The sequence below is a fragment of the Ursus arctos genome, unplaced genomic scaffold (genome assembly GCF_023065955.2).
Source record: "Ursus arctos isolate Adak ecotype North America unplaced genomic scaffold, UrsArc2.0 scaffold_2, whole genome shotgun sequence".
Classification (NCBI taxonomy): Eukaryota; Metazoa; Chordata; class Mammalia; order Carnivora; family Ursidae; genus Ursus; species Ursus arctos.
In genome coordinates this window covers 100600505-100670543 of record NW_026622874.1, presented here as the reverse complement: position 1 = coordinate 100670543, position 70039 = coordinate 100600505, and the positions used below count along the sequence as shown (strand labels likewise).

The window sequence follows — 70039 nt, the reverse complement described above, 5'->3', positions numbered from 1 at the left end:
GAAGTGAAGGGTGACCCCTGGGCTTCTGGCTGGCCCTGCTGGGTGGGTACTGATGACATTTGGGGGTGTGGAGGGAGGGGGAGAAGACCAGAGGAGGAGCAGCAGGGAGGTGAGGGAAGATGTGAGTTGGGTTTTGGCCAGGCGAGCTGGAGGTCAAGGTTGGCATGAGCGGAAGGCCGAGGGATAGAATGTGGTGGGCCAGAGGGTCCGGCAGGGCAGCCAGCTCACCCTGTGAGGAGGGCCTGGGAAGGCAGAGCTGGAGGGTTCCTTGGAGCTGCAGGTTTTGAACTGCTTATCTGGACCTCCGAGAGCTGCGACCCCCAGCGTGAAAGTCACCGGACTCCTGTGTCTGTTTATTTCTACGTTAAATGAAATGCAATTTGAAATGCAGCTCTTGGGTCACACGAGCCACATTTCAAGTACTCACCAGCTACATGTGACCAGTGGCTGCTGTGTCGGACCATTTCCAACACCACAGAAAGTCCTAGGGGGCAGCTTGGTTCTCGAAGATCAGGGAGTCAACCAGGTGGGTGGTGAGCTGCCTTTGAAAACGAAACAGAAAAGACATTCCGTCCAGAGTACACGATGCCAGGAGAGAATAAGACATGTTCAGGAAACTTTTGTTTCAGTTGTCCATATACATTTTGCATCCTGCTTGGGATGGAAAATGTATTCTTACCGGGAGTCATGATTAAGAACGGGTGAGGCTCATGGCTATAGTGACCAGCACCTCCTGTCCCCTCGATGGAGGAGGGAAAGAGGCTGAGCGGGACCAGGGAACCCTCCCAAGGTCGCGCAGCCAGACGAGCTGCCCTGGAGCCCAGCTGCCCAGGCTCTGAGCTCTGAACGTGCATTTCATGGCTTCTTCCCTGAACTTGACCTCCACCACCATTGTTGTAACCCCCTCCCCAGGCCTTATTTTCAGCCCCACTGGGACACACCTGTCCCCAGGTGCCAGCCACAGCTCCTCCTCCACCCTCAACTTCAATTTCCAAAAAGGTCCCTGCTGGCTTTATAAATGTGAAACCCCCAGAGGCCTGACCTCCCCGTGGCCCCCTCTTCCCAGGGAGTCCAGGGCAGGCCTGGGGCCTCCATCATCGTTGAGCACAGCTGCCCAGAGGCCGAGGGAAGCCACAGGTGTGGGACCAGAGTTCCCCAGGCTGCTGGCCCGCTGGCCTCCTCCCGGCCCCAGCCAGACGTCGACCTTCCACAGGTCTTGGCAGTGGGCTCAGCGGGGCCCCAGAAGAGACCCTTGAAGGGGAAACACAAACCTAGAAATGGATTTTCTTTTTCTCCAAGAGCAAAAAAAGTTGAATAAGAAATAAGTTACTATTTTTACTGCTGGGATCCAGTTGTTATGGCAACTGGGGGCCTGACTCCTGCGTGGGAGTCAGGGTTAGACTGTGCGTGAAGGAGACGGGGTGGGCGCAAGGGGAGGCAGCAGCCACGGGACAAACCTTGGGTTCCTGACCCTGGGGCCTTCCAGGTTCCCCGCCCCCCGGCTCTGGCCCCTGCCCCGCCTCCCCCATGGCAGAAGTCCACCTGTGCCCACCTCACCATGGCCACCTCCTGCTCGCTGTGTGGGCTCAGGCCCCCCAGCCTTGTCGCCGAGCCTGTTCATCACCACTCCCTCAGGGGTCACTGTGTGCTTGTCTCCAGATGCAGCCTGCAGCCCCTGCCACAGTGACCGCTCACGGTCACCTGAGCGATCAGCCCCACAACCGCTCCTGGCCAAAACCCACCTCATCTTCCCTGGGGCTCTGCGGCTCCTCCTCTGACCCCCTACCCAGAAGGCCGCCCCATACCACCCCTTGGGCCAGGCTGGCCTGGCTGGGAGCTCTGAAGGTGGCCTTCCCAGGACCCAAGGCCTGCCTCTGCCGCCAGCTAGCTTTGTGCCCTGAACCCAGGTGCTTCCCACTCGAGGCTCAGTTTCCCCACTTGTAAAGTGGAAATACAGCCCCTGCCTTGCAGGATTGCTCAAGAAACAAAGGCAGCCTGGAAATGTGCTTCCCCTCGAGTCCCTTCTGGAGCTCTGCATGGTAAGACGTGCCCTTCCTATCTGCAGACAAAGAGCCATGCTCAGGGAAGCTAAGGCCCACAGCAAGCCACACAGACCCACATCTGTCTGTCCCTGGAGTGCCCTGCACTATTGAATGCGCACTGATTGAGCGCTTGCTGTCTTCCTGGCTCTTTGGAGGAGCAGAGTGGCAAGCAGGGAGAGAGAGAAAGCCCCCCACAAACCCTCCATGCTTTTCACCCCTTCCCGAGAGCCCTGACCGCATCACAGTCTTGTCTCATGAGGCCACCCTCTGCTAGCTGTCCCCGGGACCCAATGTCCCCTTCTGACCTGACCTGATTCTCCTCCGACCCGCTGGTGACTTCCATCCCCAATCAGTAGATCCGACATGGGCATCTACTATGTGCTTAGCAGTGTCTGGCAACAAAGTCCCCATTGTCCAGGCCTCACTAGGCCACAAACCCTCCCCACCAGAGCAACATTCTGAAACACGAGTCTGATTAAGTTCCTCTCCCTAAAATCCTTCACTGTCTCCCCTTGCCTTCAGGATGGAGTCAGGATAAAACAGCCCCGCCCACCCCCCACACCCAGTAAATGAATCCAAACAAACTCCCCGGGATATGTGGGGCTTTCTGACGCTCTGTGACTACGCAGATGCTGTTCCCTCCACCTGGAAGGCCTTTCCTCCTCAGTTTGCCTGGCAGGTCTCTAGTTATTCTTCCAGACCCAGTTCGAAGATCTCCTTTGCGAGAACTTTGAGGGAAATGGCTTCTCCTCTTTGTGCCACCTTCGAACCAGCCCCAGGGCCCCACGGTATCACCCTGTCAATGCCCTTCAGCCAAAGAATTCAAGGAGGTTTATCGATTGGTTGCAAGAAGTCGGAGGGCCCACCGTGGGGAACCATAGGGGTCTCCTCCAGGAGGGGTCAGGAAGGACTCATGGCAAAATTTGTACTTGCCTTAGTTGCTTGGGGGAAGTTTGCAGAAGTGGGGCTGTACTTTTTATTGGATACTATCAGGAAGCAGGACTAATTCTTGATGGGATAGCTTAGTAAGTCTTCTCTAGAAGGGGGAAATGCCAGGGGGAGGGTGGGGCTGTGATTGCCAAATCCGTGGGGCCATTTGTGCCAGCCAGGAGAGTAGGGATATTCGGTATTTTTGTGCTTTGCACAGGGACCTTTATTTCGTCTGTGGTTAGACAAGCTTTTGAGCTGGTTTTGGTCTCGGTCTCCGTCTCAGGTCACCAGGGTCGCAGAGCGGCGTGGTCTGACCTGGGTGGACGGTTCCTGGCGGGCAAAGGCTCCTTTACCTTTCTCAGTCCTCTGCTGTGAGATCAGCTTCCTGCCCAGCTTCTCCTAACCTGGGGGGACCACGACCACAGGCAGAGCCAAGTTCAAGGTAAACACCCACCCCAGGTAAGTAGACAATGAGTGGACAACAGGCAGCTGTCCCACATAACTTTTCTGGCCTTGGCTTTGCCACCAGCCAGCCAGCCGCGTTTTCCTGGTGTGCGAAATGGGAAGAAGAAGGATAAGCACAGAGCCAGACAGGTGCTTTGCATCGATCCATCTCTTTTTCTGTCTCTCGACAGCTGCCCCGCATTGGTGCTGTGGTGGAGGGGTGCTGTGGGAACACTGCTTCACTGATTTTGGCCCCAGGGTGCTCACCTTTCAGCGTTTCTTGGGAAGCTTGCAACAGTCCTGATGCCTGGGCCCCCCTGTCAGAGCCCCTGGCTCAGTTGGTTGGGGAACCACTGAGTACCTGTATGGTTCTACAGGTAACCTGGGTGACCCTGAAGTCCAGCCGGGGTCTGGAGTGTAAGTAAGTCTGTCCCTGGTCTCCCTACCCCACTGAGGTGAGGCTCCCCATCCCAGATCGCACTCTCCACGCTCTCCTCCAAACACCACCCAACAGACCGCTATCTGCATGACTGAAGACCATAGGGCTCAATATCAGAGGGGCGTGCACTCTGCAGACAGGCAGGAAACATGTTTAAATCCTCCGTCAGCCCCTCGCACCACTAGAGACATGACAGCGAACATTGAAAGCTCAGATATCCACACCGAAGCTATCCGCTGGCACACAGCTACAAGCTTGGAAATGCTTCTCCTTTCAAGGTTGTCTCCAGTTTCTTGGTGCTCTTGGTCACTCCCTATACCTTCAAATAGGGTCTAATGCAGGCAACAAAGGCAAAAGAAAAAAAAAATCAAATTTCCTTCCAACTCAGAGCCCATTGACAAGCCCTTGGGACAGGCAGTGGCCTTCCTCTAGAAACTTAACTGCCTCCATGTTAATACTTAGCTAAGGGCAAAAAGCAATCTTAGCTTAACATTATCCTGACCTCCAGGATCCTGTAAATCTCCTTTAACTTATAAAAATTCCTTGGGAAACTTCCTTTATCTCTACCCCCTCCCCCAAGATTTTTGTTAGCAATCTTCCTCCAAGCATGAGGCCCACCGATATACATCTGAAGGGTCTCATGACTAGGGTTTTACTAGACAGGAATAAATACCCTTTTCCTAACAACAGCCAGCCCCTCAAGGTCTTGGAAACCTTGCTTTCAAATTCCTTAGAGACTTACACTGTCCCTAACCCCTCTCAACTTGAAAGCATATAATGGGCCACTCCTCATGACCCCAGCGCAGCTCTTTCTGCCCACGTGTCCTGTCCCTGTGCTTTAATAAAACCACCTTTTTGCACCAAAGCTGTCTCAAGAATTCTTTCTTGACCATTTGCTCTCAAACTGCAACATGTCCTACATCAGTATCTATATCTATATTTTATCTACAATCTACCTGTATGTACACGTGTGGGTATACACACCTGTGTGTATGCGTACACACACACTCATATATAGTTTATATATACTCGTATATCGCAGATTTTATAATATATATTCCAGATTTTATTTGATATATGTTTTTAAGTAACAAATATGCGATCTAGTAAAGAGGTCATTGGTTTTATTAATCGATTCACGAATCAGGCAGCATCCCATCGAGCAGGCAGAGGGAAACTCCACTGGGCTGCAGGAAAGGAAAGGTTTTTAAAGACAGAGAGAGAATGGAAAAGGGACATTATTAGCAAAGAATGCATTATTTTAGACGAGTTTGCCCTCCTAACGGGAATGGAAAGTGTCTATCCATAAATTTCCTAGTGCTGACCAGAAAATTCCAGGTTGATGGGTTCGGGGTTACTTTTGGGGAGTGAGGGTAGAGGGAGAAAACTGTGGTTAGGTTAGATATTAGGTCCTGGTTTCCTGATGTGAGGCTCTTAACATGAATGACTCCTTTTGGGACCTGTGGCTTTCTTTTTAACCATGTCTGTCCAACTGCTGGGGAGTTTATCTGACCAGGATCCCCTGTCCCCTGTCATCGCTCAGAGCCGGGACTCTGACTGTCCATTCTTTGTTCAGCCTACTGCGTGCTGGGCCCTGAGCCCGAAGGAGCAGGACTTGTCTGGGAAGCAGGCTCTGAGAGGAGATTAAGGCGAGGAAATTGATCAGGGGATTATTCTTGGGGTGGACAGCAGGGGCAAGGGGGGCCTCCCATCCACCAGTCAGGGTGCAGCTGTAGGAAAGGGGTGCAGGATGGGCATGGCAATCCCCCACAGGACCTGACAACCTGGAAGGTACCTCTTCTTTCCTGGCGAGTGCCTCCTCTGACCGATGACCTCCCTGCTCTGAATTGTCCCAGCCCCCCACCTTCTCCAAATGAATGCCCTTTTCCCATCTACTCCACTCCTGGCTTAGGAATCCGAATCCTGAGCTTCCAAACCAGCAGAGATGAGAGCAGGAAGTGACGTGGGGAAGGAGGTGCGTGGGGGCCAGATCCTGGGTCATCTGGTCTCTGTCTTCCAGACACCCCTCATCTCAGCACTGCATCCCCAGGAATTACCATCCAAATCCTGGAGGTGGAAAGGCTCCAAGTTACCTCTGCATTTGCAAAGTGCCCGGGGCACCATTCAAAGGACATTAGACCTGGAGAGATGTCCGTACAGGCTGAAGTGAAATTCAAGTCCAGGCCCTCCATTGACCTGGGGTGTCAGATTTAAAACAAAAACAAAAACAAGCAAGCAGGTAATATCGGTAATGATAACCTGAATTGTCATGAGAAGAATGAATACCAAACATCTTGCTGGAGGACGAGGTGACTTTACCCTACATGAGATTATTGTCCTCTGGCTTTTTATTTAAAAATTTTCCCTGGGGGCGCCTGGGTGGCACAGCGGTTAAGCGTCTGCCTTCCGCTCAGGGCGTGATCCCGGCGTTATGGGATCGAGCCCCACATCAGGCTCCTCCACTAGGAGCCTGCTTCTTCCTCTCCCACTCCCCCTGCTTGTGTTCCCTCTCTCGCTGGCTGTCTCTATCTCTGTTGAATAAATAAATAAAATCTTAAAAAAAAAATTTTTTTCCCTGGGACCCCAAGGGGAAAATATCATTTTCAAAATATTCACAAAAACTGGTGTGATGTGGTAAGTAGGTTTTAAAACTTCGTTTTGCTTTTATATGTACAAGAAATACAAAACTTAATCGAATGTTAAAAAGAAAACCACAGGACACAGTGGTGTCACTTTGGTTAAGGCCCCAAGTCAGTCAACCAAGGCTTAGTACCTAATCCGACCGCAGTTTCAACCCCCCAGGAGCATAAGCTGTCCCAGGTCAACAAGCAAGCTCCCTGGTCAGCTCTAGGAAATTTATGAATAGATCCCATCCATTCCCTTTAGAAGGACAACCTTGCCTAAAACAATGGATTTTTTGCTAATAATTTCCTCTATCTTTTTTTTAAGACTTTATTTATTTACTTGAGAGAGAGAGAAAGAGGGCACACAAACAGGGGGAGAAGGTTAGAGGGAGAAGCAGACTCCCCGCTGAGCAGGGAGCCCGATGTGGGGCTCGATCCCAGAGTCCTGGGATCGTGACCGGAGCCGAAGACAGACACTTAACCAACTGAGCCACCCAGCCATCCCGGTAGAGCAATTTTTTAAAAAGGCCGTATCTTTGTACCTGCCATGCGTGTGTATGCAGAAGAGGTAAAGATCAAGTGTGCGGTGCTCGTAGGCCCAATTGCTGCTATAATTAACAATTATAAGCTTTAACTAACATTAGTCACAGAAATGTTCCGTGTTTGAATTGACCACCAGCTCTGACCTTCAGCCCTTCTCTCACCGGGGCCTCTCTGATATGCCCCGGCCCTCGTCCACCCCTGTCCAGTCTGCCCTACTCGCCCATCTGCCGATTACTGGACACCCCTGATCCCAGGCCCCCCAAGAGGATTCAGAGCCCAGGATCCGGCCTTGGAGGAGCCCCTTGGGTCCAATGGCTGGGCCTTGCTGGCCTCTTGTGGCCAGAAGCAGAATTATCACATTATCGCGCATTGAAAATGACAAGTCTGGGAGTTGGCTCAATCTGGGAGTGTCTGGGGGTGAGAACGGGCCTGCTCACCCACCGTCCCATCCCAGGACCTTCTCAGCAATAGATGTCAATATCTAGAATGCCCCCAATGACCCCAGCTCTGGGAATCACAGAGGAAATCTTCTTGCCAGAACGTATTTCCTCCAGCTCTAAATCAAAGAGATACGAGAAACATTCTCAATTATCCTCCTGTTAAGTGAAACCACACGGAAGTAATCAGCCAAATCCAGAATGTGGGGCCAACTGCGGGACAACTGAGTGGGGAGACTATTTTGATAAAAAAGAGACTTCCAGGCTCATCGTCCAATATCATGTAGAGCCCGTAGTTGGGACCCTGGTTCAGAGGAATCGACGGTAAAAAGATGTCTAAGGGACAGGGGCGCCTGGGTGGCACAGCGGTTAAGCGCCTGCCTTCAGCTCAGGGTGTGATCCCAGCGTTATGGGATCGAGCCCCACATCAGGCTCTTCCGCTATGAGCCTGCTTCTTCCTCTCCCACTCCCCCTGCTTGTGTTCCCTCTCTCGTTGGCTGTCTCTATCTCTGTCAAATAAATAAATAAAATCTTAAAAAAAAAAAAAAGATGTCTAAGGGACAATCAGGGGAAACGGATTCCCGACCATGTAGTAGATACAAAGGGATGATTGTTCATTCTGTGAGGTGGGACAATGGCATTGCTGCCATATTAAGAAAAAGGGGGGGGGGGCGCGTTCTGACACGTATCCTGAAATAGGTACAGGTGAAATGAAGTGATATCGGGGATTTCCTTCTCAAATATTCCTAACAGATGTCAAGGAGTATAACTGAAACCCAAATAGCAAAATTTAGGCCATTGTTGAAGCTGGGTAGTAGGTGTAAGGAAATTCATTGTGCTTTTCTCTCTGTTTCTAGTATGTGTGAAACCATCCATAGTGGTGTTTTGTTTTGTTTTCCTTTTTAAGTGCTAAAAGGGGAAGAGAAAAGACAGCGGGGTGGGGACTTGGCTGACAGGAAGGTCAGGGATGTTGGTCAGCCTCAGTCCCCAGGGGTTCTGTTTTTGAAAGATGGGAGGCTGGGGTGGGGGCAGGTTGTAGGCAAAGGGAACGTCTTCAAGGTGGGGAAGAGAGAAGAGAGATAGGAAGAAGCAGGACAGGGCTGGGAGTGGGGGTAGAGGGAAGGGGGTCCTGGATGAGATGGGAGAGGTGAGCAGAGCTTTCACAAAACAGGTGCTTGTAGACCGTGGTGAGAAAATGGGATTTTATTGGGAATTGGGGTGGAGAGGGTGTCCATGATCCCGCTGCCTTCTAGGATTCCTCTGAGCAATGCTCCTGATGGGTTGAAAGGGGTCGAGGGCAGAAGTGTGGAAAACCAGAAGGAAGCCTTTTCTCACCACAAGGTCAGAGATGACGGTGCCTCGGACATGCACGGGGGTAGTTGCTTTCTAGCTATATTTTGGAGGTAGGATCGACACTGTTTATTGAGGATGTGGGAGAGTGAACATATAGATGTAGGGTGGCCAGTCCACCCATGAGGACCGAACTCTGACCTAAACCACTTGCGGCAACCAGTCCAGGATGTCAGACAGCCTCCCAAGTTGCCATTGGCCCCCAAATGCCAGACTCGATCCATAACCAACAGCCTCCTTCATTTCTGACCCCACTTCCAACTTAGGACGAAGCAGAGAAAACCAAATATGCTCCCCTAACCAGTCACATAGCGAGGCGGTCTCCAGCTGGGCCACCAGAGCCTTCCCTCTGTCACTGTCAAGTTCTCCCGCCCTCCTGCCTGCCTTGGAGTCCGTCAAACACAAGTGAGGGTAGCCGACTCACTGTCTATAGAAACACTGACTAGCTCGTTCCCACAGGTGTGAGAGAGACAAAGGGCCACCCACCAGGGTGGGGAAGTCTTGGAAGGGAGCAGTCTCCTGAGGGAACCTGCAAGGGAAGAGTTGGCTCTAACATTCTGGAACTCGGGGGCGGGGTCTAGACAGAAGGCATAAACCTGGTGATAAACACTGTGATGGTGGGAGAGAAGGCACCATGTTGCCTGGAACAGTGAAAAAGTGGGGACACTCTAGATACCATCCACTGAGCAAGGCTGTTTTAAATATGGGAGAACAGCTCCACGGTAGAACCCCGTGCAACAGGCAAAAAAGAATGTGCTCCATCCCAAGGGCCTGGAAATGTCCCCCGGGGTATATTGTTAAGTGAAAATGAAAGGTGTGGAGGTGGAACATTCATTATGTTGGAGGAAAGGACTTGCAAGCCCTCCCCTGGCAAAGCAGCAATTCAGCTAGTGACCATATCCGAAAACAATCATCAGAAAATCTGGTCCCCACCCCAGCTCAGGTGAAGAGGCCCAGGGTCCCGCTCAGAGGAAGTGGCAGGATCCGGGATGAGCTCAGCGGCTGTACCAGAGAGAACTGACTTCATGCAGAACCCAGAGTTGAAAACTCCAAGCCTGAAGGGAAATCTGGCAGATTCCCACAGCCCTCCTGGGATCCTGTACAGCTCTGGGAGCCAGGAAGAATGTCCCCACTCCAGAGCCTTCAGAGCAGCCGTCAACGGGGTAAACTTGAAGGCATTCCCCACGCCGCACCCAGCTGTGTCAAGACAGGTGGAAACCTCATTGGCACAAGGAGCTTCCCAGAACTTTGGACCTGCATTTACTGAACCGTTAGTTCCTGCTGCTCGGTGCTGGCTCCTAGCAAGCCAGGGTTTCACAGGATATCCCAGTCAACCCTGGCCATCTGGCAGACGGGGCACATGCCCAGGGCTACACCCTCTCAGGGGAAACCACAGAAAGAACACTGAGCTACGAGCTTCGGGCTGAACATGAGGCGGAAACAAGTAAGCTCTCTGAATCATGATAGCAGCTTCTATGCCGTACACACAACAGTAAGAGGCAAAAATCGAACTGGCCGAGGGGCTTGTGCACAACCTTTGACCCATCCCTGGCTTATGCTGAACCAGGGATGACCCTAGGTAGGCAGGTTAAGAGGCAGAAAGAAGAGGGAAAAAATATGAGCAGGGGTATCAGAGATTGCGCAGGGTGGGATCGGGGAGCGCGGGGGATGGGACTGACTTCTCAGAATCGGTCTGACCGAGTCCCCCAACAAATGAACACATTACAAGCGTGATCGTCCTATAGATGCAGAAATGCTTTTGACAAAATCCAGCCACATCTCATGATAAAACGCAACCAACGAGGAATAAGTAGGAGGGAACTTCATGCACATGACAAGCTAGCAAACTCTTGGATCAAATAAAGACACGCTTTGAAAATGGAGCTTTTCACCAAAAACTGTACGAGGCAGGTCAAATGGTGACCGCTCTCTGGCGATGGGCCTTTGGGGGGGGGGGGCTCCAAGCCTTTTCCGCCCCTTCTAGTGACTACTGGCCTGCTTGTTTTTACACCTGTCACCATCACAAGGCTGCCGATTTTCAAGGCTTCCATGGAGCTTGGAGGGAGAGGTGGAATTAGGGAAAACTAAAATGCCACAGATCTCATTGCTCTTACAGAGATTCTGCTGTTTTGCTTGTATAAATTCTTCTTAGAATGTTGCAAGCCTTTGGTTCATTTCCAGAGTTTTCCTAAGAAGTTGATTTTGATCATTTTTGTCAGCGTTCTCTCAGCTTTCGTAGAGGAATGGTCTTCAGAGACTGTTGCTCTGCTCGTCTGGAAGGGCTCGCTCCCATCTATCCAACCTCCATAGCACTCTCGAGAAGCGAATTAGGTTAGCCCTTGTTATTGTTGAGGAAGCAGGTGCTGGAGAAGTCACGTGACTTGCTTAAGGCGCTGTAGCATAGCTCAAGAGAACCTGAACCCGGATGTGAACCCCGGTATGCCTGTCCGATTTCAGTGTTGTGCTTGTCCTGACCTCCCTCCCACTGCCTCGCCTCCTGTAAGGTGCACGCCATCACCCTTTCACTCTGCCCTTAGTTTCCCTCCTCTCTGCCAGCTGTTCAACCCACGGGTTTATTTAGAAACTCGCCTGGGGGAGGATTGCTCATCTCTGAATGTGGCACATAAGAAGAATACTTGAGGAATGTTTCAAGCACCAGCAGATGATGATTCTGCTCTATGGTTGAAAGGAGGAAGGGAAGCTCTTCTTCATGGGATTGGCATCAGGCTGGTTAGCTGGAGGACTCCTGAATGGATGATGGAAGGTCCCGAGCATCTTTCCTGCTCTGCCTGCCATCAGGAATGTCAGCTCATGCCATCCCCAGGTGAGCTGGGACACGAGGGTGCGTTTCTGAGTCACACACAGGTCAAGCTCTCAGGCGCAAGCAAATCCAGCCCACGCCTCAGCGGCACTCGCCTGTGGTTCCCAGTGCCACCCAGATAGTAGAGCAGTGGGACAAAACCAGGGTGAGTGGGCAGTAGCCCTCAGCTCCAGCCCATTCTGGCCACCAGGAATGGAGGCCAGAGTTTAGCTCATCAGGCACGAAGTTCCCACTATTCTAAGTAATCACAGCACAGAGCCAACAAGACAGACAGAAATCCTCCCTTCCTGGAGGATTATGTTCTAGTCAGGAGGCGGCGTTTTGTGGTCCCCTGGAAAGTGACAAGTCCTATACAGAAATATAAAGGAAGGAAAGGGATAGAGAATGTGAGAAAGTGTGGAGGTTACCATTTTTTTAAAAAAAAGATTTTATGTATTCATTTGAGAGAGGAGAGAGAGATGGGGGGGGTGGCGGGGGGGGAGGGGCAGAAGGAGAAGCAGACTCCCCGCTGAGCAGGACCCTGAGATCATGACCTGCCAAAGGCAGACGCTTTGGAGGTTACCATTTTTAAAGGGGTTATCCAGGTGTTCACACCATATGTCTTCTGACAAAGAAATTACATTAAGGGGAAGGAAGCTCGACAATGGGCTCACGCCCTTGGAATTCACCATTCTTATCACGTATCCGATTACCCACATAGATTGGTAGAGTGGCCTCCTGAAGGGTTAGCTGTGGCGCCAGCTAAGAGGCCCCACCCCGTGAGGTCGAGATGTCATTCTATGATATTCAGGACATGCCATCAACTGGGAGTAGAGGTGGTAGTGTTTCCTGGCAGATTACAACTCATAATCCACTGAACGATTTGTTTCCAACCACACAGCCCTGCGTTCACTGGATTTTGAAATTCTAGTACCAACAGGACCCCTATCACTCCAGGGAACAGAGTCATGGTTCTGGTAAATTGGAAACAGAGTCTACCCACCACCACACCCCCCAGCTCCGCCATTTGGAGATCTTCATTGGCTGAACTAATGTAGAGAAAAGGAATTATTATCCTGGATGAAATAAAAGATTCTGAGGAGCAATGGGCAATTGGGTGACTTTTCAAAACGAAGTCAAGGACTGTGTCTAGAACTCAGGGGATTCATTCAGACACCTCTTTACGTGCCCTTGTCCAAAGATAATGGCCCACAGGAAACCGCGCCAGCTGATATAAAGACAGAACCACTCAAGACACGGTTCCTGCGCTACCCCTTGACTTCAGTGATTGGAGATGGGCCCTATGGGCATCCACATACGTATATTTGCACATTTACATATTTGCCCATATAGCCAACCACTAACATTAGGACACAGGACAGTGACCACACTCGGGCTGGCTCCCTCCTGCCCCCTCCCAACTAATCCCCCACCAGTGGGAACCATGACTCTGCCTATTTTCGACTTCATATAGATGGACTCATACAGTCTTATGTTCCTTTGTATCTGGCCCCTTTCACTCCATAGTGTATCTGTGAGATTCATTCACGTGTGTGTGGCCTTTCATTGCTCTGTAGTATTCTTCTGCATGAATGTACCACAATTTGCTTATTCATTCCATTGTAGATGAACATTTGGGTTATTTCCTGTTCGGAATTATTATGAAAAAGCAGCTAGGAGTGTTCCCATACCTGTTTTTGGGGGAAAATATGCACGAATTACTTTTGAGGATACACCTAGAAGTGAAATGGCCGAATCATAGGGAATATGTATGTTTAACTGGAGTAAATACTGTCAAAACAGTTTTCCAAAGTGATTCTCACAATTTATTTTTTTAAAAGATTTTATATTTAAGTAACCCGTAATCTCTACACCCAATGTGGGGCTCAAACTCAGAATCCTGCGATCCAAGGTTGCACGCCCTACCGACTGAGCCAGTCAGGCGCCCTGATCCCAAGAATTTAGACTTGTATCCTCAGTGTATGAAAGTTCCAGTTGCTCCACAGTCATTGTCTACACTTCGTATTGTCAATTATCTTAATTTTAGCCAGTAGAGGATGTCAAAAGTTCAGAATAAAAAACAAAAATCAACAAATCACTGAAGTGGTAATTAGATAAAGTTTATCGTGCGCACACCAAAGAGACAGTTTGCAAAGGAAGAGCGCTCAAACTAAAACATGGAGGCTCGGAGGTAATCATTATACAGCAGCTCCTACAGGGCCTATTCACTCCACGGTGATTGGTTACGGTATTAGAATTTTCTTAAATGCAAGGGGATTGGTTAGCAGTTACCTCATATCAATTTTGGGGAACTACTTTGTTTTGCTTATGATTTTCAGAGGCACCAGCAAGAAGTGACCCAGGTCGAGTTAGCCTGGCTTGTCTTGCAAAATAAGCTAAATTAGGCTTTGCTTCTCTGACTAAACTGGTTTTGTCTCCTCAGAGTATTTTCAAGTCTGGTCTCTGTTTTCAGACGCTTAACCAACTGAGCCACTCTGGTGCCCTAGTCTCTGTTTCTTTTTTTTTTTTTTTTTTTTAAAGATTTTATTTATTTATGTGACAGAGAGACAGCCAGCGAGAGAGGGAACACAGCAGGCGAGTGAGAGAGGAAGAAGCAGGCTCCTAGCGGAGGAGCCCGATGTGGGACTCGATCCCGGAACGCCGGGATCACGCCCTGAGCCGAAGGCAGACGCTTTAACGACTGCGCTACCCAGGCGCCCCCCTAGTCTCTGTTTCTATTTGATTTTAACAGGTAGATGCTTGTAGTCTCTCATTTGCTTTTAATTTGCATTTTCTTGATGAATATTAATGATGATCACCTTCTTAGGTGCTCATTAGCCGTTTTGCTGTTTTGTGAAGTGCCTGCGCTCAAGTATTTTGCCCAGTAAAAAAATGAGTTGGTATCTCCCTTATTGATTTGTAGAAATTCTTTGAACATTCTGGAAAGAAGTCCTTTGTCAAAAATACATATTGCAAATACATGTATTGAAAGTCTATGTGGCCCATTCTTTTTTTTTTTTTTTAAGATTTTATTTATTTATTTGACAGAGAGAGAGAGAGACAGCCAGCGAGAGAGGGAACACAAGCAGGGGCAAGTGGGAGAGGAAGAAGCAGGCTTCCAGCAGAGGAGCCTGATGTGGGGCTCGATCCCAGAACGCCGGGATGACAGCCTGAGCCGAAGGCAGACGCTTAAGGACTGAGCCACCCAGGCGCCCCTATGTGGGCCCATTCTGAAGCTTGCCTTCTCTACGTTCCTTGATGGCCTCCTGATGAGCAGCTGTCCTTAATTTTGACGAAGATTAATGTTTTATGTTGTGCTTAGTACTTTTTAAAGTACTTGTTTAGAATACTTTATTTACCCCGAAGTCATGAAGGCATTCTCCCATGTTTTCTTCTAGAAGGCTTATTGTTTTACCTTTCACATTTGTATCTACAATCCATCTCAAACTAGTTTTTGAGTTTGGTGTGAGGTAGGAGAGTCAGCACCTTTAATAGAAAAGACCTTTCTTTCCTCAACGATTTTCAATGCACTCTTGATTCTGTGGCTAGAATTAACTTCCCTACCCACAAATTTGATCGTGCCACTCTCCTGCCTAAATATTTTCAATGGCAGCCCATTGTTCTTAGGATAATGTTCGGTCTCTTGCTTAATGTAGCTTAACAACATCCAGCTTGATTTAGCCACCTCCGATTTCACAAGTCAAATCTGTCTCGTGTTCACCGTCCCACTCTGAGCTCAGACACACTGAGCCCAGTATTCCCGGGACACACTCTCATCTGTGGATCTTTGCGATACAGAATGCTTCCATCTCCTTGTGTTGGTTACCTACTATTCAAATTTCGGGTCTCCCTTCCTCCAGGAAGCCTTCTCTGACTGCACAGTCGCTGTCCCTTAAGTCTAGGTTGAGTGACCTCATTATGTGCTCTCTTGTAGCCCGACTTGTAATTGTGTTTAAGTATCTCCCCCACGGTAACTTCTCTAAGAGAAAGGAGGCCTATTTAGTTCACATGGAAGGTACTTCCTAAAGATTATTGACTGTATGAATAAATATAAGGTGAACGACTCCTCGTGGGCCTTGGGGAAAGAAAGGGGTTTCAGTTCTCAGATCCAACATTCGGCAAATAGGTTAGTATTTCTGAGCCTCAGTTTTCAAATCTGTAAAATGGGAATGCAATATTCTCTAAGTAGGGTTGCTATAAAAATCAAATAAGATGCTATCTAGCGCAACGACTGGCCCACGGCGGGCCCTTTTAATATTGATAAAATTACGGAGTGTACGAGGCACCTACTCTTCTCCATGCGCATGCGCCGCCCTCGGTCCGCCGGGAAGCCCTGCCCCGCGCGCCCCCGCGCGTCCCCACGCGTGCGCGTGTTCGACCAGAGCCCCAGGGGCGGGCCAGAGGTGAAGGGGCGGGACCTCCTCAATACGCCTGCGCCGTGGGGAGGCCGTGCGCCGAGGAGGCGGGGCCGCGCAGGCGCGCAGAGTGCCCCGGCTCCGGAGCATAAACAAGAGCGGGCACGGGATGAGGCGGCGGTTGATCCCCGGGCAGCCAGCTGCGGCCAGCGAGGCGGCGAGCGGGGCCCGGAGCCGACCCTGAGCGCACCCGGCACGCTCTCCCGCGCGCGATCCCCCAGCCGGGCCCGCCCGCCGCGCGCCCACCATGAACCTGGCGAGTCAGAGCGGCGAGGCCGGCGCCGGCCAGCTGCTCTTCGCCAACTTCAACCAGGACAACACGTAAGGCTGGGCGGGGATCGGGGATTCGGGGTCCGGGGTCCGAGGCCTGTGGCCGGGACGGGCGGGAGCCTGGGGCCGGGGCTGGGCCGGGTGGGAGGCTGAGGCCGGGGCCCGGGCCGGGCCCGAGGTCGGGCCTAGAAGTTCGGGGTGGAGGCCGGGGCGGGCGGGGGCGCCCCCGGGGGGCGGGCCCGGAGCTTGGAGGGAGGGGCGCTCTCCTCGGAGACCCTCCGGGCGCTGCGCTGCATTGGAGCTGGGAATCTCTGGGCGGGGAAGGTGATGGAGATAGGAAGGTGTTTCACCCACCCACCGAAGGGTTGCTTTACCTTTTGGGACCTCCCTTCTCACAAAGTTGGGGCAGAACTTTGTGCCTTGACCTGTTGTCTCAGCCGCTTCCGGAGCGATGAGAGCGCGTTTCTTCCTTCTCTCCCACCTCTCCTTCTTCTCAGCCCTCTTCCTCCACTCCTTCCCCTCTTCAGGTCCTTCTAGTCTCCTCATCATCTTCGGGCCTCTTTCCCTTCTTTGCTTTCCTTTTCTTCTTGTTTCGCTGTTCTTTTTTTAGGTAACTTTGATGTCCTGCCCGAGCAAGAAACAGATTTAGCAATAATCCTGGCCTCTGATCCGGGGAGAAACTGAGCCAAGAGGGACCTGAGGAATCTGGGGCCATCCTTAGGGGAAGAGAGGCCACTGATGCCCACCCATGGATTTGGAACGCTGTTTGTCCAAACTCATGTGGTTTGAAGCTGATTCTTCACAGGCCGTCTGGGTGACCTGTGAGGATAGTTAATAGGTGACGTTTCTGGAAAAGGAAGGAGTTGTGGAACTGGAAGGGAGGAGAGCCATCTTGGGAAGTGAGTAAGAGGAAGTGATGTAAGTTAGGAGGAATGGGTCATTGGCTTCATAGTAAGTAGTTGGTTGAGTTGTTGCTGGCTGAATGGGATCAGAAAAGTAGGGGGGAAAGATTTTTTTTAATGAAAGTTAATTGTGGAGCAGTAGGCAGAAGGTGCTGAGCAGCACCTCCCCAGAATTGTGAGGTTAGTGCAGATGGTGTGGCAGGTGGACCGCAGGGAGGGTGGGAAGGAAGCCCATCTCCTGCTCCAACTTCAGATGAGGGACCTGAAGTTCACGAAGGCCTAGAGCTGCACCTGGATCTTCCAGTTGGCCAGTAGTGGAGTGGGCGCGGGACTGACAGCTCTTCCAGTGATCTTCCCACCCTGCCACACTCTTCTCTACCTGAAAGCTAGGATTTTGAGGACAGTGAATTTAGAAATCCTACTGTAGCAGTCTTTAAAGATTAAAGCTACCACATACATAAGCATACTGTGTGACCAAAAGCCAGTACAACAGAAACATCTTGGACAACCTGTTGCACGTGATTGTAATTGGGATAGACTAGATTATATCCATCCAAGAAGCGAATAGAGCATTTCAAACCATCTGTGATTTGGTTCTTAAGCCCTTAGTATTTTGAGATGGGTAAGAAATGGTAGCTTTGTGGTTGTTTTTATGTCTCCTATAAATTAGAGAAGTTTCAAAACAGTTTCTGCTTTTTTTCCTCTCAGTTTTTCACTACCCATTGTTTATGTTGAAAGGAAATAAAATATGAGACTGTTCTCTTTTGCTGTTACTTCAAACGGGCTACCAAATCCCCTATGTAATAGAATATATTCATCTGGCTGGAAATAGACCTTTTCACACTTGGAAATCACGTGCTTCCCCACTCCTCAGTGGGTCCTGAAGTTCAAGAAATTTTTACGTCATAATTTGAACTTGCCAGAGACCTTGATCTAGTATGAACATAAATTGTTAAGAAATAGTGAGTTAGGATTCTACTAGAAGTTTATCAATTAAAATGACTGTAATTTGTCCTAAAGAAATACACGAGTTCCTGAGGAAAGGCTGCACAATTTACGCCTTTGCCTCCCTTACCGTCTCCAGAGGCTATCATTATAGAGGAACACAGTCTTTCACAAGACAAAGGTTATTGGTCTGGGATCCACATTCACCAGGGGGAAGTCTGGAAGCCATTTCACTTAATAGAATACGTGTACGTTACACAGGAATGCTTAACAAAGAGTATAGCTTGCATAGCAAGCTGTATCTGTCCTTCCTTTTTGTCCTGACAATGTGGTTTCAAATATTGTGCTCATTTTTCTAGGATTCTTGACCTGAAAGTATAAAAGTTGTCTACCCTTTGTTTGATTGTGTGTGCGTGTGTGTGTGTGTGTGTGTGTGTGTTTTGTTTTGTTTTGTTTTGTTTTAACCTAGAGCAGTGAAAGAGGCACCAGGAACAGCTGATCTCAGTCACCTATTGACTGGTTAGTTCCAATCCTAGTTTCTGAAAGTAACAGTTTGGAAGGTTTATTTTGGAGGAATTTTTGGCTTTTTGAAATAGAAGTTAACAAACTAATAAGTGGCAGAGTGTCGCTTAATTGAAAATGTCAAGGACCGAAGTCCTCCACCAGATGCCACTCAGCTTGTGGGAAGCCTGTGATGTGGCAATGTCTGTTTTAAACTACGTCTCCAAAAGGGGTAGACGGAAGAAAGGGACTTGATTTTCCAAGTCTTCTGTTTGTAGCATCGATGTTGTTAGTGTCCAGAAAAGTTAGGGAGACGCTTGTTTAACTGAGGTTCTTCTAGGTTACAGATGTAGTTGTGGGAAAGTCCCTTCTCTCCACTTTCTCCTCATCAGTAAATTGAGAGGCTTGATTGTGGATGGGTTTTAAGGATCCTTCAACCTTAAAGTTTTAGGTCATTCTGCCTGCTGGGTAGAGGGTGTGTTGGAGGAGGGCAGACATCACCCAGGAGGGTATTGTCCAACAGCAGTGGCCCGTGGAGAGCAGACTGGTCAGCCATCGGGACTTAGTGTGACCCGTGGGATGTGGGTGGTGCAGGGAAGTTAAGGTTACTCCCAAATCTCTGGTGTGGGTTCGGGGTGAACAGTGATTCCATTATGGGGGAAAGATTAGAGGAGGATTTAGTTTGGAGGGGAATGCTGTGAGCTGAGGGAAGGGCCTGCTGTGGCGATGAACTTACTAGCTGGGGCCCCCGGGGCCTCCCAGGTCTCAGCAGTTCATGTGGTTTCCTTTTTATGGGTGTGGCCCAATGCCACTGAACCCTCTAATCAAATAAGAAGATAATGGAAAGGGAAAGCCTTTCAGGACTAATTATTGGTAAGAGGGCAAAGAAAAGAAAAAGGAGTTAAGAGAAAGATCTGATTCACATTTGGGGGGTTTGTTTTTTTGTGGTTTTTTTAAGTGGAAATCACTTTTTTTTTTTTAGATATTGAACACTTAGTTTAAATTCGGTGACAGGCTTGCGGTTAAAGATGGTGGGTCAGACACAAGCATTAATTTTGGCTCCCTCCCAAAACCCTACTAAAATGTCAACCAATAAAATACCAAACGATACTTTAAAAAGCTGAAAGCCATAGGATAGGGAGAATAAGGAAGGAGTCACTAGCAACAACAATTTGGAAGCCAGCAAGTAGTACAGGAAAGTGGATCCCAACTCGCTAGTTGAGAAAGCAGAGAGTCAACCTACTTTAAACTGCAGAGTCCCCAAAAGGCTCAGGATTGGCAGTCTGGGGAAGCTCTAGAAGTAGAGTAAAGGGGGACTGGATGAAACTAAAGAGGGTCGGCCCAAAGCATGTTCCAGAAGCGCTCACTCCCCCATCCTGACAAAGGCCGCGGACCTTGTCTCCAGAGTGTGTAACAGGGTCTCTGGATTCCGACAGCAGGTGCAGCCGGAGGCAGGGGTATAGTAGTGAAATGTGGGCTTGGGTACATCCATCCTTTTTTCTGTTATAGCGAGCTGGGTTTTCCCTTTGTCAGTAAAAGATCTCACTGTGTTACCTTTAAAAAAACACACACACACACACACATTTATTGGGGAATAAGATTATTTAATAAGGAAATCTCAAACTTACCTGTTAATCTGCCTCTCCGATTAGTATGTCTGCCACTGTATGGTCAGGCAAATCATGAGAAATTAGTAAAAGCAGAATCAATCCCCAAAGAAGGATGTATGAACCTGATTGCTGGTGTTACCACCCTTTAAAAACATATACTTTTATTGATAAAGTATATATTCATATTATACATGTCAAAATAATTGAAATATTTTTGCTTCCATTTCTGGCTGATTAAGGTTTTGTAAACCATGCAATTAAAATTCTGGCTAAGGTGTTTAATATCCTAAACCAGTTTTGGAATATCTCTAAGACCATCAAAGTTCTGATGTTTGATCACCAAAGCCCAGTTTTGACAGATTCGTCTGTTAGGAGCACAGCATCAAAATCCAGGTTCTCATTAACTATTAAAGCTCATTAACTTTGTCCATGGAAGAAGCCCTCTCTAAGCTTATATATATAAGCTTATATGTAAGGCCGATAAGCTTGGTGATTTGGTTCCTAAGTCAACAAGAAATTTAGAATGGGAGAGGGGCTGTCAATGATGGGGGGAGGGTCACAAGGAAGTGACACCTGTCAGCAAAACAAAAGGTGGAAAATGTTTTTAGAAACTCAGCACTACAGTCTGGCCATCTGAGGTCAGTACACAAAACCCTCAATTCCTTGTTAGCGTCTGAGAGGGTCGCTGTATTGTAATAGTAGGGTAGGTTTAATGATGGGAGTCCCGGAAAATGTTAAGAATTCCCCATCCCCCTGTGATAGGAACACAGGAAAGCATAGGATACAAGAATGACTTTTTCATTTTTTATTCAGAAATGGCAGGGGAAAGGTATTGGTGCTTAAAATAGCAACCATTAGTTATCTGGAAAACATTTTCCCAGATACCAACTTCCCAAAGTTGTAGATTACCGAGATTTTTGTTTTTTATTTTTAGCTTTCCTGGATAGTCTTCTATTTTTATTGGCTTCTTTATTGCTTTTCAAAATATTTACAGGTAACAATACCTAATTACTTTATTAATATAAGTAATTCAGTATAGTGAAGTATTTTTGCCCCCCAAAACAGGCTGGTAGTTTTGTTTCTGTTCATACGGCCAAGATGTACCAATTACAGCTTAAAAATTTAATAGTGCTTATAGCACCTCTGTTCTTAGAATATATTTCTTCTGCATATGGTGAAAGAGAGGTTGGAAATCTCAAGTTTTTAATAGATGAAACGGCCGTTAGCGGGGCCCTAGTTTTTATCTTGGTGTGCGGATAGCCCCGGTCCGGTCTTCTGGTTTGTCTTCTGCCTCCGCTGGTTTCCATGTCCTCCCAGCTGTTGAGTTCACAGCAGTCCCAGGAGCTGCTTGCTCGCGTGTCCCACGCTTCCTGCTTTATTGGCTCCTCTTCTGTTTCTCAAAGCTGTGCTTTCTTCTGTTTTTTTCTGTGGTCGGTCACGTTCCAGAGAGTAGTAATCGTCTGATGAGGACATACTTCAGTCGGTGTCCCGCAGCTCGTGTGCTGGGGGCCCGGAGAGCCCGCGAGGTCCCCTGAGGCCCCTTAGCAGACGCCGCGGTGCTGGGGTTGGCTGTGAGTGGCTTCACCTTTTCTTTGTCGGTCAGCTGGGTAGTCTTCTGATGCCAGGTTCTAAGCGAGCTTTCTGCCCCGTTTTATTTCCACCCCACTGCCCGGCCAGAGCGTAACCTACAGGTGATGGAGCCGCATTTGCTGTGGCCGTGCCGAAAGCAGAGGGTGTCATCGTCCGCTACACCGTAAATGTCTTTGTTTAAAGTTCGGGGCGTCGGCTTATTTAGCTTTTGGACTTGTACGTAGATCAGATCACCTGAGAAACCCCACTTTGTTCTGAGGGGGTCATTAACTTAGGGCCAGTTACTCTCATTTATTTGTCAAATTTATCTTTAAGGTTTTGTTGGTTTTAAAGAAGAATATTATCTGTATTTTATTGGCCTTCACCCTTTCCTGGCTGCGGGGTGGGGCATCTCCCTCTGCCACTTTCCCCTTGGCTGCTCAGCCGCCACTCACCTGCTACAAACTATTGGAAATTATTTGTGCTAATGTTTGGTGGAGAGGATGGTTACTGTTTGGTAACATGGAGCTAGTTTGTGCATTATCACTGTCTACACGTATCAGCTCTTATTTCTGATTTGGCTTTTTTGCAGGTCCCTAGCTGTTGGTAGTAAGTCCGGTTATAAGTTTTTCTCCCTTTCTTCTGTGGATAAGCTGGAACAGATCTATGAATGCAGTAAGTGTTTGCTTTATTTTTCCCCCTTCTTAAAAAAAATAGACAAATTATACTTGAATTGGAATGCATTCTCAAATTCTAACACTGTGATTGAAGCCCCGATACCCCCTGACCAGTACTCTTCTTTGCCCTTGATCCTCACAGATGGTGCGTGTTCTCCAGGGTCTGTGCGTGTGCGTACTTACACGTGTACGCGCAGAAACACTTGTTTTATGGGTTGTTTTTTCCAACACATGATACCGTGCTGTATGTATTATTCTGTCATTTCACCCCACTTTAAATGCCATTATTTAAACCATTTAGGTTTCTGTGATACAGGGCTTCCAGGAAAGCCCCCGTGGGAATGATGTATTTTCTTCTGTTGTCATCTTATGGCAGCCGGGTTGCCCACGCGTCAGAGGCACGCCCACACGTCAGGCGGTCTGGAATTGTGGAAGGGTCGAGTGAGCTTTGACTTCTTGCTCGGGCACTTACTCGGGATGTTAGATAGATTGCTTCATCTTGGACCTGAGTTTCTTTGGCTTCCTTTTGCGTGTGTCTGTCTGTGTATGGTAGTGCTTGCTGATTACATGGTAGGTACGGACCCCTCCCGAGACTGAATATGCTAGAAAGCTTGGGGCTCCTCCTACATACGTAACTTGTTTCCTATGCACTTACGTAATTACGCACATGTAACACATACACACATAAAGGTATACTTTTGGTTTTGTGTGTGGTTTTGTTTTACAGACATGAGCTTGTAATACACTTTGTTCTTTATTTTTCTTTTCAAAAACATGACCTCTTTTAAATTGAGGTGATCGTGGATTTATGTGCAGATGTTGGAATTAAAACAGATCTCTTAGACCTTTCTCGCAGTTTCCCCCAATGATAACATTTTGCAAAAGCACATTATAGTGTCACAGCCAGGAGGGTGACATTGAGGGGACCCATTGCTCCCTTTCAGGTCTCCCCAGTTTCACTTGTACGCACATGTGTTTTTGTAAGTTCTGTACAGTCTTAATACCCTTGCAGGTTCCTGTTTCCACCACAAGCAGGACTCTGGATAGTTCCAACACGGTGGGATCCTCCCTGCTGTCCTTTTACAACCACACCTGTCTCCTTCCCACCCCTGCCGACCACGAATCTGTCCTCTGTTTCTCAAATTTTGTCATTTCAGAAATGCTATGTGAGTGGAAGATTATAACCTTTTGGGATTGGCTTTTTTTACTCAGCATCGTGCTCTGGAAGTTCATCCGAGCTGGTGTGTGTGTCTCGGTAGTTCTTTTTTACAACTGAGAAGTATATTCCACGGGTGTGGATGGACACAGTTCACCAGCCCCCTGTTGAAGGGCGTCTGGGCTAATTTCAGGTTTTGGCTGTTACAGATAAAGCCGCTGTGGCTAGAGCTTTGGGTGGGCGTGAGTTTTTACCTCTCTGGGATGAATAGCTAAGAGTACAATTGCTGGGTCATATGGTACCCCCAGTTTTTTTCTCCTCTTTTTAAAGAAGCTGCCCAAGTATTTTCCAGGTGACTGTACCATTTTCCATTCCCACCGGTAGTGTCTGGGAGATCAGTTCCTCCCTCTTTGCTGGCATTTGGTGTCATCTCTGTTTCTCATTGTGGCCATCCTGGGAGATCGAGCAGTGCGGTCTCACTGTGGTTCTGATTTGCTTTTCCTTAACGGCTAATGATGGTGAGCATCTTTTCGTGTGTTATTTGCCACGTGTATATTCTCTTCAGTGAAATGTCCGCATTTTTGCCCACATTCTCATGGGATTATTCGGGGTTTTCCGATGTTGAGTTTTGAGAGTTCGTTATATGTTCTGGGTATTAGGCCTCTGTCAGACATATGGTTTGTAAATATTTTCTCTGTCTATAATAAGCAACCTGCCCACGGCCTGACGTCAGTTAAGAATCCTCGTTAGAGAGTTGGGAGTTCTCTACGCACAGCATACTTCTTGTGATTGGTCACGCTGGGGTGTGCATTCAGGGAGGGACTGAGTACTTAGCATTTCAGCTATGTGAGCACGCGGTTGTGGGCAGTCGTCCTTATTCACAGTGTCGGTATCTCCTTTCTGAGCGAGTGTTCCAGTGTTGCCAGCTTTGCTTTCTCGATGGTTCGGTGTTCCATTTTGGAATTCTGCCCTATCTGCCTACCTGCCCTATCTCTGAAGAAGGGGGGATTGAGCGAGGAGTGCAAACAGGCTTCTCATTCATTCTTGGTTCCATTTGCTCCACGAACGCGTCCTGAGGACCTGCCGTGCGCCGACCCTGTTCCACGTGTGGAGATGCAGTAGCGGCCACGTTCCTGCCCCTGTGGCACTTGCGTGTAGATGGAGGGAGACAGAGAACGAGTGCAGGTATTTGCGTCCAGTGTTAGGCTGGGGACACAGCGACAAGCAGAGACACAAATACCGCCTACCACCCCTGCATCCCCACCCCTGTTAGCCTAAGATGAAGACTGTTGGGGAAAATGTCATTTCTTCTGCCGGTTACCTGAAATTGTGGAGTTCCCATGGAGGTCAGAGGCTTTACGGGCTCCCTCCTCCCAGGCCTCGGCCTCCTCTCTTCAGTAGGCCTTCGGGTGACCCTCACCTCCATCAGTGGAGTGTCTGACTTCCCCCGACAAGTCTGGTGTTTGTTGCTGCCCCAAAGGCTAGCACCCGGGCCCTTCCTAGGGAGCTCATCAGTGTCTGACTCATACTTCCTGTGGGCTGCCTTAGAGTTTACTCCTTTTTTGTCCTCAGACTTGGCCTGCTGATGCTTACTAAATCTTCTCTTCAAAAAGCCTCTTTTCTAATGTGTAGCTGGAAGATGTGATCTGGGTGATAAAACGGCTGTGAACCCGTGTGCTTGCTTATCTCAGGTGGCTGTCGGTAGTTTGAAAAATCTCTAAACCGGTCCCCTTCCCATGGTCCCACATAGGATTGTTCCCCGTAGGGGATTTTTTCAAAGAAGGGTAGCCTGATCTCTGCATTCCATCGGGCTTTTATGAATGACTGAAACGTTTACGGACTCTGCATCCCAATGAGCCCCTGAACTGTGCAGTGAAAGTGTGGCTGTAGCGACTAGGGTCAGCTGCTTTGAAATCCACAGAATCCCTCCCACCCCAGCCCCCACTTAGAGACCCAGTCCTGAGAAAGGGTGTAAGAATACCAAAGCCTGGTCTTTAGTCTTTCTCAGATGGAATCAGTTCCGTGACTAATCTGTTCCCTTGAACTTTATTTACTGATTTGTGGTGCCTCATTTTTCTAAAGGTTTTTGACGGAGCAAAATGTGATGTCTTGATAATATTGTGAAAAGGGTGGGTATTTACTGACCAGCACGGTGAGGTGAAAGAGATTCCTTTGCTCTTCTTAGTGAACTTTGACCCTTAGAAATACGTGATGAAAATGGACAGAGAACTTTCTGAGGGTTAATACTTTAAACTGGGAGCAGTGAAATTCTTTTCCTCCTGGAGCTTTGTCCAGCTCTCCTCTCTCTCACACGCTTTTATTGGGTAGATGAATGTCCATTCGGAAACAGGTTAGCTACCGAGTCAAGATTGTTTTCTGGAATTTTTCTACAAGGAGGCGCAGAGCAAAGAAGACACTTGATGCCTCGCGATTTAGCGCGGGCTCATAATCTCAGCTGCGCGTCACGGACTCAGACCTTCGCTGTCGGTCACTATTGCTGTTACAGAAAGAATGAGCCAGAACTGGTCTTGGGAAGACCAAGATGAACAACTGCTTGTTCTTCTGTTGGTTATTTAAACAAACAATAAAACCCTTTTGCCCAGAAATAATGGAAGTTTTTTCCCCGTCTATATTGTAATTTCTGAAGTTGCAGGAAGTCCCATGTATGCTTTGCCTGTTGGGTGCGCGCCCTTTTGTCCTGTCATTCTCTGTCTCTGTCCGTTGTGTGTGTGGAGATACGTAATGTGCAAATATGTTGTCTCCCTTCCCTGAAATACTATTGCAATGAAATCCTACCCCCGAGACAAAATAAAGGGAGTATAGATGTTATTTGTAAAATAGCACGTAAGTCGGGAGGAAAAGTAGGCTTTTTTGCATTCTACCTTGTGTATGTTTGCATTTTTAAGTTTCTGAGCTAGGAAAACACAGCACAGGAAGCATTCAGTTCTGAAATTGAGCGTGAGCGGACTGTGCTTATCTGCGCAAAGGTGACCGGCGCCTGCGTGATTAACAGCCATGCCTCCACAGACACAGCACCTTTGACCAGAAAACTCACCGTCCTTGACCCTGCGGGCCATCGTTTGCATCTGAAGGCTGAGAAATGGTGCTTTTGAGATTGTTCCGATTTGACAGACAACCCTGGTTGGAATATTCATTTCCGTGAGATGCATCATGGTTTTGGCTCTTAGGGGGAGAAGTCCAATAGCATTTCCCTGCCCGAATCCGTTGTGATGAAGGGCAGGCTCTTGCCTCTCTTTAGAGCTGCGGGCATCCGCCAGACGCGCCTCGTTTGGACGTGTGTCCTGTCACTTACTTCCTGGTCTCTAGAAGCTTTATCTTTTTCAGCTCTAAGCAGCACCTGCAGAGGCAAAACAGCATTCTTTTTTAAGTCACGTAATTCGCTGCTTAAGTGAAGTTTTGGGTAGGTCATCTCTGCGAAGAACATTTGTCAGAAACTTTGGCCTAGAGTGGGCCTTGAAGGCAAAGCTTTCATTGACGCTTGAGGTCACTGAGCTTTACGTTCACACTTTCTCGGGGGTGGGTCGAGTGAGTTTTGATCGGGGCCGAGTGTCCATGACAGGCCACCTTGAATAATCACAGATGTTGAGCCTTCTTTCTCCTGCTTTCCTTGGATGGCAGGGCCCTTGGGTTACGCTTCGTGCGCCATACTTTGGTGGGAGGGCCGGGCTGGGTGGGCTTCGGTTTAGTGGGAATTAACTGCATATGTTTACGTGGTTAGGGTGCTCTTGGGAGTGAGGTGTCATGTCAAAATGTTAAAGAGGTTCTTGGGATCCTGCAGTAGAAAATTAACAGGCCCAAGCCACCAACAGCACAGAAAGACAGGTCACTTTGTGAAGGTGTGTTCCTGAAAAGGTGGGCACTTGGTGTGGAACGGAAGGGCGCTCTGAAGCAGGTCCTTGTGTGCTGTTACTGCTTCCCAGGTGGTGACAGAAACATGTTACCGGCAGGGTCACCGGATTGATCTGCCCTTGCACAAGGGCCTTGACCTTTTCCCAGTTCCTGGCTCCTTTGGAAGACTGATGAGAACTGCGGTGGTTTCAGAGACCCTGAAGCCTGCGGGAGGGTTCTAGAATTCAGGGCGTGGGACTCTCCAAGAAGACCCCCCCCCCTGCTCTGCACCTGCCGGGAGGTTCCACCCCAACAACTCCCATCCGCCCGCCATCCCTGCTGCCCTACACTTCTTTCCTCACAATCCCAATTCTGCGATAGTCTGTGCAGTTTAACAGCTTTTTCAAGATGTGGTTTATGTGCTGTAAAAATCACTGGTTTAAAATGTACAAGTGAGTGGGTTTTAGTATATTTCCCAAGTTGTACAACATACCTAGTCTGATTTGAAGACCTGTTTATCCCCAAAAGAAACCCTGAGTCTCTCAGTAGCACCACTTCCGTGCAGCCGCCCCAGCCCCGCCCGTCTGCTCTCTGCGTCCGCGCCGGCCGCTCTGGACGGCTCAGAAACTGCAGTCAGATGGGCCTGGCTTCTTCCACTTCGAGTGTTTGCAAGCTTCGTCCACGTGCGAGCGTGTGTCCGCGCCTCCTTTCTTCCTGTTGCTCAGCGATATCCCCTTCCACGGACACACCATGTTTTGTCGAGGGACGCTCGGTGGTTTCTGCTTGTCGGCGGTTGTAGATGGTGCTGCTGTGAGCACTTGTGTGGACGTGTGTTTTCATGTCCCTTGAGGAGAGAGATGCCTGTCGGAGTGGAATTGCTGGGTGAGAGCTTTCTTTGGCCCACCTGTGAGTCGAGCGGTCAGATAAACTCCTGGAGCTGGGCGGATGGAATCAACAGAAGAACATGTGGCAGTGGGTAGATAGTGCCGAGTTGCCCTTAAAAAGGGTTCTTATTGGGGCGCCCGGGTGGCTCAGTCGTTAAGCGTCTGCCTTCGGCTCAGGGCGTGATCCCGGCGTTCTGGGATCGAGCCCCGCATCAGGCTCCCTGCTCAGTGGGAAGCCTGCTTCTCCCTCTCCCACTCCCCCTGCTTGTCTTCCCTCTCTCACTGTCTCTGTCAAATAAATAAATAAAATCTTTAAAAAAAAAAGTGTTCTTATTAACAGGGTCCGAGTGCCCGTATTCTCGCTTACTACAACACGAGGCATTACCAGACATTTAATATTGATGAGTCTGAGATAAAAAGCACATTCATTTGCCTTTACATTTCTTAAATCATACCTGAAACGGAACTCTCTTTTTTTCATGTGGTCATTTGCTTCTTTTTTTTTTCTGCTTCTTTCGTGTTTTTCAGCTGTTCCTTTGCCTGCTTTTCTGTTGGATTATTTGTCTCTTACCAGTTTATAGCAAATCAGCCAGTTGGTGGTGGGTTTAACTATTTCTCCTGGATTGTTTGCTTTTTGACCTTGTTTATGGTCTTTTTACCGGGTTGAAGTCTCGAGTTTTTTGTCTGTTCAGCTGTATTTGTGTGGTCTCCGAAGGCTTCCATGCTTTGGAGCACCAGAAAGGCGTTTCTTATCTCGGGGGTGCGTAGAACATTCTCCAGGGGTGTCTTTAGTTCTTATGTACCGTGTTTTACACGGAATACTCGAGCCAGCTGGAATGTGTTTTGATGTTATGGTATCTTTCATTTGTATTCATAGGCTGGAAAAGGTAGTTTTCCCATGTCCTCAGTTATTTAGAGGGGCTTACTGAAGTATTTGGAGGTGAAATGTCAAGATAATAATGAGCCTCTTTTTGAAACTTCAGAAAAGAAAAACATAGTTGAAGCGAAATGGCAGAAAGATAAGATTTATTCAGAGTGCTGGGTATGGGAGGTTCATTATGCTGTTCTCTTTTATGAGTATTTCTGGTTAAAAATAGCTTTATGGCCTCCCACATCCCCCCATTTAAAAAGATTCTAAAATTACATCCGCATTTTTTTCTTCATTAAAATTTCAAAATTAATTTTTCAAACTTGCAGTTGGTAGAAAAAACAGGCAAACACCCCAACCCACTAGTTGTTCACTTTCTCTGCACTTGTATTTAAGCAGGTGAATAACAGGTCCTCTCCTCTTCCCACCATGTTGTTAATGGACGTTTTCAAACACAGAAAAGGTCAAAGTACTTCACAGATACACCCATATGTCCGCCCTTAGAGTCTGTTGTTAACACTTTCCTGTATTCATCCTGTCACACATCCATCTGTCCATGGATCTGTCTTATCTTTCGTGTGCATTTCACGGGACATGGCAGGCATCAGCACGTACTTCCTTAAATACTTCATAAATGTTACTAACTAGAGCCCACTGTTTCTTTTTTTATTTTGAGGTAATATTTACATACAATGGAATGTATGAATCTTAAGTAAACATTCTATGTTTTGACAAATCCTACATCACTCCAGGTTTACCATCACTCCAGAAGGTTCCCTCGTACTCCTTCCCCCATCCGTTCCAGCTCCCTTTCACCCTCTAAGAAGCAAGGAGTGTTCTGGGTTTTTCCTGCTATAGATTCCTCTTGGCCATGACAGACCATCACGTAAATGCAGCCCGTGCCCTTCTGGTAAGGCTGCCTGCACGCAGCGTAATGGTGCTGAAGTTTACGCCTGTTGGCGCGCGTCTCAGGTGCCCACTGTGCAAATACATGAGTTTGTCCATCCTTCTGTGGATGAACATCTGTACTTTTTCCATTTTTAGCTATTGTGAATGTAGTTGTTATGAATATTCTTGTACAGATCTTTTTGTGAGCATGTTTTCATCTATCTTAAGTAAATATCTAGCAGTGCAAAGTGTGTTTTGTTTTATGAGAAACTTCGGGATTCTCTAAGAGGCGATCCCATTGCGTATTCCCACCAGTGCAGTCTGGCCCTGCATCCTCCCCCATGTTTGCTGTTACCGATCTTTTTAATTTTAGCCATTTTGATGTATGTATAGTGGTAACTCGTTGTGGGTTTTTTTTTAAGATTTTATTTATTTATTTAGAGTGGGGGGGCAGGGAGAGAGGAGGAAAGTATCTCGACTCCCCGCTGAGCACGAGCCAGACCAGGGGCTCGATCCCATGACCCTGAGATCGTGACCTGAGCCAAAATCAAGAGTCAGATGCTTAAGCGACTAAGCCACTAAGGTGCCCCTGGTAGTTCTATTTATAGTTTTTTGAGGAACCTCCCTACTTTCCATAGTGGCTGGTTGATTTACATTCCCACCAACAGTGTACGACGGCTCCCTTTTCTCCACGCTCTTGCCAACACTTGTCATATTGTGAGGATTAGTAATGCTGAGCGTCTTTTCAAGTTCCTGTTGGCCATCTGTATGTCTTTGGAAAAAATGTCTGTTCTAGTCCCCTGTACCTTTTTTAATTGGGGTATTTGGTTTTTTGGTGTTAAGTTGTTTTTTTTTTAATATAGTTTGCATATTAACTCATTATCTAATGTATGATTTGCAGATATCTTCTCCCATTCAGTAGGTAGCCTTTTCATTTGGCTGATGGTTTCCTTTGCTGTGCAAAAGCATTTTAGTGTCATTTAATCCCATTTGTTTATTTTGGCTTTTGTTTCCCTTGCCTGAGGAGACTGGTCCAGAAAAATGTTGCTAAAACCAATGTCAAAGAGCTTCTGCCTGTGGTGTCTTCTGGGAGTTTCAAGGCTTCAGGTCTCACATTCAGGTCTTTAATCCATTTTTAATGTTTTTGTGTGTGCTGCGGGAAAGTGGTCCAGTTTTCCCAGCACCATGTTTTGAAGAGACTGTTTTTTCCCATTGTATATTCTTGCCTCCTTTGCCATAGATCGGTTGACCATGTATGTGTAAGGTTTTTTTCTGCGCTCTCTGTTCTGTTGATCTCTGTGTCTGTTTTGTGCCAATACCATACTGTTTGGGTTCCTGTCGTTTTGTAGTGTAGTATGGAATCAGCGTAATTCCAGCCTAGTTGTGCTTTCTGAGCATTACTTTACTGGCTATTTGGGATCTTCTGTGGTTCCATACAGATTTTACGATTCTTTTTTCCAGTTCTGTGAAAAACACCTTGGTATTTTGATAGGGATTGTGCTGAATCTCTAGATTGCATAGGGTAGTATGAGCGTTTTAACGATATTAATTCTTCCAATCTATGAACATGGAATATCTTTCCATTTATTGTGTCTTTTCCAGTTTCTTTCATCAGTGTCTTAGAGTTTTCAGAATACAGGTCTTCCACCACCTTGGTTAAATTTATTCCTAGGTATTTTGATATTCTTTTAATGCAGTTGTAAATGGGATTATTTTCTTAATTTCTTTTTCTGATATCTCATTATTAGTATGTAGAAACACAACTGATTTCTATATGTTAATTTTGTCTTCTGCGATTACCAAATCATTTATAAGTTCTGGTAGTTTTTTGGTGGCGTCTTTAGGATTTTCCATATTATAGTATCATGCCATCTGCAAGTCGTGATCGTTTTACTTCTCTTCCACTGTGGATGTGCCCCCTCCCCTGGTTTTAAGGCCTTCAAGAAAACACCTGGTCACATGGAGAGGCATGAGGACCACTTTTGTTAGAATCCCATGACTCGCATTGCTCTGCACGCAGCTGATTGAGCTCTTTTCAGATCCCAGGGAGATTACATCAGTCAGTCTCCTGGAAAACCAGGACAGATTTTTCTCTCCAAACTGAAAAAAAACCTGCCACTTGTGTGGCAGGATGGACAGTGATTTGTATCTGTATATCTTTATATCTACCTACCTACCTTTTTTTTTTTTAACTGAAGGCTGGTTGGCACACAACGTTCCATTAGTTTCAGGTGTGCAGCGTAGCGATCGCACAACTCTCGTGGCATTCTGTGCTCACCACAAGTGCAGCCACCGTCCGTCACCACACGGAGCTGCTGCACCGCCACGGACTATATCCCCGACGCTGCACCTTCCGTCCCCATGGCTTACTGCATAACTGAAAGCCTCCCCCCTACTCCCCTCCGCCCGTTCTTGCCCGTCCTTCCAACTCCCTTCCCTCTGTCAGCCACCACCTTGTTCTCTGTATTTATGAGTGTTTCTGTTTGTTTGGTTTTAGGTTCCACATGTAAGTGAAACCATATGGTATTCGTCTCCCGCCTAGTACCCTCTGGGCGCGTGCATGTTGTCGCAGAGGGCAAGATCTCCCTCTTCCTCCGTGGCCGAGTAGTACCCCAGTGTATGTGTATACCACATCTTCTTTATCCATTCACTCCTCAGCGCATACTTGGGTTGCCCCCAGATCTTGGCTGTTGCAGATAGCGCTGCAGTGAACTTGGGGCGCATACGTCTTTTCAAAGTAGTGTTTCATTCTCTTTGGGTAAATACGCAGCGGTAGAATACCTGGATCGTATGGTATTTCCATTTCTAAGTTTCTGGGGAGCCTCCGTACTGTTTTCTACAGTGGTTGCACCAATTTACGTTCCCACCCACAGTGCACCAGAGCTCCCTTTTCTCCACATCCTCGCCAGCATTTGTTACTTCTTTCTGAGGATAGCCATTCTGACTGGTGGGAGCTATCTCATTTGCATTTCCCTAATGATTTAATTTGCATTTCCCTAATGATTAGTGATGTTGAGCATCTTTTCATGTGTCTGTTGGCCACCTGTATGTCTTCTTTGGAAATATGTTTATTCAGGTCCTTTTATCCATTTTTAAATCAGATTATTTGGTTGAGCCAAATAAGTTTTTTATATATATATTTGAAATTAACCCATTATCGGATACATCATTTGTAATATCTTCTCCCATTCAGTAGGTTGCCTTTTCATTTTCTTGAGTTCCTTTGCTGTGCAGAAATTTTTTCTTTTGGTGCAGTCCCAGTAGTTTATTTTTGCTTCTGTTTCCCTTCCCTGAGGAGACCCATGTAGAAAAATATTGCCAAGGTTGAGGTCAAAGAGGTCACTGCCTGTGTTTTCTCTAAGGAGTTTTATGGTTTCAGGTCTCACATTTCAGTCTTCAATCCATTTTGAGCTTATTTTATGTGTGGTGTGAGAAAGTGGTCCAGTTGCATTCTGCCGGTGGCTGTCCAGGTCTCCAGCACCATTTACTTAAGAGGTTCTTTTCCCCTTTGGATGTTCTTGCCTACTTTTACTTCTCTTTCTTTCCTATGGCTCTGACCAGGACTTCCAACACTGTGTTGGATAAAAGTGGCGAGAACGGGCATCGCTGTGTTGTTCCTGACCTTAGTGGAGAAGGCTTTCAGTTTCCGACCGTTGCGTCTGATGTTAGCTGTGGGCTTGTCATATGTGACCTGTGTTACGTTACGCCGTAACGTAACACCTTCTAGTTTTTACGTAGTTCATTCCTCCATTTATCCTGGCTTTACTGCGTTACCAGTCGCTCCATTAACGTGTGGTAGCTCTCGTACGTGAAAACAGACGCTCGCCCTAACCGTACAGATGATACGGATAAGCAGCATGACGGCTCGTTTCTTCACCTCCCCCTAACACGGCAGAAGCCGGTTGCCGGAGTTCTCCACTTCCTCCCCGCCTTTCACACTTCATTCTGCCTCCACCTCTCCATCAAGATTTGTCAGGGTCACCAGGTGACATCCGTGTCCCCAGATTCAGTGACTGCCCCACGCGGCCGCTCTGGGCACAGTTGCTGTTTCTTTACCACAGCGTCTTCCGTTGGCTTCTGGGTCACAGGGACCTGGTTTTTCTCTCTCGCTCGGTCTCGTCGCTGGCTCTCCTCCTCTGCCTGACCTGGAACTGTTGCGGTGCCGCCCAGGGCCTGGGCCTGCTTCTCTCCCCGGCCCCGGCCCCGTGCTGCCGGCTCTGTTCGCCACTCCCTCCTCGTGCCTGAGCAGAAGCTTGGGTCAGCGTCTAACTGTATGTTGAATGGGTGAAGGAAAGAAGGAAGGTTGCGTCAGACAGAGGGGTACGAATCCAGTCTCTGAAGCAAAAAAGACAGTCAATTCTCATTGTTCACGGTAGTCCCATCTCTCACGTTGCCGCGAACGCGGAGTCAGCGAGTACTGAAGGGTTAGGTCCCTGTGAGCCTCTGGCCGCAGTGTCTTCATCAAGTGATGAATACTTGAGCTTGTTTTATGCGTTTCTGTTTCAAGGCATCTTATTTGAATATATATTGTTGATTTATTAACAACGAACTCACGGCAACAACACTGTAACTCATGCTAAACAAAGCTTATCTGATGCACACGGTTCTCCGGGAGACGCATCACAGCCTTCTTGCCCTTGGGAGCACCAGACGGTGCGGTGGCTGGGGCCTGTTTTACACTGTGAGATCACGGACCGAAAGCACAGAATGCGAAAAGACAGACCACGGAAAGGACAGTTGTTCACAGTAGGAGCGGAAAACAAGAGAGCAGAGTGTAGCGCCCTGGCCGGCTTCAGCTGGGAACGTGCGTCCGGCACTTCAGCAGTTTTTTGCTGCTTTGTGCGTGTCCACGGAAGACTGTAGAAGCACCACAAGGATTAACCTTGAGGGTTACAAATAAACTTCCGCAACCAGGCCAATGTACAGATACAGAGTCTGAATCATGAGGATCGACAATAAGTTTTTTTCACCACCGATTTAACTTAGAGGGGCAGTGAATTTAAAGAATATTTACTTATGTTATAAGAAATCCGTGTCTCATAGGCCAGCTTCTCTTCACTGTCTCCCAGTCGTCCAGTGAATAAAGCCGAGGCTCCAGCTCTTCTTTGACCGTTGAAGAGCTGGGCGCCGGGTCTTACAACCAGGAAACAGCAGAGTTGGGACTCAGTCTGATGTCCGTGAGGGGCCTGCGTCTCTGCGTCCCCGTCACACACCCTGGACGCACTGAGGATTGAGGCGCTGCAGCGCTTGCCCAGGGCTTATGCTAGAACGAACGCACTTGGACTTTACCACCCAGGGGCATGGTACTCCTTCACCACTGACACAAATATCGTGGGTAGCATCAGCCCATTTTTTAGATATGACCTTATTCAGGAGATTATTGTGTTTCGTGTAATGGTATTTTGAAAGATTTGGGAAATAACCCAGAATCTAGTCCCAGGTCTGTTTTCAGTCATCCAACAAAGTTACAACCAGCTACTCTTGGGCCGGGCAGTGCTAGACCTGGGGGTACAGCCTGACCTGGCCGGGAACACCCCCAGATGCCCAGTGGTAATGTGATAACTGCCAGAACGAGAAGCAGAGAAAGTGATTGATTAAGTGCATCAATCATTAAATCCTGAAGAAAGAGCGAGGTAACTGGCAAGGGGAGCCTGAAGAAGGAGACTTGGGACAGTGAATGAGGAGCACCCTCGGTCCCCGGGCCTGAGCGGCCAGCCACCTTGCACAGCTGAGTTTGGTGGCCAGGAGCCCTCCCAGCGTCTGCTGGTCCTGCGGGCCCACTGCTCACCAAGCAAGCTTCTGGTCATAATACAGTGTCTCTACCAGTTTCCGGGGGGAAGGGGCTGGTCAGAGAAAGCAAGTATTGGGCCCTGAAGGACGTTCTCACTGCTCATGGTCAACATTCTGGCTTCGGATCGGTCTCATCTGAGCTTGGTCAGCCTGGCGATTGAGCTTGGCCATGTGCCAGACGGCACCGCGAAGGCTAGAGACCGCTTATCGGTAAAGACAGAACATACATCCTGCCTGCTGTGGCAGCGGGACCTCTCTTGATCCTGCCCTTCAGTGGGGAGTCGGGTCCTAGAAGGGACTGGCCGCTCTTCTAAGATGCTGCCAGGCTGGGAGCTGCAGCCTGATGCCTGCTCTGTTTTCGTCAGGCTTAGCCTGCTGCCGTGGGAAGGAGCAGTTAGGGTTTCAGTAAAAGTGACTGTGAATCAGACACTTGATTCCATTCTAAGTAACAGCAAAATCCTATAGTTTTCCCCACAGGCCTGTGTTATGTCACTTGGTACATACATGACTCTGGCCACCACCCACTATGTGAGTACCTAGTCGTGCTGAGCACATGAGACCGTCACCTCTATGTTGAAATGACTGATACCAGGCATTTTCCTAGAAATAGTCTCTCTCCTTTTTAAAGATTTATTTATTTATTTATTTTAGAGAGCAAGCAGGGGGAGGGGCAGAGGGAGAGAGAATCTCAAGCAGACTCCTCACTGAGCATAGAACCTGATGTGGGGCTTGATCCCACGACCCTGAGATCCTGACCTGACCCAAGAGTCAAGTGCTCAACTGACTGAGCCGTCAGACACCTCTAGAAATAGTTTTGTCTTAATAGAAGGTCTCTTGGAGCTGCTTCTTTCATTTTCTCTGTAGTTGGGTTTCTAAACTAACTTAAGCGTGTCTTTGTTACACCATTTAAATCCAGCAGCAGAGCCTAACGGGAAGGAATGCTTTTGAGTAACTTTGTATTTTGTCTTTCATGTGAGGTTTCCCATGAGTTTTCACATGAGGGCATCTGCTTTACGGTGGAAGCGTTGCCGAGGCTCCAGATAGCCGGCACTTCCGGGTCCCTGGGTTGGTCCTGTCTGGTCGTCTCTGTTCTGTGCCCCGCTGCGGTGCAGAGAGACAGGGTGCGGCCTCGGGTCGTCGTTGGATTGGTGGACGGGTGTGTGCTTGAGACACCCGCACAGGTGCGCCTCAGTGGCACAGACAGAGACAGGCCACGTGCGGAAGTCACATGCGTTGTTGCTGCTGTGTTTTTTCTACCATCCGGTCTTCTCTTTGCTTCTAGATCTGAGCTTACCAGGTATTTGCTACTAAACAAGGGCAGAAATAAAGATCGGGGACATGTGGGCACTTACTGGACATGGGTGGGTGTGAGGTAACACGTACGGAGGGTCTGTTGTGTCTGTTACTTCCTGTGCAATGTGCTGTGTGCGCTCGTTTTGAACTCGCCATTATGAGTAGGGGATGTCCCCACTTGAAGCGGGGAGCAGGGAGGTAACGGGTGGGAGTGCTACAGGCTGGTGTCGGCAACCCCTCCTAACAGTCACCTAGAGGAGCTGTGATCCCCATTTTACATACGAGGAAGGCAAGCCGTAGAAAGATCGAGTCTTGTAGAGATTATCCGGGGCCCGTGATTTGTCAGGTACCAGGGGGGGAGGGCCAGGACCGCAGGCACCAGCAGGGAAACAAGGCCTCTGTCCTCGTGGAGCTCACACTCCAGGGTGTGTATAAGGACCCGCACCCAGTGATCAGGATGATGTGAGAGAGGAACGAGGAGGGGGAGCAGGGAGCCCCGGAGAGCAGTCTGGCCGCGGCTCATAAGCGGTGTGTGTAGCCCCAGTCTGTCTGCCCCCAAGCTGACCTGCACACTCTGCCATGTTCTGGGACCGTCCACACAGCCCGGTCCCGTCACCAGACAGCCACTGTGTAAGCCCGTTGTGCTCTGCTGGACGCGCGTGTCTACTTCGAAGTGCATTTGTGTGTGTGAGCGGATTGTACCTGTTGACATGAATACATACGCGTTGTTTTCCTCCTTTCAGCTGATACTGAAGATGTGTGCATTGTAGAAAGACTGTTTTCGAGCAGCTTAGTGGCCATCGTTAGCCTCAAAGCTCCTAGGAAGCTAAAAGTTTGCCACTTTAAGAAAGGCACCGAGATCTGCAACTACAGCTACTCGAATACCATACTGGCTGTGAAGCTGAACAGGCAGGTGAGTGACCCCCGACCCAGCCTGCCAGGGGCTCTGTCCGTGTCTCACTGTCCGGGGGGCTCTTGGCCGTCGCTGCCATTGCCGTTGCCCGCAGTGGTCCCCCTCCCTCAGCCCCGCACCGGGTCCCCCCACGCCCCCTCCCCGACTCAGCTCTGTTCTCTCGGCAGGTCACTCACAGCACGCCGTCCCGTCCTCTCTGCCAGGTCACCTTTTCCTCACCCATCGAGATGCGAGCCGTAGCGTTTCTCTGTACACCTGTTTCCTCACGCGGCATGGTTTATTCACCACCTTTCCCTTTTATAGGTGTTCCTTTTAAAAAGCATCTTTTTCCTGTTTTCTTTTTATTTCTCTTTTAAACTGTTACTTTTAAGATGAAGGAATTACTCCTGTTTTTGTTTTCTCTTCCCCACACTCACAAGAACGTCTGGCGCAGAGTACGGACTTGGTGGCTAGCGCTTGAGTTATTTCATGAGAGCACCTCGTGGCTTTTGCTTCCCCACAGAATGCAGCACCGCCCCTAAGCCCCTTCGGCTTCCCTGTGACAACCACGTATTCCACGCAGGGAAAGCTGATGCGGTTGCTGGATGCGGAACGCACGTCACTGCAGGGCGAGGGGGTCCGCAGTGTGCTGACCGGGCGGGGGGGTTGCGGGGGAGGCCTGCTGGGCTTGGTCTGCAAACTGAAGGACATGGTTACAGTAGGAAATTAAAAGACGTAACACGTTGAACGGTTTTTAAACTTAAAACATATACGTGTGTACTCACGCACCGACTGACATGGCGCTGCGTGCCTGCCAAGTTGTCTTCTTGCGTCAGCCATCCCTCGGTGCGCGCATCCTCTCTAAAGTGGAGTGTGGACTCAGACGCCTACACATAGCGTGAGTGCAGCATGAGCTTTGAGACTTCGGAAACCCCTAGGCTTTTACTTTCGTCTTGCCGTGCTTCATTCAACATGGGTTTTTGAAAGCAGCCGACCTTTGCAGACCTGTCCAAGGCGCTTGCTCTGATTTGCATGAGGGGAGGGGTGAGTCAAGCAAAAACAAACCGAAAACACAGACCATACCTTTCTTAACTATAGTTTTCCAGTTTCTGCAATAGTGCATTCAGTCGCTTGGTTTGAGGTCCTGGTACAGTTGGCGGAAAGGGGAGCAGGCGCGGCCGGCTGTGGACACTCCCGAGTTGGTAGGGGAGGCGCTGCAGGAAAGCCGCTGGTCATGGCCAGCGTCCGCCGTGCCGCACGTGTCCAGTCCGCATGGTGTTCCGGCCTCTTGACGTTTGGTTTTCTGTGTCTTCTCTCTTTCCCAGAGGCTAATAGTGTGCCTGGAGGAGTCTCTGTATATACACAACATCCGGGACATGAAAGTCCTGCACACGATCCGGGAGACCCCCCCGAACCCTGCAGGTAAGCTCACGGTGGGAAGAAAGCCCACTTTTCTGATTCTGCCTCTTAAAGAGTAGCTGTTTTCTCCTTGTAGGTTCCACTGGGATAGCGAGCTGTTGAAAGTATTGATCTTAAACCAAGCAAGCTACCCCCAGACCAGACCACAAATCATGGGTTTCGTCAGCCTCTAATTCTGAGGCTGCTGATCGGTTCCCACCAACGGCCTTCGGTCTGTTTTCATAGTCCTGCTGTCACCTGCGGAGCTGGTTTGGGGGGTGGCGCTCGAACCATCGGCACAGCAACTCCCACGGCTGTGTCTGAGCCCCTTTGCTTTCTCCGGTCTCTGTTAAGTGGATGCTAACTTGCGGGTAGCAACTAGACGGGAGCGCCTCTGGGCCTCACTGTCCGTGTTTGCCTCCGTGTGTTACCACAGGCTTGTGTGCGCTGTCCATACACAACGACAATGGCTACTTGGCGTACCCAGGCAGTGCCACCATCGGAGAGGTGCAGGTCTTCGACACCATGAACTTGGTGAGGCTCCTTTTGTACCGGGGTTCCTCTCGACTCCCGCTCTGTGCAACGAGCACCGTGGCCCCATGGGCGTCCACCTTTCCTTGGCTCAGCAGGGTCTGGGTGACCTCTGCCTGCAGATTTCTGCCCTTGCTCCCCCGGCGCTGAGCTTCTGGCCGTGTGGCTGTTTGGGGGAATGGCGAGAGCTCTAAAGACTTCATGGACAAGTGCTCTGCTTTCTGGAGGGTTTCGAGCAGCATTTACTCGGGCCCCTCCCCCAGTAATTCCGGTGCATGTGGTTCTCGTATTGACCGGGATGGGGTTTTGGTCGCAGCCACTAGGCACTGCAGCCGGATGATGATTGGCAGCGTGGGGTGTGGTCTCGCTGCGTGGCGGCCACGTCACGGTGGGTTTGCCTTTCAGAGAGCTGCGAACATGATCCCGGCTCACGACAGTCCTTTGGCGGCGCTGGCGTTTGACTCCAGTGGCACCAAGCTTGCCACTGCCTCGGAGAAGGTGCGTCTGCCGTGGCCGGTAGGAGACTCTTCCAGGGGGTTGGCACCCTGCTGCTCACACAGTCAAGGTACCAAACAAGTGTCTGTGCCGACTGGCTGCCCAAGAAGCACAGATCACAACTCTGCCCCCAGCAAGCTTCTCGGTGACACGCTAGCGTGTGCTGGGCCGCGGACATAATTCTGGCCAGGGCGGCTCTGAACACATTTCAGTATATTTCCTTTCCTTCTTTTTCTGTTATTTAGCAAAATTGTGATCATACCGTACGGGTAACTTACCATTCTCTTTCGCTCTGCATGAATTAGATCTCCCTAAGTTAAAAACCACTTCTAATGGCTGTACAATACTCAGTCACGGTTTACTTGAACGTTGCCCTTGGGGGACGTTTATATTGTTCCTGATAGTTAGGTTGCAATAATATAATAACATTTGGAACATAGGTGATTAAGAATATAGATAATTCTTACATACAAATCTTTTTCTGTTGATCTTTTTTCACTTGAGAGATTCCAGTGACTGGGCACCAAGGTGGCTCAGTCAGTGAAGCATCTGACTCTTGATTTCGGCTCAGGTCACGATCTCAGGGTCATGAGATCGAGCTCCGTATTGGGCTCCACACTGGGCGAGGAGCCTGCTTAGGATTCTCTCTCCCTCTACACCTCCGCACCCACCCCCCAAAAAAAAGAAAGAGTCCAATGGACAAACTTTCTGGGTTAAAAGGATGTGGTCTTTTTAAAGTTCTCTCCACATAGGATAGAGTGACTTTGGCCTTCCCTCCAGCTTCCATGACAGCAAAGGGTCCTCGCGCTCTTCCTAGTGTGGCTTCCTTGTTCCTTTGCTGCCCTCTCGTCTCCATAATTCCCATTCTCTGGCCTTGCTCTTGACGATCCCGTTTGTTCTGGCTTATTCCTCCTCTCTGTAACCAGTACCAGCTTTTCACTTGTCTTGTTTTGCTTTGATGCTTTCTCGCTAAAAACCTAAAGTAGGGGCGCCTGGGTGGCACAGCGGTTAAGCGTCTGCCTTCGGCTCAGGGCGTGATCCCGGCGTTATGGGATCGAGCCCCACATCAGGCTCCTCCGCTATGAGCCTGCTTCTTCCTCTCCCACTCCCCCTGCTTGTGTTCCCTCTCTCGCTGGCCGTCTCTATCTCTGTCGAATAAATAAATAAAATCTTTAAAAAAAAAAAAAAAACCTAAAGTAGTTGCCTCTCCCCTTGGCCCAGCCAACCAAATAAGATCCGAGAAAAGTCCGCTCACCCGAACTTTCCTGCCTGGGTCTCTGTGCTTGACTCTCATAAGAATGGTACTGCTGTCTGTGGATCACTTAGTCCTCGGGAATACAGGTCCTTTACATTCATGACCCCATTCCATCTCCTCAGCAAGGTAAACACTTTCTCATTTCATACCAAGGGCTCAGAGACGTTAAATAATTTGCTGAGAGTCATCACGTTGGGCAGCGACAGAGGCTTGGACTCCCAGCCTGACTTTGCTTTTAAACACCACTGGCTGATGACACTGTTGCCCTGTCCATTTCTACTGAAGTGGCCCCCTTGGTTAATAGTCTCATCTCCATAGTTCTCATTAAGTCCTGGGAGCTCCCTAAAGCACTTTGTGGGATCTCAAGGCCATTAAAAATAGAACAACTTTTTTGTCCTGGGCCTTGAAGAACAATCTTTTGATTTGCTTTTAACCCCCCGGTGGCCTCCCCCATCCTGCTAGGTGCTGGGGCCATCCCTAGGTGCTTGCTTAATCTTGCTTTCAGGGAGCGCAGTCAGGCTGGGACCAACAGCCCTCTGCTAATTAGTATCATGCACCGTAATGCATTAAAAAAATCTCTAAGAAAATTGAGACTATAAAGGATCAAATCTTTGCCGTGGTTATTTTCGTATGTGATTGCGCTGTTTTTACCCTTCCAATTCTCAAGGATTGCAAATTCATTTGGTATCCTTTTATCCAGAGAGAATCATTGCCTTTAAAAAACATTTTATTTTAAAGATTTAGCAAAAGAGAGAGAATGTATGTGTGCCCCCACGCAGGCGAGGGGTTGGGGGCGGGGGCGAGAGAGTCTGCAGCAGACTCCCCGCTGAGCACAGAGCCGGACTCTGGACTCTATCCCACAACCCTGAGATCATGACCTGAGCCGAAATCAAGAGTTGAACACTTAAGGGACTGAGCCACCCAAGCTCCCCTTTTAAGTAACATTTTAAAGAAAAGGAAAGTGTTCCTGGTGTTCCATAATTAGGTTGTTAATACTCTGTTTGTTTATTTTTACTATTTATAAACACATCCGATGTTAACGGTTTTTATACTAAACAGTTTGAACCTTCCAAGATGTGTATGGTGTCAGGTTACACGTTGAGTGGTTGAGTCTAGTTGAGTCGTTCTTCCTGCCCCATGAATTTGAAATACTGCCTGTTTCCAGGTTTTCCATTTTGTTCTAGGAGTCTCTTTGTTGTGCTGTTGTATTACTGTGGCTTGCTAGTTTCCTTTTAGCATTTCAATGTTGAAAGTCCCATTTGTGTTCACTTTCTTGGCTGTTCCCTCTGACTTACTGCCCCAGATGCCCACATCCAGGCTGTCCATCCACAAAGGCCCTGTTACTTTGGGGGAGGCAGGGACTCTAGCGGTTCCCGCACACCTCACCTCCACGCCGGGAAGTGCAGCGGCTCACTGCTCACTGCTGGACCCCTTTGTCTGGTCCCGAAGCTTCCCTAATCAGTAGCTCAGCCTGAAGTACAAGAAAGGATGCCAGGGGCCGGGGACCTGCCAGACCGCTGAGTTAGGTGGTGCCTCTCGACGAGCAGTCCGCATGTCAAGGGGTCATGTGTGTGAGGTGAAACGTCACATGACTTAGGAGAACTGGCGCTGTTGCACACGTGATGTCACGGCTGTTGGTGTTTGGGAGAAGCAGTGAGCCAGGGTGGCTCTATCTACAGAAAAGAGGAAACGTGCAGTAGGCGGTGGAAGCCGGAACGGTGTGCCGTGCCGCTGGTGCGCAGAGGATGTGCGGGGGCCCCTCGCGTTTCCTCCAGGGTCTGACGGGAAGGAGACAGGCTGGGTTTCCTCGGTTAAAATCCTTTTTTCTTTCCTTTTCCACCTGTCACAGGGGACCGTGATTAGGGTATTCTCCATTCCAGAGGGACAAAAACTCTTTGAGTTCCGGAGAGGAGTTAAGAGGTAAGATATGTAAGTCTTTGGAATTGATCTGGAGCTGGCATCCGGGGCTTCAGTTCTGTTTTCTCTGGGTCAACAAGTGGAGACGTAAAGCAGCCCTGGGAACCCCCATTTAAATGCATAAGTGCTTTCAACCCACCTGGATGTCGGGGGAGGCTTTGGAGTCCTCGCTTCTATAAAGCAGACTGGTTTTCCTTTGTGGTCCCACTGAACGAGAAGAAGTGGCCTGAGCAGGCCCTGTGGGGCCGCGTGGCTTCCTCCCCCTGCTCCGAGGTGGCAGGCCAGTGACTTACTGACCTGGCTGGCATGCTCCTGTCCCGCTCCTCTACCCTGAAGACTTGCACCAGCTCCCCCTCCAGCCCGTCACCACTTAACGTCCCTGTCCATCCGTACAACTTGCCGGCTCTGTACTTAGCCCTCTCTTCCTTGATGCCCGCTCGGGAGGAAGGAACATCCATCCAGTTGAGGCCTGGATCCCCTGCCACAGGACTGGTTTGAGGGGGTCTGGTCCCCATTCCCAAGGGGCAGCTGAGGGTACCCACCTCAGGGCGGGAACTGGGCCAGGAAGGGTTCCAGGACCGCCCCCACCTCTGGGGACCTGGCACCGTGTCACCGCTCCCTCTCGTCCTCGGGGTCCTTCCCACAGACGGCACATGCGTGCTTTAGGGTCCTGTCTCCAAATGCCCCAGCCCTTCCCCATCACTGCCTCCTGTGTTTCTTTCCTTATTTCCGTGGTGTTCCATAGACCACCCCACTCTGGACTTGTCGTCCTTTACTGCTCCCGTATTTCCTCTTCCCGTATCTTACTTCTGCCTGGAGTCTCTCTCCTGTTCCGTGCAGTCCCACAGGCCCCTACGCCGTCTTGTCTGTGTGCTGGTGACTCGTCACCTGTATGTGTAGCCCGGGCTGCTCTCCTGAGCTCTTTCCTGATGCTGGCTCTCCAGCGACCAGCCAGAATGTGCCCCCGTCTGCCCATCGTCGCTCCCCTGCTACTGTCGTTGACCCAGCAGCTGAATCAGAGGGGCTCCACACTGGTTCCTTCCTTCCTTCCAGTCAGGTAGCAGGGGTGTCGGTGCCCCGGGTCAGTCCCACCGACCCCCATCTCCTCGGCACCCCTGCCTGCCCAGTTTGGATCGCCACTGTCTGACCTCTCCTGCGCCTTGTCTCTGCTGTTGGCCCCCTCGGTCTGTTCTTCAGACCGTGGCCTGGTTGCTCTTTGGGGGTGTCTGCACAATCAGAGCACACCCCTGTGTGGAGCCTTCAGGGCCCACCTGCCACCGGTAGGGCTAACTCCAGAGCACTCAGCCCTGGTCTTTAAGCCCGGCCTCCTGCACCCTGCTTTTTCAGCTCTGTCTTCCCTGTCGCTCCCAGCTCCGGCCACACTGAACAGGGGTTCCGCCAAGGAGTGATCTCTCTGCACGGGGTCTCCTGTGCTGGTGTCGCAGCCATGACCGGGCCAACTCCTGAGCTGTTGACGTCTGAGTCGAATGTCTGTGCCTCAGGGAGCCCCTCCCGACCCTCTCGTGGAAACCCCCCTTCCCCCCCCCGCCCCCCGTGCTCCTCTGGCTCGCCTGCGCGCAGCACCTTTACCGTCCGCACTCACACCTCACTGTGAGCGCCGTCCCTGATTTATCCCGAGCTCTGTACAGTCAGGGCAAAACGTGCCTTGTCCTTGTAGGGCTGTGAGGAGATGCACGTTTATTGGGGGCTTTGGGATTTTTACGGTGATTTTTAAGATCAACTGTAGAGTCTTAGCATGTTGAAAGTTTTCAGGGTTGTCCGTTTGCTTTCTTGCATGTTAAGAATTGCTGTAATTTAAATTATTGGATTTTCTTTTACTGCCCTTTGTGCTGTAAATCCAGCCTAATTTGGCCAAAAATGGTTTAATGAAGCCCTGACTCCCTTTGCTATTTGGAATTTCAAAGAAAATTGGCTAAGAAAATATTAAAGAATTGCTCTTAACTTGGCATTACCTTTAAAACATTTTCCTTTCTTCAGAAAAATTTTTGAAAAGATGTCTGGAGGGGCGCCTGGGTGACTCAGTTGGTTAGGCGTCTGTCTTTGGCTCAGGTCATGATCTCAGGGTCCTGGGAGCGAGCCCCGAGCTGGGCTCTCTGCTCGGCGGGGAGCCTGCCCCTCCCTCTCCCACTGCCCCTCCTCCCTGCTTGCTCGCTCTCTCTCTCTCTCACTCTCAAATAAATAAAATCTTTAAAAAACAAAGGCAAAGAAAAGATGTCTGGAGAGGAATAAGAAAGACACCAGTAGACTCGAGTATGCCTGTGCTGGGAACCTCTCTGACTTTGAAAGCCCTGGAGAAAGGCTGCTAGTCGCCGGCACCAGGGCTTGTGGGCGACCGCGTAACCCCGGCCCCTCCGCTCGCCCCCAGGTGTGTGAGCATCTGCTCCTTGGCCTTCAGCATGGACAGCATGTTCCTGTCCGCGTCCAGCAACACTGAGACTGTGCATATCTTCAAACTCGAGACTGTGAAAGAAAAGTGAGTTGCAAAGACACATTCATTTTAGAAAACACAAGGCCCTTCTCCACTGACTGGAGGAGAACAGCAGCACAGACACTGTCCTGCCCATAGTCCTTTTTACCTGTAAAGACCTTGGAGCTGGCCCTACAGTCAGCGTCGCCAGATCCGGGCTCGGCAGGGACATGGCCTTCCCTGGAAAATGAAGCCGGGGGCGGGGGGGCGGTGAGGATGTACATCCTGGGGTCCCTGCACCTGTCCAGTCGTCGCTCCGCCCAGACCCACGGAAGCACTTAAGGGTAGTCGCCCCCTCGGAGTGAGTGCTGGCTCCGGGCTGCCCACAGGCGGCTTCCGTTTTTAAAGCAGTTGATTGAAATTGTGTGAGGGATGTACAAGGTGAAGGGCTGGTTCTTTTCTTAAATTTTAACAAGGCCGACTAGGATGGGTACTGTTGGTTTGCTGTCTTATTCAGAGGAACATTTAAGATGACTTAATATATGCGAAATGAATAACAACAGAAACGGGCTCGGGGAACGATTTGAGATTGTACTTACAAGGTATTTGGAGACTTCCTATTCAAAAGATCTGGGGCGGGAGGGGTGGATCATGAATTTGGCCCTGTACGTCCTCACATTTGCTGCAGAGTTGGTGGGGGGGGCGCTGAGCATCTGCCCTGCTTGGGAGAGCACCCAGGAGCAACCCTCACGGGCCTCCTCGGACCCTTCCCAGAAGACGCACCTCCAGTGCTCCCCGGCTCTCATTCTCGGCACCCCTTTTCCCTGCAGTACGGGGAAGTCCTCTTCAAGTTTCAGGGCTGATACTTGCTCCTGTGAGTGGGACCTGGTCGTTCTGGTGAAGGGTCCCCCATTACACAGCTGATGACGGTTCCTCCCCTAGACCTCAGGAGGAGCCCACCACCTGGACCGGGTACTTCGGGAAGGTACTCATGGCTTCCACCAGCTACTTGCCCTCCCAAGTAACAGAAATGTTCAACCAGGGCAGAGCCTTTGCCACAGTCCGCCTGCCTTTCTGTGGCCACAAGAACATCTGCTCCCTGGCCACGTGAGTAAGGACGGGGTTGCCTCTCTCCCATTTGCCGATGTCTGTCCAGTGGGGAGCCTGGTCGCAGAGCCCCGAAGACGGTGGTGCTAGGGGTCGGCTGGGTTTCTCCCGGTTCAGGAACGACCCACAGACTTAGGCCTTTGACTTGGTGGAGGTGGAGGGAACCCCCCCCCAAGTGCCTCTTGACCGTTACTAGACCCGAATGATTCATCTGCGGTGTTCTGATCCAGAAAGTCTTCCCCTGTTCGTTGGGATGTTTATAACGGCAATGAAAAACACCGTCAGTCAGAACTGTAGGACGTCGGCAGTATTTAACCCTTTGGGGCCTGCAGAACCGACTAGTTAACGTAGGTGGGGGCTGTCGGTGTCGCTCTGGAGTACGGCCTCAACACACGTGGCGGCTCGCGAGCCTCGTGGGATTGTCCGAAGTACAGCCGTGCAGGAAAGTATGGTCTGGAAAATCCTGTGATGGCACATCTCTGTGATTCCGTGAATTTTAGAAATGTTATTTTACATCCTTTCTGTGCAGCTAATAACTCAGGTGAAAAAACTTACGAAAATACCTACCCTTAGTCATAGAGAAGCCGTGAGACTGATTTCACGCGCACCTGTTCTCCTGTGGGCTTCGGTGTTTATTCACACGAAGTCCCCCTCGGCCTCGATGCTGCGGCCCCAAGCAGCACAGCGGGTGCGATCTTTCTCCTGACCCGTATATAGTACGTCAGGCGCGCGGAACTAGCTCTGTGCTCGTATGGGGTGGGGGTGGGGCTTCTTCCCGCTCTGCCGAAGGCAGGGCTGCTGGTATGATGAGATCGTTGTCTGCGAGTTGCGGTCCTAGAATGTGGCTCCATTTTGTTCTCGCTAGAATTCAGAAGATTCCTCGGCTACTGGTGGGAGCTTCTGACGGGTACTTGTACATGTACAACCTGGACCCCCAGGAGGGGGGCGAGTGCACCCTGATGAAGCAGCACAAGTAAGTGGGCCTCGCGCCGGCCATCTCCTCAAAAGCCAGTGGCACAGAGGGACGCATCCAGCGGAGCTGGCCTGTGCTGGGAGGCCTCACTCGCACACGCTCCCGCTGTCCCGCACCTCTGCTGGCGTCCTGTTCACGGCCTGGGCACAGATTGGACAGGTGGCCGGCACGGGACAGGGTGGACGGAGGCGGGAACTTAGCACATTGCAGGAAAGGGGTGATGCTCTTGGTGCCCTCCCCAGGGTGGTGCGCGCTCCCGGAGTGCCTGCTGTCTCACTGTGACATGTAGGTGTCCTCTTTGAAAGGAAGGCATTAGTATTTGTTCATTGGGAAGTAGTGCCGCTTTGATTTTGGTTTTGCTTCTTTAAAGCTATCCAGAAATTCTCTAAAAATGATACTATAATACTATAATTATAACTGGTGAAAGTGGATGCGTTTTTTTTAATAGTGAATTGTGTTTCTGATCCTTAGTCTTACAAAAGTAAGATTATCTCAGTGGTGTCACTTCTTTTCATCAGACTTCCCATGTGCACATCTTGGTGACACTCCAGGTGACCAGACGCACGGGGTTGAGCTTACAGTGAGCCCAGCACAAGGAGCGCACACGCGCACCCACCTGGCGCGGCCTCTTGCCTTTGCTGTGGCACGTCTGGCCCCACGGGCCCCCGAGGCGGTGTGGGCAGGACCCCCGACCTGCCTCAGGGTTTCCGTGTTTCTCTGCTTCCTCCAGGTTGGATGGCAGCATGGAGACGACCAATGAAATCTTAGACTCAGCCTCTCACGACTGCCCCTTAGTGACCCAGACCTACAACGCAGCTGTCGCCACAGGTACTCACGTGCCTTCGTCTCCGACCAGACTCGGTAAGGGCTGTGCCGTGGCCGGGAGGGTCCCTGATGCCAGGCCCTCCCGCTGCGGTCCGTGCTTGGCGCTCTTCCCTGAGCAGCACGGCCCACCTGCTGCTTTCCCTCGGGCAGGGGACAGGTAGGCTCAGAGGCGAGCTCTTGTCAGCTGGGGCTTTCAGGCTGAATTCGTTTTCTTCATTTTTGAAGGAAAAATAGTCACGATGGCTCAGGCTGCTTCAGGTACACGTGGCTGGCCGCCTCTTGGCTGAAATATGACCCTGAATTCTGACATCGCCAGGCAGGTGTCCTTGGTCTTGGGTCCTCATTCAGTGAGCATGGGTGGGACATCCCCTCAGCTCTCGGGTCCCGGGAGGACAGCATTGTAGGCCTGCATTCGGGGGCCCTCCTGCCGTGGGAGCTGGGAGGTCGGCATGCAGACAGATGAGGCCATCCAGCCATCCCCCCCCTTTCGCCCCCCAGTCAGTTTGACCTCAGGTCGGCGATCCTGTAGATTTGCTCACACAGAAGACTGTATGTGCTCATCGTGACTCTGAGAGGAAGTGGCCCTTTCAGGTGAAGCACTGAACGTCCGGTGTCGAGCGTCCGGCATCACCAATTCGAGAGCTATCCCCATCCTCCATGTTCACTGAGGAAAATTTGTGGCCTGTCAGTCGGGAAGCCCCTATTTACTGTGCAGCCATTTTTTTGACATTTATGAATTTTGGAAAATAAAAGACTTCATCTTGAGCTGCCCAAGGCCACAAAAAGCTTGTAGTCGGAGAGGGATCCCAGTTCAGTCTTAGTGTGCACTGCAGCCTGTAGCTGTCCAGGTCTGGCCCCTGCAGCTGCCGGACCCTGCCTGCCAGCCTTCCTGCCTCCCTGCCTCACAGCCTCACAGTCTCTCTGCCTCTCAGCCTCCCTGCCTCACAGCCTCCCTGCCTCTCAGCCTTCCTGCCTCACAACCTCCCTGCCTCTCTCCCAACCAGCCTCCCTGCCTCTCAGCCTCCCTGCCAACCAGCCTCCCAGCCTCCCTGCCTCACAGCCTCTCAGCCTCCCTGCCTCCCAGCCCCTGAGCATGGCTGTGCTATCTCTTTGCAGCCTATGCAGATGAGCTGGGAGCAGTGGGCGGCGCATGTCTGGAAGAGGAGGCCAGCGCTCTGCGGCTGGAGGAGGACAGTGAGCATCCTCCTATGATTCTTCGGACGGACTGAACTTGACCTGTGAACTCTGACCCCCGAAGCAGAGAACACTGGCTTGATGGAGGACTTTGTGTTATGCTGCTATGAACTTTGACCTGAGTAGGGGAGAGGATGGCAGAGACTTAAAAAGAAAAAAAAAAAAAAAGATTGTAGCTGTAGTCTCATTCCATACTGTTGAGAAATACATCGTTTTCACTTCAGTGGCTTTTAATCCTGCTTAGGAATCTTAGCTTTTTGTTTGTTTTCTCTTTTTGCCAAAATTAACTGTTTGGTGAAGCCCTTGAAACCTCGCTTTGCATGCATGAATGTGCCAAGCCAGCATAGGAGAACTAGAAGCCACTTGATAACAACTGCAGTTGCTTGGTTTTTAAAACCTGTATATAAGGAGGAGCGTACGCGGGGAGGAGGTGGCATCGTGCAGAGCGGTTCTGGGTGTCGAGGCGGGTTCTGCTCGGGTGGGTCCAAGAGCCCCCTCTGGGCTTGCCAGGCTGGGGGCCTTCAGCCATGGGAAGGGGTCCTCTCTCTCCAGAACCCCTCCTGGGCCCTTTTCCCCCATTTTATTTTGTTAATTAAATTCTTTCCAAATTGGATTATTCTGGGATTTCTTGCTTGCCGGACTTTATTTCTGGCCTTATTTTTCATGTGGGTGTTGGAGGAGAGGGGTTCTTTCTGCTATTAGAAATCTTCCTTTAGGACAGCACGTGAACTGGAAGGAACACCTCAGAAGGCCAGAGCAAAGGAAAGTGGTCTCATTTGTGTAACTAAATTATCTGGTCTTTAATTTTCCTGTTGAATAACTGGGAGGGGTGTTTGTTTTTAGGGAATTTTGTAGCTATTCCCTGTACCCGTGGAGCACAGAATTAGAGTGTGGAGGGCACCCAAACTGCCCTCTGACCTTGAGCTCCGCCGTCTGTCAGGGGCTCTTCTCACCTGCGTCAGAAATACTAGAGGTAGAAGCGGGGGGGGGGGGGCGGGGGGAGGCGGGAGGTTGGCTCTGAGCACCTGCTTTACGGGGTGATATGTGCCTTTTCTATTTTAATCTTACAGAATTGTTCAGCAAAATGACGTGAGATTGTGGTCACAGGTCCTAGTGTTAGCCCAGCTCCCCTTTTCGTTTTTACAGAATTACACAACCGCAGATACCTCGAACTCTGCATTCCAGACCAACACATCTAGCAGTCCAAGTTTTGAGGCAATTCGAGTGGAGGTAATGGTGTAAAAGATCGTTATAGAGGCTTTGGAACGGTGACAGTTAAGGACAGAAGTAAAAAAAAAAAAAAAAAGCGAAAATACTGGACCTGCCCTCCCTTTTCCCTTTGTCGGGCTTCCGAACAAAGGAGGGCCGAGTATCCGCTCTGGGTTGTGCTGGTCGTGGCAGTCGTGTGGCCGGGAGAAGGGGAGGGGCGGGCGTCCGTGGCGAGGACAGCACACTCTACGTGCCCGACCTCGAGGTCAGCCCGCACTCCTGGCGCTGCGTGTCCAGCAGTCGGGTTAGGCAGAAGCCTCGGTGCAGAGGGCACCCAGAGTAAATCCTGAGTGCGGCGGAAATCTCTAGAAGCACTGCTTATGGCAGCAACGAGGTGCTGTGCTAGTCGGAAATGAAGCAGGCTAGACTGGACTCTGCGGCTGGCACTGCCTGCCACCTGATGAGCTGTGACCCTCCGTCCCTGGTGTGAGATGGCGCGCATCGGCTGAGCCCCGAGCGAGGATGCTCCTAACCCGAGGACTCACGGGGCCCGCCTGGGCCTGGAAGGCCCTCTCTCCCCCTCCGGAGCAAGGCCTCGGACTCCGTGTCTTCAGTGGCGCAGTTGGCCGGGGCAAGTGTTCACGGGAAAGTCAGTGTCAAAGGCGTGCATGGCAGATGTGGGGCCCTGAGCCAGGGCCTCCTGATGACCAAACAGAGAACGGCCTTTCCTGTTCGTGTTCAGTATGGCCGATCTTGGCGTCTGTGTGTTGGCTTCCACGCTCGTGGCGATGTGGGGAGTCAGATCTGCTCTGTGGTTTCTCCTGGCAGAGGTCGTGTCTTCGTCTGTCGTGGGACCCTTCCCTGGCAGCCACCATCTCCTCCACGGTAGGACGGGCCGTTCAAAAAGGTGGCCTGAGCGGCTTGTGACCGTCGCCCCTGCCCTGCCCGAGGGAGCCCCGTTGTGCCTGGGCATCAGTGGGCCTGAGACGTGTGTAGGGGACGTGGGAAAGGAGAGAACCTGGGGAAGCCGCCGAGATGCTCGTTAGCAGAACTCTTGCCGCCGGGCTCGAAGCTCAGCCAGAAAGGCTCCTCAGCCGCCCCCGACGTGGCACTGATTTGCTCAACCCCACACCGTACACCAGTGTTAACTTTGTCATAATGTTCCAAGCTCCCGAAAGAATCACGGGATAGGAAACAAAACCCAGACACTTCTTCATAGACCCGTGTGGATTGGGACCAAACCCTTCGTGTTTTCTCAAGCCGTGGAAGCCACAGCTGGATTGAAGCTGGAGTAGAAAACACCTGCATGCAGCTGCTGATTCTAGCACCTTCTGGTGGTGTGGCCTGGGTGGGCCCCATGGGGGCCTGGGTCTCCTGTGCTGGACCACAGGACGATCCCTGCCTGGCGGGCTGTGGGCACCCAGTAAACCCTGAAACAGACACTGGTCTTACGGAATGAAACCGACGGTGTTTCTTCAGCTCTTATTTCTGAATACTAAGCTGGTCGGAAAGGTAAAACAAGCACCACGTAAGTATACGGCACCGTTGAGGTCACGTGACTCCCGTTCATCCCTGCCTTTCTATCTCCCGGGTTCCAGGGCCCCTGAGCAGCTGCCCGCGTGGGTCTTGGGCAGAGGGGTGGGGAGACGTGCCTCCAGAGCACTGCCGGGCCACGGTCGCCCCCAAGCAGAGCCCCTTCCGCCAGCGCGGGACACCAGCTCCCCTGGAGCGGCCAGCCCGCCCTCTACCCACCAAGGACGGAGTTCCCAGGCTTTGCCTATGGACAGATCCGTTTGGGGAGCGGACGGAAAAATGGGGGTCACATCCGGAAAGACTAGGCGTGCTCAGGTCACAGCTTCGCAGAGGGAAACGGGGCGGTCGGCGGCGGGAGCGGCGTTCCAGGCCCCACGCTGCTGTCCTTGGCGGCCTCTGTAATCATTAGCAGCAGCACGGAGCTGTGCGTGGGCCATGCTGGTTTGGTCTGTGTGTCCCCTGCCCTAAACGTCTGGAGGTCCCATCCTTTGCATGCAGGGAATGACAGGAGCTCTCATTTAAAACGTCTTTGTGACACTAGCTAGCACAGCTGAAAATCCAAATACGTTTTTTTACAAGTGTACTTAATTCTTAAGGGGGACAGGTCGAGAGCTTGTGGTTTGGGTTTTGTGGTGTCGGAGACATAAAAAGAAAGTGCATTCAAGCCGTGGATATTCTGTTTGGGAGGAGAGCTTTGTATAGAATTCTCTTTTGTGAACAACTGATTTCTTACTGAAAATATATAACAATAGCTCATTGCCAGGCAGAGCTCACTGATGTATATTTTAGTTCCCACCCAGGTCCTAACCCTTGGCCCGTATTGTACCTTTTCATTCTGTGGATTTTGTGAAGCACAAAAGAAAATTGGGTTTGAGGCATGGCCAGCCCCTCTTATCCGTCCCTGGAATCAAACCAGGAAAGTCTTTAATTTGGAAAAATTAAATCCTTTTAAAGCTCAGAATTTAAAGGGACTGTTTTGATACGTCCTCTCCATATTGTTTCATTCTTTACTGAGTTGTGATTTAATGATATTCGTTCTTACATCTCCTTTTCAGATGAACCTGTTGTATGTGCTGCCGGTGTATATGGGGTGGGGGGTGTGGGTGTGCGTGTGCACACGCATGTGTGCGCCATGAGTAAATGTGCTTACGGGTTACATTCCAGACCCAAGCAGACTGGACACCCCACTGCTGTTCGCATTTTGCAGCTGTGGTGTCCTTTTCTTTCCCCCACTGCTTCATTCCTTACTCCCAGGCTGTACGTCCCTTTGTACCATACTTCAGTGCACTGTGATTCTTCCTCGAATATTATGGCAAAGTAGCAGAATCCTGAAGTCCGACTGAAATCTTATAAAGGTTTTCATCCAGAATTGATTTTTGTCCTTTGTGAACTAAATGATAACACTTCTTTCTACCAGTATTCTTGGCCTCATCGGAAGGATTTCCCTCAGGACGCTGCATCTCGCGGGGTGGGTGGGGTTAGGCAGGTGCGGGCTGTCCGTGTGGAGGCCGCTGGGAGGCCCTGCCGGCCGAGGCTCTGCTGGGGGAGGCGCTGGCCTGCCGGCGATGGGGGGGCTGCGGGCGGGGGGAACACAGGCGCTCCGCACGTTGCGGCCTCGGCTCGACTGACTTCAGGTGCAGCTGGTCTGGCCGCTTGTTAGAAGCCCGTCCTTCTGAGCCCCGCTGCGCCCCACGGCTCCCTCTAGGTTGGAGGACTTGTCCCTTTTACATCAAAGGCTCAGACGCGTCTGGTTCGCGTTCTGCCTCTGAGAAGCCTGCAGTGCCCTCAGCAGGTGACTTTCCGAAGCCGTTGGGATCATGTCCCTGCTGCCGGTCTCACGCCGGCCGCCCTGTTCGAGGACACGGACGCAGCATTTAATTTTTCAGAGAGACACACAAGACTCCTTAAGTCTTTCCATGTGCTCATTTTGGTTCCTGTTTTTTATAGAGAGCATTTGTGATTTTGTTTTTCCTGCTGTATTTTTCTTAGTGGATTAACGTAAGGATGTACTTGGGCTCCCTTAGAGCAACCAGGCGTTTTTTCTCCAGGGGGCGTGAGGCGGGGTGGCCGGGACAGCAGGACAGCGGGGCTTCCTGCCACCCTTTGTGTCCCTGGAGGAGGCCCCCTTGACCTCCCTCATTTGACCTTCCCCAAGCTAGTTGGAGTCTGCCAGACCCAGGACACGAGCCGGTTCCAACAAGTCCACAGGGCAGTAATGCCCAGCGGGGGGCCGGCGCAGTGCGAACGGGTCCTCCAACGCGTGTCCTAAGGGGCCGGTGCTGCGGGGCACAAGGCACCTGAAGCAAGAAGGTAACGTGCATATTAAACAGAGGGTGTTCTAAGGTCCGACCCCCTTTTGAAATGATGCCTTGGGGACGCCTGGTTCCAACCCGAGCGCCAGCTCTAAAGCAAGCCCTTAAGTAAAATTAGTGAAACCCTTGGAAGTTCCTCCCTGCCGCCCTTGTCACCACTGCGGCAGCTGTGGTCGTGGGGACTAATCGTGTTAGGGGCTTTTAAATTGAGCACTTGCTTCCATTGACATGACGCCCCAGCTGCCGGGGTCCCTGGCTCCCCCAGGGCTGGGCTTGCTCTGCCAGTGTCCTCCCAGAGAGGAAGTGCCCATCAGGTTGGTGTAGTCCCTGGCGAGGCGCTGCAAGGGGAACGGGTTTGGGAGGTCACGGGAGCAGATCCCACAGGGCTCTGTCCCTGCTGGCCGTGCTTTCCAAGGGGACCTTCCCTCTCGTCCCCTCCGTCCACAGGGTCGTGAGAGGTGGGAACAGGTCACCGTTAGCGTGCTGGTTTTGAACTTCAATGTGACTTCCCTGTTGGGCTTTGAGGGTTTGGACCTTCCAGCTTACTCTGGCGGGGCGGGGTCCATGGTTGCTGGGCTCTTTCTAAATAAAAATTGCAAATCTATTTAAAAATCAAAACCTCTCGTTCCGGTTTACAATTACGCTGCAGTGACCGACTCATCTTTGGAAACCCTGAAGGTAAGGTTTTCCTAATGGGGTGGACGACTGTCCTGCTTCAGCCTGAGATGCCACACTCCTGTGATGATGCTGTTGGTCCCTTCCCTCCTCCCTCCAGTGAGGGTGGGCCAGACGTTCTCCCACCCGCTCCACAGCTGATGACCGTGGGGAGGAGCCACCGGACAGGGGCTGCAACTCCACGGGGATGGGTGCCCTGGGCTGTCTCCCTCTTTTTCTTAGCTGCTAGGTTGGGCGGGCATTTGTGAGGTGCGGGCCTAGAGGCCCTGCTTCCCAGGCCCAGGACGCAGGAGGCCTGCTGGCCAGTGCTGGGAGGGGGAGCTCCCCCTGCCCCCTGTCCGGGGAGTGGGGTGCGGTGGTCCCTGGCAGGGGCAGATGGGGGGGCTCCTCCTGCGTGAAGCACATCCCAGCTGCTCTGTGTTCAAAGGTAAACATGGGTAAGAGTTTTCTGAAGGTAAACACAGAGGCTCAGTGTGGACAACTCTGAAAAAACCGGGATGGACAAAGAGGACAAAGGTTACCTGCACCCCCGCCCTGAGCTAAAGCAGGATGAACATTTTGGTGTGTTTCCTTCCAGCTTCTTCTCTAACAGGTCATTTTATAAGTTGATTTCATAAATCAGTATGCAGCTCTGCGGCGACGTCGTGTTCTCCCTCAATGATTAACAGGGGCCTTCTCTTTACAGTTCCCAACCTGGCATCTGCTCTCGGACAAAGGATTTTGGGGGGGGGGGGCGCAGAGGCCACCTAGAACTGATGGCTGCTGAGTGAAGGGCACGCGGGGCGTTCAAGAGGCGTAAGATCACAGACAGAAGGTTTGAACCAAGTCTCCAGCAAGACGAGGATGTGCGGAGGAGCGATAGAAATGTAGTCTCACCCAGCTCCGGAGGCTGCAGGTCCCAGGTCGGGGTGCTGGCAAATTCCATGTCTGGTTCACAGACCGCATCTCGCTGTGTCCTCACCGGGTGGGAGGGCCGGGGGGCGCTGCGGGTCTCCCTCTTAGAAGAACACTACCCCCACGCACCAGGGCTTCACCCCAGAGTTAGGATCTGACCTTCCACCCACAGCGGGGTGTGACTCCTGTGTGTGCAGGTGTGCATTTGTGTGTGTCTGGTGTCGGGAAGGTTGCCTCCAATGTCCCGGCCACCAGGACTCTTCCGGCTTCTCGTGGGCAGTCGGACGTGGGGCCAGGCAGGTCCTCCGTACTTGTCAGGCTTGTTTGAAGGGGCACGTGTGCTGGGTCTGCCCTCTCATCCCGCCTCAGGCCTAGAGGGATGTTTCCGCTCTCTGAGCGCCCCGGCCGCGCACCCACAGCCCCCTCCTCTCAGAGGGTCTCCTCGCAGCCCGCACCCTCCTCCAATACAGAGCATTCACTTACGATCCTCGAATACGCACCAGGTCTGTGAACGGGTGGAAGGAGCGCAAAGGCTCTTCGCTGGGTGTTGCAGATTGCCACGCTATCCCCGAGGATATATTTAGATCAGGACGTGTACATACATTTTTCTCTTGGGTTTTAAGGAAATTCCCGTGTGTCCTCGTGGCCGGGTCGTTCTCCGTCGTGTGAAAGTGAGGTCGCTCGTTTACACCTCCTCCCGTGGGTGGACGTGTGGTCGTCTCCCGTTTGCGGCTGTTACAGCATCCCTGCCGACGTCCTTGTATACATGTCTCCCGGGCCACTCCCGCGGGTTCTTTCTTACCTAGGAGTGGGGTTGCGGGGGCTCGAAGCAGGTCATTGTCGGTCGGCGCCCTGCAGTCTGGCTGGACCCCGCCGCTCGCGCCTGGCCCCCTGGCTCCCTGGGCCAGAATCGCGGCGCCGGCCCCGCCCTCCCCTCGTGGCTGCCCGGGCTTCCGGGCGGCATGGCGGCCTGCTGGCGGTCCGCTGGAGCCCGGCTTCCAAGAGCCAGCGCGGAACTGCCAGGTTTCTTTCAAACGCACAAACAAAACCTGGTACCTTGTCACTTTGACTTCATTCTGGCCAGAACAGGTGAGAGGGTCAGGGCAGGCACGAGGGAGGGAAACCAGCTCTGCTGTTGATGCGCAGCTGCAGGGGTGCGGGCACCCGCAGGCGGGGAGGGGCGATGGCCTTCGTGCTTGGAGACCACCCCAGGATTGGACCAGCTTTCGCTTCCCCTCGCAGCCTGCGAGGACTCCGTTCCGTTCGTGTCTTCCCCAGCCCATGGGACGCTGATCGTCTTGCTCTCATGGGTGTCTCTACAGCCGGGAGGAGGCGCACGCCCGGCACCCCGCGCCCGGAGTCCACGGCGGGAGAGCTGAATTCGGCGCCCCGTGGGCCGTGGAGAGGGGCCCGCCCCACGCTCCCGGCCCCACGGCTCTGCTGGCTGGGAACCCAGAGCTCTGTGCAGTCGCGTGGGGGCTGTCTTCTGGGGGGTTCTATTTGCATAAGCCGGGGGAGAGCTTGGCTGCCAGAGAGCTCTGAGCAAAGGTTCACAATAGCAACACACATGCTCTGAAGAGCTTAAAATAAAACCTGGTAAAGAAACAGGCCAGTGAAGAGAAGATGTGGTTACCCAGCTGTCACTTAGCACTCACCCTCGGCCGCGTTTGCCTGTGTTCCACCCCATCACGGGCCAGATGGAGGATTCGCCCTGGAAAGGAGACGCCGGAGCGCCCACGGGGGAGGCAGGCGCCGTGCTTTCTGCTCCATAGATGGAAAGCCTGCCATGGAAGTCTGTGTGGGTCGGTAGGGAAACGTGGAGGGTTCTAGCAACAGAAATGAACTTGGTGGACGCAGAACCACCCCCACTCCGGCTAAAAACGCAAATGCATGATGGGGCTCGAAAGAAAGAAGGGGAAATTCTCAGGTGGAGAAACTCTAAAGGCAGACCAGTGAGATCAGGTCAGGGCCCAGGTGCCCGGGGTGGGGACCCCAGATCCAGACCACAGCGTGGGGCTGGACCCTGATTCTCTCTGAGATGGCAGCAGGGACAGAGACAGCCGCAAACACAAGTCACTGCCCTGCTGGCAAAAAGGAACAGGACAGCCCTGGCCACCGGCCCTGGAGAGGACCCAGGACGCGTGCCGTGTGCCCCAGGCGGGGGCGGTGTGGGGAAGGCTTGGGGAACGGGGATGGAATTTCTGTCTGGAATGGTGGAAGGTTCTGGAATTAGTGAAGGTCACACAACATTGTGCACACGTGTACCGAACGCCACTGCACTCCACGCTTAAAAATGGCTAAAATAGGAAATTTTATAGTATGTATATTTTACCACAATTAAAAGCAAAATAAAAAATACTGGAAAGGAGGAGGTGGATTTTCGTTATCTGCAAATAATATGATCGTCTCCCTGGAAAACCCAAGAAAACCCATAAAAAACCCATGAGAATGTGTCCGGATCACAAAAGAATGCTCAGTTAGGTGTCTGGTTATGAAAGCCACACAAATCAAGTCTTCTGCACCAGTAACAGTGAGACAAATACAGCGGTGAGGGAGGGCCAACAGGAGATCACGCCCCGCCCTAGCGGAGATCTAGGACGCGAATAACGCACTTAATGAAATGACGAGTCTACACCAGGAGCTACCCAAGTAACACTTGCTGAATGAATGAGCCATGACCCATTTTCCCAGAGAGATGAAAAAGAAATGAGTAAAAAAAAAAAAAAAAAAAAAAAAAGATGTATTATGTTTTAGGGGGAAAAAAACCCGATGAGCAAAGACATTGATAAGCCTGTTGGTGAATATGAAGACATAGGGACTCAACAGAAAAATAAAAACAGTAATAATGGCTTGTGTGGGACGTTAAAATGATGTCCGTTACCTACCGATAAAACACTGGACATCAGTAAGGACAGATGACCATCTCCGCGAACGCAGAAGGAAGGGTCTGTAGGTGTCCTTATACTTACTTTGTAAGACTGATGTTTTTAAAATAAAGAGTGGGAAAATTTATGAAGCATCTGGGGAAATGCAAGCACTGATGGTCCGTGCCACGCCGTTAAGGAAACACTGTTCACTTTTCTTACCATTATCACGGTATTGTGATGGTTTGCAAAAGTGCCCTCTTTTAGACGTATAACCTGAAACACATTCGGATAACGTAGGATATCAGATTTTCGGAGTCTGTGATGGGAAAGAAGGGAGAACTTCCAGCTGTGCTCCCGCCTCGGACTGAGATGCACACAGGCCTAACGAGCAGGTCTGGGCTCCAAGTCACGCAGCCGGCCTCCTCCGTCCCGGGAGCCTCCTGCCAGTGCGTCCTGGGGGAGAGCCCGGCTCTCCTGGCACTCCCCCTGCCTCGCAGGGCCCGCTCCTCCCACCTGGGCCCAGCGGGACCCCTCCTGCCCATCGCTGAATGCTTTGCTTCCTCCCTCAAGGGCCGTTGGGGCCGAGGGTCTGGAAGTCGTACCAGGCACCCGCATCAGGCTCCTTACCTGCCTCATCAGGTCCGGTCTGGCCCATTGCATCCTCACTGCAGAGCTGAGCCACTGCCTCAGTCCCCCGGGCGGGTGGTGGCAAAGCCGGGGCCGGGCCCCTGGCCCCTGTGCTCCTGGGCCGCGCGCCCCAGCGGGCTCCGAGGGCAGAGGCTGTCCTCAAACACACAGCACACGTTCATTTTCTTCCTCTGAGGCGGAACTCAAGAACCTCTCCCTGACGTCAGGGGCCTCTTCGAGAGTCTGTAAGAGCCACTTACCGAGAAACCTCGCACTCGCCCGGCTGTGAGGCCTGCGCTCCAAGAGCCTGTGATTTCATCAGGCGTGAAGTGTTTGCAGGAAGATTAGGCCACTCCAGGGGGCGACGCCCAGCGGTGGGACAGCGCTTTCTGGGTCCTCATCATGGGAGCTGCCCGGGAGAGGCTGCGGGGGATGCCACCCAGGCGCCCAGGGAGGGGACCTGGCCACACCGCCCCTGAGGCCCCCAGGCCTCCACCCCTCCCCTGAGCCACACTGGGAACCAGTCACCCAGGAAGCTGCCTCCAGCTAGGTCTCCAGGGTCTGAGACGCCCATTCCCTCCCCGCCCTCCTCCAGGCGGCCCTCTGGAAGGTACGATTTCTCACCGCCTCTGAAATCTCCGAAGAAATTACTTCCGCTCCAGCATTTCCGCCTGAGAGTAGCTGGAAACCGTGTGAGGGAAACCAAGGCCCCCGGGCTCACCCAGAGTCCTCGCAGGCCCGAGGCCGGCGGGAGGAGAGAGAGCTGGAGCACAGGAAGCCCCCACGGGTGGGAGAGCACGGAAACAAGCTGCGTGAAACCCCCAAAGGGCATCTCCCTCTCTTTTTTTATTTTATTTGAGACAGTGCAAGGGAGAGCACAAGCATGAGCGGGAGCAGAGGGAGAGGGAGACACAGGCTCCCCGCTGAGCAGGGAGCCCGATGTGGGGCTCGATCCCAGGACCCCGGGATCATGACCTGAGCCGAAGGCAGACGCTCAACTGACTGAGCCACCCAGGCGCCCCCAAAGGGCATCTCCTAACGGCAGCCTAGCCCAACTATGATTTTACTTTGAGATTTAATTGTACATTTATGTAACGTAATTCTTAATAGTGATTTGCACCATTTCTAAAAGTTTAACGATCAGCCTCCAAGTGCCCAGGGGAGCCGGCTTCACCTGCTGGGTGGGCCCTGGGAGGTCACGCTGCATGGAACGGGGGGCTGCATGGAATGGGGGCCACATGGAACGGGGCTGGGGGAGAGGCTGGATTCTGACCCCGAGGCTGATACTTACCGGCTCTGCTCACTCTCAACACAGCATCTGCCTTCAGACGCCCTCACCCGCCACTCCGTTTCTGGTTTATATCCAGACTCCCTCGTTTATTAAAACGGCTCTTGTTCTGGGCACCACTGGCTTCTAAGTGACCCCTGCAGGTGCCAGCAGGGGACTGAGGCCACTTGGCAACAGGCAGGAGGGGGTGCGGCCTGGGAGAGGGAGGGAGGACGCTCAGCCCACGGCCCCGCAGCTGCGTCTGGCTCCTCCTTTTCACCCCTCCTGCCCCCGACCGCCCCCACCCCCGCAGCCACTGACCCGCCACTGTCCCCACGGTTTCGCCTTTTCCAGAATGTCATGGAGTTGGAATCATATAGTATGCGGCATTTTCAGACTGGCTGCTTTCCCCTTAAATATTTGCATTTGAGGTTCCTCTGTGTCTTCTCCCAGCTTGATGGCTCCTTTCTTTGTAGCACCTCTAACGCGCCATGTCTGGATGGACCAAGCTTTACCCATCACCGGGGGGGCGACGTCTTGGTCACCTCCAAGTTTGGACCATCGTGGATGAAGCTGCCGTAGGCATCCGTGTGCAGGTTTTCGTGGGGACGTTCAGTTTTTCGCTCCTGTGGGAGCGCAAGGGGCGCGGAGCACGGGGCACAACTGCTGGATCATATGGTAGAAAGATGATGAGTCTTAGTAAGAAACCCAAGAGGAGCGTTACGTCCGCACCGTGTTACACCCGGCTTACTGATTTGTTTTCCTGGTCAAATACGCTGCAGTCTTGATCTCGAGGCCAGGTTAGTCGCTCCTGCCCTCCGTGCCTCAGCCCCCAGCCAGTCTGGCAGGCCCTCCAGTCCACGCGGGCGAAACGGCAGTGGGGGTCCAGGGGCTGAGGCTCTGAGGCGGCGGCGCCATCAGTGGGGGCAGCTGGAGGCAGAGCGGCAAGCCGCCTGGGGCCTCCTGGGGCTGGATGCCAGGGCTGGGCCCAGTGCGGGACCCTCCGAAGTTCTGGGAGCGCAGCCACGGGAGAGCGGTTCGAGCCATGCGTCCTCCGGTGGACGCGCCAGGCCCTTCCAGCCTATGACCCCACTGCGCCCTCACGTCTCGGCTTGGGGCCTCTGGCTCGTGGTTGTTTGGGACCGAGTCCTCAAGGGCCGGGTGCTGCTGCTCTGAGGCCACACCTGCCCTGCAGCCAGCCTGCCGCTTCTGGGGGCGCTGAGCCTCTGGACCCATTTGGTCCAATCTGACAACGTGGTCCTCCCACCACATGCCACGCAGGGTGTCGGGCCCTGGGGACGAGAGCCAGGACTAGCCTCTGTCCCCTGGACCTGGCAGGTTCTTGGGAAGACAGACAAAACACATGCCCCTGTTCTTAGGGCCCCACTGTGGGGGTAGCAGGTGGCATCAGGAATGACCCCCCCCCCTGCCGGGGAGCTGCGGGCACAGATCTCTGGTGTGTTGGGGGCAACCTGGGAAGCATGAGGTGTCGGGAGGGAGGAGACAAGGCTCCAGAAGCTGGCAAGGCCCCAAGTTGTACCCCTGGAGATAGCCCGAGTCCTGCTCAAGAACAGGGGAGCCTCAGCCCAAGCTGCCCTGGGGCTAGAGAGCACATACCTGGTGTGGCCCTGGGACTCCGGCAGCCGGACCACCGGGCACCAGGCTCCACACAGGCCTTCCCAAATGAGCACGGGGCTTCACATCAGCACTGGATGGGTTTTCGCATTTTGTGAGACCTGAGGCCCAGAGAGGTTGAGAAATGTGACCAAAGACACACAGCAGAGGAAGGTTTGAATCCAGGCCTACCTTGGCGCCGGCATGGAGAGACCGGTCAGCAGAGCGAGGGGGTTTGTGTGCGCGTGTGGGTGTCAGGGGGCTGCTGGAGCTGGCTCCGACCCTCTCAGGACTTTTCCGTGGGCCCCTCCTCCCCCTGCCCCCCCCCCCCCCCGAGCTCTCTAACACACCAGACAAGGAGCATTTACATCACGGGCGTCAGCAACGGCTACAAAGCAGAAACGGGGCTGTGAACCTGTCCACTGACAAGCCCATGCCTCCGTGTGAGACTGCGCGTGTCCATGTGTCTGTGCGTGTGTGTCTGTGCGTGTGTGTGGCCTCAGGGGCTCAAGGGTGTGGTTTCAACGGGCTGAGTGAAGACACTCCGTCTGCAAATGTCCTTGAGGCAAAGGACACGGGCTGCGGCCGAGGAGGGGGAGGGGGAAGGGGGCCCAGCCGCGCCCAGCCCGGCAGAATGAAGTCACAGGACAGAATCCGAAGCTGCCCCCACTCCGAGTGTCCCCAGCCCTGCAGGCAGACGGGCCCTCAGGAGCCTTCCACGCTCTGACCACAGCCCCTGAGAAAGCAGTCGTGGGGAGGGTTTGTAGGGATAAAAATATAAACTTGGTTGCTTACAGAAATCAGTCGCAGCTTCAAAGAGCTGGTCCCCTGTTGTCATGGAGTTGACAATGCTGATAAGGATCAAAGGGACCAGAATAGACTGGAAGGGCTGATTCCCACTTAACTCTTAGATAATGTATTTTCTCCCTAAATTTCTGACTCTCTCTCCTCCTGAAGAATATTCTAGATGCTGTAGGGTGACCCCCATCACTGTGAATGCCCCATCTTCTGCTGTCCCAGAGCACCAGCCCCTTCTTGGAATGAGCTCCCCCAGCCATGGGGCCGTCTGACTGCCCCCTCCATCCACCGGGTGGCCGTGGGACCCAAGCCGGGCCTACCAGGACTCTGCCCTGGGCCTCTCCCTTTGGGGTGCAGAGAGGAGGGTCAGGCCCTCTTGGGAGATGGGGCTGGGGAGCCGTGAGTGACCAGGGACAGAGCCCGAAGGTCCTCCCTGCAGTCCAGTCCCAGGTTCCAGAGCTTCTGAGGCCTTGCCTCCACTGGCCTGAGCCCCAGGGTGGTTCTTTGAGCTGGGTTTTGTCCCCTGCAACTTTCCCAGTCCTCCTCTGGGTCCTGAGCCCCCCTGCCTCGAGCGGATGAAGGTGGGGATGTCCCCTCCATGTATGGACCGCCCGGCTCCTGACAGCTCTTCAGAAGCCTGGCCTGACCACCTCGACGTGAACCCCGGGTACCCTCCAGCCAGCCCCTCACTTCCCCTCGTTCCCATGTATCACAAGTGGTGGTCTCTGTGGGAGGGCATCTCACCTGCCATCCCTGCCCCCCCATTGCTGTAAATGCCCTGACAGCAGGGACCGTACGGCTGCCTTCCTCAGGACTCTCTCAGGGGCAAGGTTCAGAAACCGAGGTCGAGCTGCCTTAAGCAAGAGGGGAGCACACGGCCCGCATCACGGGGGCGTCCGGACCAGAGCCGGGGGTCAGAGATGCCACCAGGCTGCGGCGGCTCATCTCCATCAGCCTCTCTGTGCAGCCGCTGCGCCCTCAGAGCTGGGGTAAGGGTGGGCACGAATGCTGGGGGCGCGACTGTCATGGATTCAAAACCCCAGGTGGGAGAGCCCGCCCCCCGACACGCCCATGTCGCAAAGCTCAGAGGAGGCTTTGCTGGCCTGGCCAGGCTCACGCAGCTCTGCTGAGCCGGTCGCAGGCTTGGGGTCAGGGGCCGTGGACTGATCTACCCCAGAGGGATGTGAGGTCGCACGGCGGTACCGGGGCCTCTGGCAGAAAGGCCCGGGGCCCTGAATCCCACTCCCAGAGCCCACTGCCTCTATGGTCTCTGGACGACTCCCCACGGAGCATCATGACCGCCACCAGCTCTGGCCCACGGAGGAGGCGTGACCTGCCCCAGGCCACGTGGCTAGGAGTGCTGGGAGACAGAGTCCCAGAGAAGCTTCCCTCCTTCCTTGGGTCAAAATGGAAAAATCCGAAGCACCCTCAGCTCCCAGGGGCTCAGAAGGCAGCCATGCCATCAATTATTAAAAGTCCCTTAAAAGCCCAGGAAAACTGAGATGGGGACGCCATCAAGCCCCTCACAACCCTTGGGCTAAAAAGGGACAATTAGGTCTGGGGGGTATGAAGCCACAGACCCCAGAGGCCGAGAGCTCCCCATATCTGAGGCTGAATGACAGCCCCACTGAGGACAGGCCTTTGCAAACCAGGAAGGGGTTTCCAGGCAGGCTTCGTCCTTCGTCCCTGTGACATCTTGGGGGCCGAGGGGGCAGGGACTGTGATACTTTAGGGTATGTCAGAAACACCCCCAAATCCTCCATGTCCCCGGGTTCTGTGGGCAGATGTTCAAGGACCCAGAGGCAAACCTTCGGCTAAGGGCAGAGTTCTTTTCCCCCATGAATATTTATTACACGGCTCTCGCTCATACTTCATAAAGCAACGCACGTTCCCCCAAACATTATATTGTGTATATTATTTCATCGACTATAATCTTTATTTCCAGCCACTTTCCTTCTCCCTCTTTTCTTTCTCCTCCCAGCCCACGCCTCCCTTAGCAGGAGTCGGAGGGCGTCTGCAAACCCACCATGGACAGAACAAGGCAGCAGTGACCGGGTCTCTTGGGAAAAGTGCTTGGGAGCCTGGAGTTGCCGTGGACCCGTCTCCTGTGGCCTCTGCAACACATACCACACACCAGATGACTCAACGCATCATGTGGGCTGAACTGTGACCCCCCCAAAGTGATGATGCATTCCAAAACCCCCAGTGCCTCAAAATGTGTCTTTGGAAGACAGGGTCTTGAAAGGACTAATTAAGGTAAAAAGAGGTCCCAAGGGTGGGCCCCAATCCAACTGGACTGGAGTCCTTAGAAGAGGAGGGTTTCAGGGCGCAGGCAGGCATAGAGAGACGACCACATGGGGATACAGGAGAAGACGGCCACCTACACTCCAAGGAGAGAGGTGTCAGCAGAAGCCGGCCCTGCCCGCACCTGCAGGGGCTGGAGGAGGTCTGCCCCGGGCTCCCTCCTGGCTTCTGCCGAAAGCCCTCGATCTCAGGCAGTCCTTAGCTTGTGGGCGTGTCTCCCTCTGCTTCTAAGGCCACTGGTCATTGCATTAGAGCCCCCTTAACCTCCTCTTAACCTGTGGACCTCCTCTTAACCTGTGGACCTCCTCTTAACCTGTGCAGAGACCCTATTTCCAACCAAGGTCACATTCACCGGTCCTGGGGCTTAGGACTTTGGGCATACTTTTGGGGGGCACAATTTAAGCCACTACATGCCACCATGTGCAAGGCCACCATACGGAGGAGAGCAGTGTGGCAAGGAAGCCACGGCAGCTCCATCCCCGCCACTGCGAGCCGTGGCCCAGGCAGCAGACCCACAAGGGGAAAAGCCACCATGTGCACGTGACCGACCGGGTTTGAGACGCAGAGTGAGAACGGCCTGGCTGAGCCCAGTTGGCTTCCAGATCCATGAGCAGAATGAGGGGCTGCCCTCGGTTTGGGGGGCAGTTTGTTACTCAGCACAGCCACAGCATGTCACGTTCCCACCAGCAAAGTCCGGGGGAGCCTCTTCCCTCATCCTCGCCATCACTGCGTGGGATCACTTCCAACATTTTTGTGATCATTTGATGGGTGATAAGTGATAGGAACCTCAAGCCTGTAAACCCGCGATACGCTGCTCTGAGGCACGGAATCCAGGGAGTCTTGGCTCGTCTGGGCCAACCTCTCGTGCTCTGGGTGGGGAAGCGGAGCGTCAGAGGCACGGGGCTCACGCGAGACCCACCCTAGGCCTTCATCGGCTGTCGCCGGCCACGTCCCTTGCTGCTCCACCCAGAGCTGTCGTGTGTCCTCTGATCCTAGTGCTTTTCACGGCTCGCGCATCGCTCAGACCCACAGAGAAAACCGATGGCACCCTCAGACTGGGACGATTCCGGAGGATTTGCTTCCAAGAACAGAGGCAGACACCTGAGCCAGGACCGGAGCAGCTGTCCCCGAACCCAGAGAGTTGGGGAAGGGTGGGATACTGGAGTCTGGAATGAGAGGATAGCGCAGCGGCCTTGGGAGGCCATGATGGCGGGACAAGAGACACCGCCAGCCCAGGCGACCTCACCAGGTGGGAGTCAGGGAAGAAATGTCCTGACCCCACCCTCCTCCCTCCCTCCAGTCTCTCGCCAGGGACTTTTGTTGACCAAACCCGACCAGGAGCCAGAGGCAGGGCCCCCGCTGGTGTGGCCCTTACGCGGCAGACTGGAGGGGGCAGAAGGGCCAACCCAGGAAGACATTCCGTGTAGTCTGAGGATGAGCCCACCACGGTTATCCTGTCAGCGGCTGCCGAGACGTCTGGGCCTCTAGAGCTGGAAGAAATCTCCCTGGAGGCTTCTTGGTTTTTGGGAGGAAGCAGGGGCCCCGCTGAGCATCCGAAGAAATCCAAGTGTTCCCCCTCCCGGCATTAGGCCCATCCATCTCCTCCAGTTCCGAGTAGCAGAAACACCACTAGAAGAGCTTTCTGCCAGAGAGGGAATGTACAGGCTCACGGAGTAGGTGTCAGGTAAGGCTAGATCCAGGGTCCTAACACGGCCCGGGCTTTGCCTCTCTGTTCCATCTCTGTTGTGCTTGTCATCCTGACCCTCCTTCTGCCCATCAGCACTTGGCACATGGGGACAGCTCGATCCTAGCTTCCCAAGTCAGGAGGCCCTATGGGAGAAGCCTACCAGCGCAATCCAGCCGAAATTCTGAGGCAGGCTCTGGGGGGCCATGCTCGAGCCATATGCCCATCCCCGACCAACCATGGCATTCCCGTGGATGCCGTCCCATGACTGGCCTCCTGGTTCATGCCTAACAGCCCCGCCTCCCCAACGGGGGTGGGAGGGGGTGGGATGAGGAAGGTTTTCGACCCAACACTAGCTATGGCAACCACAGTCCACCCCCTTAGACACCTGACATTTCAGGGGCCGCTGATCACTGCCAACTTCTTTCCTTTACAGGAGGAGGAATGGAGCCATAGACCAAGGTTACCCGGCAAGTCAAGAACAAAGCCGTCTGGGCTTTCTCTTGGAGAGCCTGAAACCTATAAATCCTTAAACGGCATTATCAAGGGACAAGCACTGAGTTTCCTTAATCCTCCAAAGGGATTAGGAAAATGCTGCCAAGCTAAGCTCCTTCCAGGGACGAAAGAGCCTCCTTCCACCAGCGCTGTGCTTCTCCGGAGCTGGCCCCGCCCGCGGCAAACACCCTTGGGCCTCGGACCGCCCCACCTCCTAACACTGCAGCCGGTAATTACAATGACCTCAGGCATCGGCGGCATCCGGCAGCTCCGGAAGACTTCCAAGGGGACAGGCAGGTGTTCGGGGTGAACCCAACCACATGAATGAGGGTACCAAGTCCTGAACGAGGGGTTAGCCCTGTCCCTAAATTTGCAGGGCCTGGGGCAAAGGTCAAATAGCAAAAGGCCCACCTGCCGTGGGTCCAAATAGTTAAGAGCTATAAATCAAGCGAACTGTTGAACAAATGCATTCTGTCTCACAGCTTGCAACAACCTGGTGTGAACTGGGCTCCCTTCCAGGACACAGGGAGTGGGGAGCAGGGGGTGGACAGTGGCACCCTGCTGACCTCTGACTTCTGGTCCCCCATTGTAGCCAACCCCGGTCCACTCCCTCCCTTCTTTCCCACCCCTGCCAGCCCCGTTGCTCACGGTGAAATGTCCCACATGCACGAGTGTGGACATCCCAGCCTACGTGGCCAAGTTCTGTCCTCATGCCCCATGCCAGCATGCCCCTCGGTCACCCTCTGTCTGGTGCTGCACATGCCAGCCACGTAGCCAGGCATCGGGGGAAACGTCCCCACAGAGCCCGGAAGGGGGCTCAGGACTGCTCTGACAGAGAACCAGTGGGGGGCAGTAGTTCTCCTTGGCAGGGGCCGTTGACAGAATTTGGGGGTGAGCAGAGCTGGTGGTCGCTTGTTCTCCAGGACAGCACTGGGAAGGCAGAGCTGAGGCATCTAGAATGTTCCTTCACTAAATCCCATGGCTTGGAGGGACATGGAGACTGTGCCCACTGGCCCCCAAGGGCCACATCCACCCCCCTCCACAGCCTGGGGGACAGCCTGAGCTCCAGGTGCCAAACAGGCCCGCTAACCCCGACGCTAACCCCGACGCTCTGGTCGTGGGCAGTCTGAGGATCCCCGTCCCTGGTGGAGACCCTTCCTGTGTGGGCCCCCAGCACCCAGGCCCACACGCCCTAAGCGCTCTGGGGGCTCCACTCCTGCCCTGCCCCGTGACAAGGCCCGCTCAGGCCTGCTCTGGCCGCTGGCCCCCCACCCGGTCCCTGGATGTTCTGGAACTGTGTGGTGAAAGGCGTCCCCCACTGCCAGACAACGTGGATCGCCAGTCATTACTCTGCAGCCCGAGCTCTTCCTTGTGCCAGGCGGCCTACAGAAAGCGGGCTGGACGGTCCAGCCTCGTCACGAAGCCCTACACACCCAGCACAGAGCCCGCGGGATCGAGAGTCACCGCCTGGCAAGATGCCCTGGGCATTTTATGGTTGATCCTGCTGATTGCGGCCAAC

At 52.0% G+C, this 70039-nt stretch overlaps 1 protein-coding gene across 4 annotated transcripts; it reads left to right on the top strand.

The window, feature by feature from the left end:
* The first annotated feature begins 16086 nt into the window (after positions 1–16086).
* On the top strand, positions 16087–54352 carry WIPI2 (WD repeat domain, phosphoinositide interacting 2). 4 transcript variants are annotated; one of them, XM_057315247.1, is made up of 13 exons: positions 16087–16345; positions 22414–22496; positions 37970–38139; positions 39444–39540; positions 39953–40050; positions 40453–40545; positions 43647–43717; positions 46101–46208; positions 47085–47249; positions 48115–48222; positions 48953–49050; positions 49273–49363; positions 50164–50225. In XM_057315247.1, exons 1-12 carry the CDS (start codon positions 16272–16274, stop codon positions 49332–49334), a joined length of 1227 nt encoding a protein of 408 aa, XP_057171230.1. In that variant the 5' UTR covers positions 16087–16271; the 3' UTR covers positions 49335–49363; positions 50164–50225. The 4 variants fall into 4 exon arrangements, with proteins under 4 accessions (XP_057171230.1, XP_057171229.1, XP_026372123.1 ...); XM_057315246.1 differs by lacking the exon at positions 49273–49363 and having other exon boundaries at positions 50164–54352; XM_026516338.4 differs by lacking the exon at positions 49273–49363 and having other exon boundaries at positions 16089–16345; positions 48953–49083; positions 50164–54352.
* Positions 54353–70039: the final 15687 nt, after the last annotated feature.

Coding starts and splice junctions, on each gene's coding strand:
- WIPI2 (XM_026516338.4), top strand. CDS start 16,272: ATGAACCTGGCGAGTCAGAGCGGCGAGGCCGGCGCCGGCCAGCTGCTC. Junction 47,250..48,114: donor AACATCTGCTCCCTGGCCAC/GTGAGTAAGGAC, acceptor TGTTCTCGCTAG/AATTCAGAAGATTCCTCGGC. Junction 49,084..50,163: donor TTCGTCTCCGACCAGACTCG/GTAAGGGCTGTG, acceptor ATCTCTTTGCAG/CCTATGCAGATGAGCTGGGA.